Genomic DNA, 71,437 nt, shown 5'->3' on the forward strand with positions numbered 1-71,437 from the left:
AGCGGATTTTCTTTCAGATCAGCCAAATAACGTATGTTATCACTGAAGCTGTGTAACTTTCGCCTTACTGCGCAGTGCGGATCTGACGCTCGCGGCCTCCGGTTCACTTGCTTGTCAGCCGACTCAGCAAGTGAATTGAAGATTCAATTCATGAATCAGTTCTTTTAAATGAACTGATTCAAATGAACCGATTCATCTAAAAGATTCGAACTTCCCATCGCTACCCCTAATAGCCAATCGGATTCTACCTTTAATTTTCCAAAGGAGCTCTGAAAAATGAAAGCTGTAATCTGATTGGTTGCTATGTGCAACTAAATCAATTTTCCTTTACACCAGTTTTGATCAATTTCCCCCACAGACTTCATTTCTTACCTTTAGTTGCACCGCATTTATTAAAACGTGTGACTCTTAATACATTTGGCCCATTTTACACACTGTATTGTGCAGCCCACACCTCCACTACTGCTGGTACACCTACACATTGCTCCATCTTATCAGAAGGCTCTACTGTCACTTTAAATACTTTACGATGTCCTTCCGGGAGGGGCGGGGCTTGGCGCACTACCACTTCCGGGTCGTTTGGTTGGTACACACGTGTGTAGTCCGGGGATATGGGCAGATAGGACGGCGAGGGCATTATTGGGGTGATAATCACGTGATCCTTGTGTAGCCGGAAACATGTGGACGGATCTGGATCTGATCGGAACCATCGAGGAGGAGGATGATGTCCCCGAGGAGCCAGAGTCTGAGGAGGAGGACGAGGTAACAGCCAGGGGATAGGCTGTCCATGAGGACAAGCTGGGGAGGGTCGGGATAGTCCACAGAGCCTGCAGGGAACTACAACTCCCAGCATGTCCTTACTGCTGCAAGGCCAGAAGATGACTCCAGACACTGGTTGGAATAAGGTGACAGCGGCCATCACTGGTAGAAGTGAATGGAGGAGATGGATCCTTCATGTCAGGTGGCCAATAGTGAACCCTGTCCAGTAACACTCTCATCATCCTATAATGCGTCATGACTGGATACAGTAACACTCATCATCCTATAATGCGTCATGACTGGATACAGTAATACCCTCATCATCCTGTAATGCGTCATGACTGGATACAGTAACACTCTCATCATCCTATAATGCGTCATGACTGGATACAGTAACACTCTCATCATCCTATAATGCGTCATGACTGGATACAGTAACACTCATCTTATACTACTCCCAGACTAGATCCAGTAACACTCACATCATCCTATAATTCATCCTGTTTAGATCCAGTAACACTCTCATCATCTTCTTATTATGCACCCCGACTGGATTCAGACTCTCTTCATCCTATAATACATTCTGACTGGATCCAGTAACACTCTCATCATCCTATAATTCATCCTGTTTGGATCCAGTAACACTCTCATCATCCTATAATTCATCCTGTTTGGATCCAGTAACACTCTCATCATCTCATAATACCCCCAGACTGGATCCAGTAACACTCCTATCATCCTATAATACATCATGACTGGATCCAGTATCGCTCTCGTCATTTTATACTACATTCTGACTGGATCCAGTAACACAATCATCATCTTATAATATGTGCTTCTGTCACTTTAATCTGCAAGCAAAGATCTTGATAACCATTAAAAACTAAAGCATGAAATTAAGTAAAAAAAAAAAAAAAGTTAGAAACATTTTATTTTATACAAACGGTAAACGTTGTTGGATCTGGAAGACATTTTTGTTTAGTTTAAAGAGATGTTTTCACCTCTACATGTCTGATTTAATATCTTCATGCATTCCCCATGTAATAATAATTCTGGAGCATCTATCCTTATGGCTCTGTGTTGTGCCATTCCTCTATTATTCCTGATAGAATTATGAATGAATTGCTAGCAGTTCGCAGTGAAGGTCCAGATGGGTGTTACCAGTTGGGGGTGTGTCCCTGCACAGTCTGCCACCAGCAGCACTGATTGGACAGAGGCAGACACACCAGTTACTGGTAACGCCCAGCAGTACCTTTACTACACAATGCTGGTAATTCATTCATAACTTTTATCAGGAATAATAGAGGACTGGCACATCATAGTCCTAAGAATTGAAGTTCCACAATTAAAGGGAGGAATAGCTCCAAGCGATACTGATTGCGTCAGGGTCTGTTTAGCACCTAAGTTCTGTTAGTTTCTTTCTGCGATTATGTTTAGTGTTTGCTTTTTTCCTATTTAGATTGTTAATCTATAGTTTTTCTTCATGCGCGTGAAAAATGCATCCGTTTGTTACGCGCGTGATGAAAAACTATACAATAACAATCTAAATCTCCAGCAACCATCAGTAAAAAAAAAAAAACACATTGCCTCCGGACGCCTTCCGTTTTTCATGAAAGCCCCATTCACTTCTAAGGAGCCAGAGCTGCATGAAAAGCGCACAGTATAGAGCATGCCGCGATTTACTTATTTATTTTTCAGACCCACTGAAATGAATGGCTCAGGATTCAGTCCGCGTTCAGTATACATTCACTACACGCATCGCACCCAGACGGAAACCTCACTCGTATAAAGGTTTGCTTAAACGGGACGATGCCACCGGGCTGTAACTGAACGCTGAATGAGAATTTACAAGTCATTTGGCGCTCGTCTAAAGTGCGGTCACGCAGCCCGATGCAGTGTGAAAGGAGGGTGCCCCCAATTACTTTGCATGTTATTAGCAGGGCTTGTCACGGGGCGAGGTGCTGCATCAACCATAGTCGCCCTACAAACAAGCGGTTTGCTCAGGTGATCGGTGGCTTCTTTACATGGACGGGAACGAGTGTAGGAACATTTGGTCCCAAAAATTGTCCCTATCCTCAACCAGTGTCAAGGAGTCCTTAGCTGGAACCATTAATGGTGTACGGCCAGCATTATTCTCCTGATTTCTCTGTGACCTGTACCCTTCCATAACAGGAGCGGCCTATTGTCCTTGGCAAAAAGAAGCAGAACGCTGCGAAACAAAGTGGAGACTTCAATGCAGACTTTGTGTTTGGAGAGCGGGACGGCCAGGCCGATGACAGCTGGGTGATGGACGATGTTATGAAGCAGCTGAAGAAGGTGAGGCTCGGTAACAGAAGCATATGGGTGGCACATGTCAGTAGATCATGGGGCTCATGTGTGGCTTCTTCTTTCCTCAGAGAGCTGCCACCAGTCTGGACGAAAAAATCGAGACGGTTAGGAAGAGGAGGAAGAACCAGGTAAGTGTCTGTTCATAGAACATTTCTGTTATCCTTCTGGTAGAAAATTCTAAACCTTCACCGTTAAACACAGGAGAGAGAGGAGAAGGTTCCCAAAAATTCTGAGAAAGAGGAGGAGGTAAAGAGTGAGGATGAAGAGGAGAAGGAGCCTTCAGAAGACGAGGAAAGTGAAGAAGAGTTCTCATCAGAAGAAGAGACTGTGCTCACAAAAGCTGGTGAGATGCTGGACTCGTGTCACCCCTCTACTGCATGTTACTTGTGCTCCTGGATTATACTTACCTTCTCCTAATGTTGACTTGTAGATACACTGAGAGTAAAGGAGAAGAAGAAGAAGAAAAACGCAGGGGTAAGACATACTTAACATTCACTGAAGCCCTAAAAGGAACATTGTGTAGGAGGAGAATTGTAGGTTGTATTACAAGAGGAGTTGATCAGCAGGAGTCAGACCCCCGTCGATCTCATATTGATGTCCTATCCTAAGGATAGGACATCAATATGTAAAGGATAACCCCTGGAGATTTTTTTTATTAAAATTTTTCCCCAGAAAGGGAATTTGGTATGTTCCACCAGATGCCATATTACAGGGAATGGTTGTGTAAGTGGCAGACATTGACTCTGTACCTTATTTCTAGAAATCTGGGTTTTTTGAAGATGCTTCTGAGTACGATGAAAATCTTACTTTCCAAGACATGAATCTGTCCCGTCCTCTGCTTAAGGTATTGTGAAAATAAAATGCTGATAGTTCACACTTGCTGGATCAATCTGAAAAGTACCGCCACCATGTAGATGCATGGTTTAAAAGTATATATTATATAGGTCTCTATGACCATTTATTCAGAACATTTGATAATATGCCTGCTAACAAGTCCAGATTAAAAGCATATTCATTTAACCATTTTTATTTATTTTTTTAATCTCACAGGCAATATCTGCCATGAGTTTCTTACAACCAACCCCAATCCAAAAGGCCTGCATCCCTATGGGGCTGTTGGGAAGAGACCTCTGTGCCTGTGCTGCTACCGGGACAGGTGAGCAGATGATGGTTTTAAACATATTGCACTTTTTTCCTTGTTGAAATAGCGGCAATGTCTGTGAGAAAGGAGAGAATCGTGGTCCCTTCACTTCTTTTCATGGTAATCATAGCCCTAGCAAAATCAAAACACAGCAAGCCCCAGCAGCATCAAAACAAATGTGCACCACAGAACTGGGCAAGATAATGAAAAATAACTACTTCTGAGCAGTATGGTGGCATTGCATTTAGCACCACTGTAGGTATTATTTTTTTATATATATATATTTTTTTTATTTACTCAAAAACCTTCTTTGAGGTTAAGTTCTACCTTTGCAGCCTCCTGAAACAAGACTGTGACCATCTCAAAATCCATGGAAGGGAAGTGCCCCATATAAATTATAAAAAGGGATTGTTGGATGGGTGTCACGGGTAGTACGAGGAAGGAAAGACAACCAAAGGGAACAACAACAAAACAACTACAGACTAGGCCCCAAGCCTAGGGAATAAAGAGGTCACCTCCTAGCAAACCCTGACTTTCTCCCTAAGACTACTTTCACACTTGCGTTCAGAGCGGGTCCGTCTGATGTCTGCACAGACGGATCCCCTCCTATAATGCAGACGTTTGTATCCGTTCAGAACGGATCCATCTGCATTATAGTTTAAAAAAAATTCTAAGTGTGAAAGTAGCCTGAACGGATCCGTCCAGACTTTACATTGAAAGTCAATGGGGGACGGATCCGTTTGAAGATTGAGCCATATTGTGTCATCTTCAAACGGATCTGTCCCCATTGACTTACATTGTAAGTCTGGACGGATCCTCTTGCCTCCGCACGGCCGAGCGGAGGCTGAACGCTGCCAGACTGATGCATTCTGAGCGGATCCGCATCCACTCAGAATGCATTGGGGAAGTACGGATGCGTTCGGGGCCGCTTGTGAGCCCCTTCAAACGGAGCTCACAAGCGGAACCCCGAACGCTAGTGTGAAAGTAGCCTAAGCTGCTAACCACATGTGCAAGTCTCAAAGGTAGAAATACACATGCACAGGAACCTGAGGCTGCTGAAACACTGCACCAAACCCTCATCTTAGGGAACAGGGAAAGAGGTGATCAGCTCCTTCCAACCTGAAGGAGCCAGTGTATCCCTGAGGCCTAGTCAGGACAGACACAATAAGAAAAGGGAAAGGACTTAGCTTGAGAAGCAACAGAAACAGGAGAATCACCACACAAGCAGAGCACTCCTCAGAAGAACTATTAGCCACACGGAAACCAGTGAAAGGCGGAACATATAAAGGGGCCGCCTGACTGATAATGAGCAACACCTGCGAAGGGGTGGAAACCTGTCAGCAACAATGAAAACAAGAGAGATCTGTCAGATCGACTCCTGAGTCTTCCGTCTATCTGAACTTCTAAGATCTTTCCCAGAGTCGGCGGTGACCATAGGCAGTTACACAAATGCATTATATTAAGTGTACTTCACATTACATGTCTTGTGTCTCCCCCAAAAAGTTTTTGTAGTCTATGTATGGTACTATAAAAAATTCCAGTACTATATACAGTATTTTTCGCCCTATAAGACGCACCTAGGTTTTAGAGGAGGACAATAAGAGAAAAAAATGTTTCATTATATCTCAGATCAGACCAGCAATCAGACCCCCCCCCCATGTTAATCAGACCTCATCTGACAGCCCCAATCAGACCCCCAATGTTAATAAGACCCCAGTAAGACCTCAGATCAGCCCCCCATGCCATTTATGAACTTCCATGCCATTATGAGCTGCCATTATTAGCCCCCGTGCCAGTTATGACCCCAGTGCCATTTATTATGCCCCCAGTATAAGCCACAGAGCTAATAAAATTAAAAACGCACTTACCTCTCCTGCTCCTCACCTCCAGCGCGCTCTGTCGTCTTCCTGTGCTGTGATCCGGCGCGCACAGCGTGAGGTCATAGCGCGCCCTCACACTGTGTGCAGCCTTCACAGCTGACAGCCAAGGACCAGGAAGCGGTGAGTACAGAACCTTCACTGCTTCCTGGTCCTCCGGTACTAATGAACGCTTCCAAAATGGAAGCGCTTCATTAGTATTCGCCCCATAACACACAGGGGCATTTCCCCCCCACTTTTGGGGGGAATAAAAATGCGTCTTATGGGGTGAAAAATATGGTATATATCATGTGCTGTATGGTTTACTATGGCACAGATATACAAGCGACCTATACATTATCCTGCTTCTTATTCACTTATGCATTTTCTTATAGGGAAGACTGCTGCTTTTATGCTTCCGGTTCTAGAGCGTCTGATCTACAAGCCTCGGCAGGCTCCCATAAGTCGTGTTCTAGTTCTGGTTCCAACTCGTGAGCTTGGCATCCAGGTGCATGCAGTCACCAGACAGCTTGCCCAGTTCACAGAGGTTACCTGCTGCCTTTCTGTGGGTAAGTGCACCGAGCAAGAGGCCAGAAGATCCACTGTGTTCGATAAGGTTTTCAGTTATTAGGGGCACATAATGGTTGGTAGACTGTCACCCACTCATCCGGGGTGTACACAGAAATCATGGGGCCCTGTTGCAAATTTCTGACTTGATAGAATTTTATCATTTTGGTTGGTTTCAGCCACCACTAGGGGGAGCTAATTGTTTATGGATTTATAGTGCTAGCACTTCACGTGACTCAATAGGAGCTGTATAAATCTGTATGCAGTAAGCTCCCCTCTAGTCTCAGCTGCAGGTAGCGGCCATCAGAGTATAGCAACACGAAACCTAGTTTACTATTGTGCCCTTAAAGGGGTTGGCTATTCTCCGACATTGAATGACCTATCTCTAGCAGATGCCATCAATGTACATTGTGGGTTGCACCTCTTGGACCCGCGCCCATCTCCAGGACAGGGACCCTTGAAGTGAAAGAACATATTGCACTTGTGCAACGTGCTGTCTATTCCTCACTATGGGAGTTCCAAAAATAGCCGAGCAAGGACGCTTTTCATTCACTTTGGGGTCCTGTTCTGGAGATAGGAGCAGGTCCCAGAGGTGGGACTCGTACCTGACATTGATGGCGTATGCTAGTGATACGCGATCAGTGTCTGAGAACAGTTGTGTGTGCTGCCCCTGTGGTTAGTCCTCCACCTTCACTCATACAGAGCCCTATTTCTTTTTATCAGTTCGGTCGTCTGCTCTGCATATAACAGCATTTTTATTTATTTATTTATTTTTTATGTTTGTTTTTTTTTTTACACACAAATTTCTATTGTCTTCTCTTTCAGGTGGTCTAGATGTCAAATCTCAGGAGGCTGCCTTACGGTCTGGACCCGATATTCTCATTGCCACGCCTGGAAGACTCATTGACCACCTGCACAACTGCCCCTCCTTCAGCCTGGATGCTATTGAGGTGCTGATTCTGGATGAGGCCGACCGGTAAATATTCTGTTTAAATGGGCAACTTGGCCATTTGTAGCAGGCGGGATGGGTGATGAGCTCCAATTGCTCTCCTAGATTTATGTCCTTTCTGCTGCAGCTGGTGGCAGTCAAAGATGGAACTGAGCATGTGCGTCCGTTTGTAAGTGGACAAAGAAATTGGAAGAATGGCAGATGGCGCTATGCAGATACATTTCTTTAAATTACTCAGTGGCTATTCTACATTTTTTAATTACATCCAAGTACAAAAGTGTTCAGATCCAGGCGCTGGTTTGAAAACTGTAGAATATTTTTTTTGTGGGACAACCCCTTTAAGCACCGGGGTCACAAGTGAGTAGAGTATCTTATTGCATTATCCTATCCCATACGATTCTGTTTCTGCAGAATGCTGGATGAATACTTTGAAGAACAGATGAAGGAGATCATCAGACTCTGCTCCCGTCAGCGCCAGACACTGCTTTTCTCAGCAACCATGTCTGAGGAGGTAACACCAGGCTCACAATGTAAATGTGCTTGAGTACTTGTCCTGGTCCTGAGTACAGATATGAGATGGTGACCTGAGGTCTTGTGAGGAGAGTGACACTACAATATACGGCTGGCAGATCATGTCCAATATGTCTGATTCTCCGTTCTTCCATGTCTCGGCTGCCATTGCTGTCAGTATATCTCCGAAAAATGTGCATTTTAATTCTAAGGATCGTGGGTAGCTACAAAATACCTCGGCTGCCCCTATCCTTAGCATTTATTATTAGCATCTGCCTAATTTACCTCCTTAGCCTTTGAGGACACGGCAATGTTCTATTTTTTTTGCATTTTTGTTTTTCACTCCCTTCCTTTTCGGATCCATAACTTTTTTTCTTTTTTTTTTTTTAATTGTACGTTCACATAGACGTATGAGGGCTTGTTTTTTGTGGGACAAGTTGTACTTTTTAATGGCGCCATTTGACCATAAGTTTTGTTTTCAGGCGTTCCCTATGAGGTAAAACTGCCCCCTTCATTCTGTCAGTACAATTACAGTGATACCACATTTATACAGTTTTTCTTGTGCATTGATATAAAAAAAAAAAAAATCTTTGGAAAAAATATTTTTTCTTCATCACCATATTCTGACCTCATATCTTTTACGCCTATGGAGCTGAGGCTTCTTTTTTTTTGTGGGCCGATATGTCGTTTTTTTTAATAATGCCATTTTGGACTTTTTGATCCTTTTTTTTAATTTATTTTTTATTACATTTTTTTGGGAGGTGCAGCATCAAAAACAGTTGAATTGGCCATTTTGATTTATTTTATTTTTTTGTTTCATTAGTGTTCGCCGTATGGGATAAATACAGTTATATTTTGACAGTTCTGGCATTTTGGGGTTCAAAGGGTCTTTCTTTATCTTGAAGTTGCAATCTTCAGATCGCTTCTCCGATAGACTGCAGTGATTTCCCTTTGCAGTCTAAGGAACATTCATTATGTTCCCATGCAGCCCTGCTACAGACCGGGCTCCATAGGAACATCACTGGCAGAGCTTCTAGAAGGCTCCAGGCTACCACAGTGGACTAACGGCTTCCTCGTTAAGGGGTTAAAATATGTATTCAGGCAGTTCCTTAGCTGGCAGCTATATCCGAGCCGCTCCCATAACATGCACTCTTGGATCAGTGGCATGTACATGATTTCAATAGGCAGAACAAGGTATGCGGCACCCAGTGGTGTCACTGCTTGTCTCCTGATATCCGCTGTATTCAGTGTAATGTGTATGGCTAGCTTTAGGCTAGTTTCACACTAGCGGCAAGGAACTCCAGCCGGCTGTTCCGGCGGATGAACAGCCTGTTGGATCCGTGCTGCCGCTAGTGCACGTGCGCCCCCGGACTACCGCTCCGGCCCCATTGACTGTAGTGGGGGTGGGCCAGAGTTCCGGCGGCAGCAAATGCCGAGAGGCGGCCGGAATAAAAGTACTACATGCCGCTAGCCCAGAATGTAAAACTCTTGGTACATGACTTGTGGACTACATTATTCGGATATCCCTTTTTGTTTCGGGGGAATTCTCCCTATCGGGTAAAAAAAACAAAAACTGTTGTACTACATTGTTGGGTTTGATCTTTCGCAGGTTCAAGACTTGGCCTCTGTGTCCCTAAAAAGTCCTGTGCGCATCTTTGTAAATAGCAACACTGATGTTGCCCCTTTCCTGCGCCAAGAATTTGTTAGGATCCGACCAAATCGGGAGGGTGATCGGGAAGCCATCGCTTGTGGTAAGTCTGCAGTCAACCCTTTAAAGAGGACCAGTCAGCACCCCTAACTTGTCTGTTTTAGTAAATACGTATACTCCTCTTAGACCTCTGCATTGTCATTACTCTGCTATTCCTCCTGGAAATACAGGAATAAATCGTCAACCAAGCAATGGCATTCCTCTTGTCAATAGTTTATTATAGATGTAGCTGAACCTTAGTCCCTGATCTTGGAGAACACGGCTCTATGCAGTTTTGCAGTTACGATCCATGGAGAGGTGATTATGGTGTTGATCATGAAGGGAGCTCAAGTCCTTTGTTTGTTCTCTTGCAGCCCTTCTCACCCGCACCTTTCAGGACCATGTCATGCTGTTCACTCAGACCAAGAAACAAGCACATCGCATGCATATCCTCTTGGGGCTGATGGGGCTACGAGTAGGAGAACTTCATGGAAACCTCTCCCAGGCCCAGCGTCTAGAGGCTCTTCGGTAAGTAGATCAGACCTCTCTAATAATTACTAGACGTCTGTGATGGTTTTATTTTTTACCACTGCTCTGTTGTTTTACAGACGATTTAAAGACGAACAGATTGACATTCTGGTTGCTACAGATGTGGCAGCTCGAGGGTTAGATATTCATGGCGTAAAGACGGTAATATCCAGAGAAAACGTTAGATGTAATATGTGACTTATCGTCATGCCTGGCTGTGATATCGAAGGGGTTGTGTCCACCTTTAACCACCTATCTGTTCTGCCCGAGCTGGGCTTGCGCTGTGGGAAAAGTACTTAACTGTGGAAAGGGGGGAAGGCTGCTTTAACTGCTGATATCGCCTGAACGGTAGCATCTAGAGGCTCGCAACTGGTCTTGTTTGAAATGGCAGCATTGGTCCAAGCTAAACAGGAAATATCACTATTAGAAATTGAGTCGGGAATAATCTCTGCCAGCTTTCAAATGATATAAAGCCCAAATCTCTAGCTGCTACCAAACCAGAGATATGAACAGCTTTCAGTCTGGAGTAGAATGAGGGAGCAATTGCAGAGCTGACAGGCTGCAGGAGGAGAGAAAAATAGTAAAAAAATATATAGAAATGTAAAATTCGTGGCTATTTGGGGTCTTTGGATGATAGATCTGCATTGTGCAGTCCCTGGCTAGCTCTTAATAGAGGACTGGGAGGCATGATGGGGTGAGGTATGAGATGTTGCTGGTGTGTTGCCGCTGCCCCTGGGGTGCTCCATTGCTTCTTTTCATTCCAATTTCATTGTGATGGGTTTGTCAATAAGATCCTCGTGGATCCAAACTAAAGTGGATTGTCTGATTGTATAGTGCAATTTAGGCTACTTTCACACTAGCGTTCGGAGCAGGTCCGTCTGATGTTTCATCAGACGGATCCGCTCCTATAATGCAGACGTTTGCATCCGTTCAGAACGGATCCGTCTGCATTATAACTTAGAAAAATTTCTAAGTCTGAAAGTAGCCTGAACGGATCCGTTCAGACTTTACATTGAAAGTCAATGGGGAACGGATCCGCTTGAAGATTGAGCCATATGGTGTCATCTTCAAACGGATCCGTCCCCATTGACTTCCATTATAAGTCTGGACGGATCCGCTCGCCTCCGCACGGCCAGGCGGACACCTGAACGCTGCAAGCAGCGTTCAGGTGTCCGCTCGCGGAGCGGAGGCTGAGCGCTGGCAGGCGGATGCATTCTGAGCGGATCCGCCTCCACTGAGAATGCATTAGAGCTGAACGGCTGCGTTCAGGACCGCTTGTGAGCCCCTTCAAACGGAACTCACGAGCGGACACCTGAACGCAGGTGTGAAAGTAGCCTTATTTGTTATTGGAAAAATTCAATTAAAAAAAACATCTGATTAAAAAAAAGATATATATATATATATATATATATATATATGTGGCATTCTCTTCAGCGTACTGACCCACATAATGAAATTATTTTTACTGCACAGTGAACGCCGTAAATACATTCCACATAATAATGTTAAAATTGCTTTTTTTTTTTTTTTTTTTATCTTTCCCCGAAAAATTAAATAATTTATTTACTACACTATATATACCCAAAAATGGTTCCAAAAAAACCAACAACTAATCCTGCAAAGTATTTTAAAAAAAGAATTTAGAAGAAAAAATTAAAAAGTTATGACTGATAGAACACAAACTGAGAAAATATTATTGGTCCTTAAGACTAAAATTTATTCTCTAAAGGGTTAAAAAGGCAACTGTGTCTCCTGAGTTGTGCACCAACAAGACTAACTTCAGACGCACATTAAAAATCTACAATAAAAAGTGAAATTTTTGGGAATGTTTTTCCAATTTTAATGTGACTGTTAAGAGGTTAATTAAGTGATGGACTTCAAAAGGAGGAGAGCTGCAATGTCAGGCTCCGTCCACTACAAAGTAGTCAGATCTGTCTGCTTCCGGCACCAGAGTTATTGTGGGGATTCCTGCCGATCAGATAGTGGGCCATTACTTAAAGGGGTTGTCCGGGTTCAGAGCTGAACCCGGACATACCCTTATTTTCACCCGATGTTGGCATCGGAGCATCTCCTGCTCCAGTGCGCTAGATCGCGCAGGGCACGGGCTCATTTGTTTTTAATAACACACTGCCGGACGGAAACTTCCGCCCGGCAGTGTGTTCGGTGACGTCACCGGCTCTGATGGGCGGGCTTTAGCGCTCCCCTAGCTGTTTTACTGGATCTCCAAAAGATACATTTGCCCTGCGCGATTTAGCGCAGGGCAAAGGAGAGCATCGGAGCATGAACTGCTCCGATGCTCAAGTCAGTGGTGCTGCCGGGGTGAAAATGGAGGTATGTCCGGGTTCAGCTCTGAACACGGACAACCCCTTTGAATTAGCAAATTCCAGTAGTTGTAGTCTTATTTGATTTGACATATTTGTGGTTCTCTTCCATCAGGTAATCAACCTCACCATGCCTGCCACAGTGAAGCATTACGTGCACAGAGTCGGCCGTACCGCCCGTGCTGGTAAGGCGGGTCGCTCTGTCTCACTTGTTGGGGAAGAAGAGCGGAAGAGTTTAAAGGAGATTGTAAAAAAAGCTCAGGCCCCAGTAAAGGCCAGAATTCTTCCACAAGGTAAGGGGCCAGCCAGCAGCTGGATGAAAGTTAAAGGGGGTGTTGCAGTGTGAAATTCACATCGGCGAGGCTCAGACTCCTAGCTACCCCACCGATCAGCTGTTTGAAGTGGTAGCGGCACTCGTGTACACCATCTCCTTTGCAGCGACAGCGCAGTGTAATTACAACTGTTTGACCCATTTACTGCGACACTCTCCAAGTGAGACAACGCGCAGGTCATTTTGAATCGCAAACAATGCTCGTACAAGCTGAGGATTTAGTATTTGAATCATTTTGACCTCTCCCTCTTTTTTAGATGTAATTTCTAAGTTTCGGGACAAGATAACCAAGTTGGAAAAGGAAATCTATGCCGTGCTGCAGCTTGAGAAAGAGGAAAAGGAGATGCAGAAATCTGAGGCGCAGGTAGGAGAACCATTCACGAAGACTGGGTGTTGTACATCATAGCTTAGAGAGTTCTCTCACAACTATAAGCCTTGAGTAAATGGAAACTGCCGTGGTGTGTTTTTTTTTTTTTTTTTTTAGATGTTTTATTTGATTTTCAGAAAATATATGTAGAATACAAAGTAACATATGAGGACATAATGCAGATGTCCTTACCAATCCCTTAGGTTTTCCTCAGTATTTCAGTGTCCATGATGCTCACTCCTTCTAACTAACCTAGAAACCTACAGAACATAAAGGAACAGAAACCCATGTTGAGGAAAGTCCACATATGAGAGCATAGAGGCTCCAAGTGATCATAATATGTAGAAAAGACATCTGCTGAATTAGACCATCCAAAGATGGTGTAATCTACAACCGCCTATTCTCAAGTAATGTTCAAAATTCCTTCAGACCCCGTTTAGTCCTTCAGTAAGTACGGTTTTGTTAGGTCTCATTGCTTAGGTTGATCTGAATTGTGAGAAACAGTGTGATTTAAAAAAAAAACTTCAATTTCCCAAAGAATTTCTTAGCTTGTTTTTCCTCCTATATGTCAATGTCTTCCAATCGCTCATTTCCTAATATAATTTCATTACCTGTATGGCCACTATCTACAGATCGCAACATCAGTCACGTCACCTCGTCCCTAGTCCTCCTCGTCTCTTCTGGTGACCATTGTGTCCACTGATTTGGTTCTGTGTCTTCATATTTTCTCCTGGTCCTGGCTGTATCGTCACCCATCTAGATTACATTGGTGGGAGTAGGCGGCATCATGAGATCCCTCCATCAGCGCAGGAAATCTGATGATTCCTGCTACTCCCCACCCATGTAAACTAGATGGGTGAGGATACAGCCAGAACCAGGAGAAAACATGAAGATGTAGAAGAAAGCCAGTGGATGTGGGATCACCAGAAGAAACACAGAGGACCGCAGATGGGGTTGTGTGATGAACATAGGGGCCCTACAGGCAATGAAATTATATAGGAAGTGAGCATTCGGAGGATATTGATATATGGGAAGAATGGACAACCCCTTTAAGTGTGCTATCTTACCATTCCAAAAGAAAGATAACGGAGGGCAGGACCACAAACCATGGCATAGGTCTGATTTTGAGTCTCTGTACTTTCCTGTTTGGTTTAACAAACAGAAGAGGTAAAGTAAAGGTATATATGGCCATGTGCAGCATTTTTTGATGGGTCATGATCTGCTGTTATCACCAATGTCTGTTGTGAAGAAATGAACCAGCAAATGGCCAGTGACCAACACGTCAGGCCTGAATGTGCTAAAATGTGCCTTTTACAAATGGTGGCTTGTTACCTTTCAGATCAGTAAAGCACAAAAGAAGTTAGAACCAGGGACTGAACCCGAAAATATGCAAAGAGGCTGGTTCCAGACTAGGGAAGAGAGGAAGAAAGAAAAACGTAAGTTACATTTTACCGCGTAATACTTATTATTCCACCTACCACCCTCAAGTGGTCATCACAGGAGAGTTAAAAAAATGTTCCTTTCCGACTCCGCACCAGTGTCCCATGCTCTTCAGGAGTTTGATCTGGCTCTAAGAGGGAAAACAAAGAGGAAGAAATTCCTGGATCAGACTAAAAAGAAGGGAGAACTGACAGTAAGTGCCCTCCACAGCGCTGTCCCTTTCCACAAATTCCTCACTGTCCCCATTGACGCGTGTGCCTTCTCTCGAAACAGCCAGAGGAACGCTCTCAGTTTGAGGTGCTGAAAGCTCAGATGTATGCAGAGCGTGCAGCCAAGAGAGACCGCAAACCAAAGAGGGCCAGGGCCATGCCACCCGATGAGGATCCTGCAGGTAGGTACTGAAGGAGATAGGTGATAGGGACTCGGCAGATACTGAGTTGTATACTTTTATACATTTTGTGTTGTCATGTAGCTTCAGCCAAGCATTCAAAACCGAAGAAGCAGAAGAAAACCACAGTGTTTGATGAAGAGCTAACCAACACGAGTCATAAGGCCTTGAAAAAGTACAGAGCGGGGTAAGTGCCTAAGAATTGTCCCTGGTACTGTAATGGCCAATAGCAGCTTGTGTGCACATTCCTGAGGGCCAGTAGAGGGCGCAGCCAGTGTCGTGTATGGGCATTTCTTTGTGACTTTGTACTTAGGAAACAGATGTCCAGTTAACCTCTTAAGGACATAGGGCGTACAGGTACGCCCTTGTGCCCTGGTACTTAAGGACACAGGGCGTACATGTACGCCCTGTGTATTTTCGATCACTGCCGTGCGGCTGGCAGTGATCGGAACCCGGTGCCTGCTCAAATCATCGAGCAGGCACCTAGGCTAAATGCGCGGGGGGGTCCCGTGACCCCCCCATGTCGGCGATCGCGGCAAACCGCAGGTCAATTCAGACCTGCGGTTTGCTGCGATTTCTGAAGTTTCTGGTCCCCGCAGTCCCTGACCGCAGGGATCAGAAACTTTATATGCCATAAAAAAAGTTTTATTTACCCCCCCCTGCACCCCCGAATGATTTTTATGGTGGCGGGAGGTGCAGGGGGAGGGTTGCGGGCGGTGCGGGAGGCGGGCGGTGCGGCAGGCGGGATCGCGATCCCCCGCCCGCCTCCCCTTGTATAATCGTTGGTGTCTAGTGGGGATACCAGGGTGCCAGCACATTGCTGGCACCCTGGTATAAACGGCTGACATCTGCGATGCGATGTCAGCCGTTTAACCCTTTCCATACAGCGGTCCGTACGGACCGCTGTATGGAAAAGGTTAACAGCGCAGGGAGCTCCCTCCCTCTCCCATCGGGGGGCTGCTGTGCCTTTGCAGCCCCCCGATGGGGAGGGAGAGAGCCCCCAGAGAGCCCCCCGAGAGATCCCCTCCTTACCCTTCCCCGTCTGCGAAGTTCTGAGCAGTACTGAGCAGACGGGGAAGGTTCCCATGGCAACAGGACGCCTCTCAGGCGTCCTGCTGTCCATGGTGCTGAACAGATCTGTGCTGAATGGCATAGATCTGTTCAGTGTAAGTAAAATACAGTACAGAACAATATATATTGTACTGTACTGTATTATTCAGACATCAGACCCACTGGATCTTCAAGAACCAAGTGGGTCTGGGTCAAAAAAAAGTGAATAAAAGTGAAAAAAAAGTAAAAATCAAAAAACACATTTATCACTGATAAAAAATGAAAAAAATAAAATTCCCTACACATGTTTGGTATCGCCGCGTCCGTAACGACCTGATCTATAAAACGGTCATGTTACTTTACCCGAACGGTGAACACCATAAAAATAAAAAATAAAAAACTATGATGAAATTGAAATTTTGCCCACCTTACTTCCCAAAAAAGGTAATAAAAGTGATCAAAAAAGTCGCATGTACGCCAAAATTGTAACAATCAAACCGTCATCTCATCCCGCAAAAATCATACCCTACCCAAGATAATCGCCCAAAAACTGAAAAAACTATGGCTCTTAGACTATGGAAACACTAAAACATGATTTTTTTTGTTTCAAAAATGAAATCATTGTGTAAAACTTACATAAATAAAAAAAAAGTATACATATTAGGTATCGCCGCGTCCGTATCGCCCGGCTCTATAAAAATATCACATGATCTAACCCCTCAGATGACCACCGTAAAAAAATAAAAATAAAAACGGTGTAAAAAAAGCCATTTTTTGTCATCTTACGTCACAAAAAGTGTAATAGCAAGCAATCAAAAAGTCATATGCACCCCAAAATAGATGCCAATCAAACCGTCATCTCATCCCGCAAAAAATGAGACCCTACTTAAGATAATCGCCCAAAAACTGAAAAAACTATGGCTCTTAGACTATGGAGACACTAAAACATTTTTTTGGTTTTAAAAATGAAATCATTGTGTAAAACGTACATAAATAAAAAAAATTGTATACATATTAGGTATCTCCGCGTCCGTGACAACCTGCTCTATAAAATTACCACATGATCTAACCTGTCAGATGAATGTTGTAAATAACAAAAAAAAAAACGGTGCCAAAAAAGCTATTTCTTGTTACCTTGCCGCACAAAAAGTGTAATATAGAGCAACCAAAAATCATATGTACCCTAAACTAGTACCAACAAAACTGCCACCCTATCCCGTAGTTTCTAAAATGGGGTCACTTTTTTGGAGTTTCTACTCTAGGGGTGCATCAGGGGGGCTTCAAATGGGACATGGTGTCAAAAAAACCAGTCCAGCAAAATATGCCTTCCAAAAACCATATGGTGTTCCTTTCCTTCTGCGCCCTGCCATGTGCCCGTACAGCTGTTTACGACCACATATGGGGTGTTTCTGTAAACTACAGAATTAGGGCCATAAATAATGAGTTTTGTTTGGCTGTTAACCCTTGCTTTGTAACTGGAAAAAAAATATTAAAATGGAAAATCTGCCAAAAAAGTGAAATTTTGAAATTGTATCTCTATTTTCCATTAAATCTTGTGCAACACCTAAAGGGTTAACAAAGTTTGTAAAATCAGTTTTGAATACCTTGAGGGGTGTAGTTTCTTAGATGGGGTCACTTTTATGGAGTTTATAATCTAGGGGTGCATCAGGGGGGCTTCAAATGGGACATGGTGCCAAAAAAACAGTCCAGCAAAATCAGCCCTCCAAAAACCAAACGGCGCACCTTTCACTCTACGCCCCGCTGTGTGCCCGTACAGTAGTTTACGGCCACATATGGGGTGTTTCTGTAAACAGCAGAGTCAGGGCAATAAAGATACAGTCTTGTTTGGCTGTTAACCCTTGCTTTGTTAGTGGAAAAAATGGGTTAAAATGGAAAATTAGGCAAAAAAATGAAATTCTCAAATTTCATCGCCATTTGCCAATAACTCTTGTGCAACACCTAAAGGGTTAACGACGTATGTAAAATCAGTTTTGAATACCTTGAGGGGTGTAGTTTCTTAGATGGGGTCACTTTTAGGGAGTTTCTCCTCTAGGGGTGCATCAGGGGGCTTCAAATGGGACATGGTGTAAATAAACCAGTCCATAAAAATCAGCCTTCCAAAAACCAAACGGCGCACCTTTCACTCTACGCCCCGCTGTGTGGCCGTACAGTAGTTTACGGCCACATATTGGGTGTTTCTGTAAATGGCAGAGTCAGGGCAATAAAGATACAGTCTTGTTTGGCTGTTAACCCTTGGTTTGTTAGTGGAAAAAATGGGTTAAAATGAAAAATTAGACAAAAAAATGAAATTCTCAAATTTCCTCCCTATTTGCCAATAACTCTTGTGCAACACCTAAAGGGTTAACAACGTATGCAAAATCAGTTTTGAATACCTTGAGGGGTGTAGTTTCTTAGATGGGGTCATTTTTGGGTGGTTTCTATAATGTAAGCCTCGCAAAGTGACTTGAGACCTGAACTGGTCCCTAGAAATTGAGTTTTTGTAAATTTCGGAAAAATTTCAAGATTTGCTTCTAAACTTCTAAGCCTTATAACATCCCCAAAAAATAAAATATCATTCCCAAAACAATTCAAACATGAAGTAGACATATGGGGAATGTAAAGTCATCACAATTTTTGGGGGTATTACTATGTATTACAGAAGTAGAGAAACTGAAACTTTGAAATTTGCTAATTTTTTTCAAATTTTTGTTAAATTAGGTATTTTTTGGTGCAAAAAAAATTTTTTTTTTGACTCCATTTTACCAGTGTCATGAAGTACAATATGTGACGAAAAAACAATCTCAGAACGGCCTGGATAAGTCAAACCGTTTTAAAGTTATCAGCACTTAAAGGGACTCTGGTCAGATTTTCAAAAAATGGCCTGGTCCTAAGGTGTAAAAAGGCTGTGTCCTTAAGGGGTTAAACCTTTGATTCTATTCATTCCTCAGTTATTTCCAAGGCAGTTTTATGTCCTGACGACGTCCCCTATTCTCAGGCCCATGCACTGCACTCTTGTTTTCAGAAATATATATTCTCCTCCCATCCTTTATATACTCCACTTGATGAATAATATGGACTAATCAGTGGCTCGGTGGTTAGCACTGGTGGCTAGGGTCAAATCTGATGTTTGTGTGGGTTTCCTCGGGGTACATTTTCTCCCACGCTCCAAAGACATCCTGATAGGGAATCTAGATGGTGTGATCCACTGGGGACAGTGAGTGTTGATGATGTCTGTAAAGTGCTGGTGCAATACAAGTGAGTAATACATTATCTCTCCCCTCCTTTAGACCATCATTTGAGGACAGGAAGAGGCTGGGAATTCAACGCAGCAAAGGCAATTTTAAGTCAAAATCTCGGTATGTATCAAGACACTGAAGGGGGGGGGGGGGAATTAACCCTTAAAGGGGCTGTGCCAAGTTAGTTAAGGCATAACTATCTGATCAGTAGAGATCTGACCACTAGAACCTCCATTGATCCTGGTCAAGCATGTGCAGGGCCATTCATTCTCTGTTTCTGGCAAGCACTGTACAACATGATCTTAGTTAGTCCCATATAGAATGAATGAAGCTGCAGTGAGTATTTTGACCAGCTGCACCATTTCAGATGTAGAATGGAAGCCCCCAGTGTTCAAATGTTCCCCCAATTCTGTGAATAGAGGATAGCTTTTAAACTTGGCACAGCCCCTTCAACACACAGACACCAATTTGCTTAAAGAGGACATTTCATGTAATTTTTTACTTGTGGGGTACCCTCCGCTGATGCTGCCACCATCCCTGTTCTTTTTTTCAAATGCCCCGCTGTGCCCCCCTGCAGTTTTCACACCCAGTATGTTAATACTGAGCATCGTTACAGGGAGGAGGAGACGCCAGAGTTTCTGAGTGGGCGCCTCCTTCTCCCTGGCTGTGCCACAGTCCAATCGCAACGGACTATGTCACAGCCAGGGAGAAGGGGGCGCCCACTGAGAAACCCTGGCGTCTCCTCCTCCCTGTACCGATGCTCAGTATTAACATACTGGGTGTGAAAACTGCAGGGGGGCATGCAAAGGGTTATTTTTATTTTTATTTTTTTAAAAGAACAAGGATGGCAGCATCAGCGGAGGGTACTACACTAGTAAAGGTACTTGATAAACAAAAATAATTACATGAAAGGTCTTCTTTTAAGGCTGTTCTAACGCTATGGTGGCTCCATATGGACAAAATTCCATCCATTCTTTATTTTATTTTTTTGGTAGGAAATTAATCAGACTTGCCTTTTAAAATTGTGTGGTTATTACCATCTGTGAGTTGGCCGGGTCTCATCTGCCATAACCTTAGAAAACAGCCTAAAGGGGTTTCCGGGTGTAATACTTGATATTCATCACGTCTAGGTTCACACTGGCTAAAAATGAGAAGTGGAGCAGTTGGCCAAAGCAACCGCATTCCAGTGATTTATTTTCAAGAGACCTTCTGAAAATGAAGGAAGCGATGTGGTGGTTTGCTGTGGGCATCTGCACCAGTGGTGATGATGCCCCCTGCAATATTCTGAGTGCTCAGGAGTGAGAGCTCTTTGTTGTGGCTCCCTACTTTAGATAATGGGGCTTTCTTTACCCCCTTTAAGTAAATTGTGGGTTCTGATGGTGTGACTGATACTTGTACTAATCATTCTTAACTCTTTATTTCTCAGGTATCGCAGGAAGTGATTGTACCACCTGTCCCACTCGCAGAGCAGCGTAGTCTATGCTCACTTGTGCAAGATTTTGACCAGGACTTTGTAAACCTGTAATATATAATAGTCCAGCATGGGATGGATGGGGCCCGGGACATCATGTCTCCTGGTAGAAGACTAATGGATGTTGTTGAGGATTGTGTTCTGTTGATAATTCTATTATATAAAATACAGTTTTATAATTAATGCTCTACTTACTAAATACATATTTCACTTAGTTCAGGTCAATGTGTAAAACTACATATTAGAATTGTTTTCTTGGTGGGATCCATCCACTGTACTAAAGAGGACTGAAGAACAAGATGGGGTGATCAGCAAGCCTCCGCTCTCAGTGAAAGTCAGACATCATATAGTACATGACAGTCTCCTAACAGACCTAGAACCAGCCCTGTACCTCACGTGGATCCAGAGATCTCCACATTTATTACTCTGCTGGATTTATATCAAGCTGACCGCTCAGGGGGGGTGTTCTTCCTGCTGCAGACGCAGTTGAAAGATGGAACTGAGCATGTGCATCCATCTGGACATGGACAGACCAATTAGAAAACTAGCAGGTGGTGCTATACAGAAATATATATATTTTATTTATTTTTTATAAAGTATAGGGAGAGGTTTGAAATATATAGTGAACTGAAATGCCGAGATGTAGGGGAAAAAACAAACTTTGCTGTGTCCGTAAAGGGGTTGTCCAGGATAAAATTGATGGCCTATCCTCAGAATAGAGTGGCAGTGATCCGACAACCCGCACCAATCGGCTGATTTGTAGCTCTGACGACTGAAGCCCGCACTGTAGTAAGGAGGTCCCACCACTACAATGTCGATCGTGCGATGTAGCTGCAGCAAATTTCAGTCAATAGAGCTACACAGACCACTTGATCGGTGGGGGTGCAGGACCACTGCCGATCAGCTAGTGATGGCCTACCCTGAGAATAGGCCATAATTTACAAAAACTGTGGATAGCCCCGTTAAAGGGGCTGTCAGGATGATTCTGGACTATTATCTGCAGTAATACATGAGTAGTGAGGCAGATAAGAAGCCCAGACCTTCATTTTTTAAAACAAAAATCCTACTGTGCCCCATTTCCCCTACTGTCAGCACTCAAAGCTGCGCTAAAATAATCAGTCTGGACTACTGTGTGCATGCATGGCACAGCTTTAACCCCTTAGGCCTCTTTCACACGGGCGGTGCGGGTGCGTTGCGGGAACATGCGCGATTTTTCCGCGCGAGTGCAAAACATTGTAATGTGTTTTGCACTCGCGTGAGAAAAATCGCGCATGTTTGGTACCCGAACTTCTTCACAGAAGTTCGGGCTTGGGATCGGTGTTCTGTAGATTGTATTATTTTCCCTTATAACATGGTTATAAGGGAAAATAATAGCATTCTGAATACAGAATGCATAGTACAATAGGGCTGGAGGGGTTAAAAAATAAAAATAAAAAATTTAACTCACCTTAATCCACTTGCTTGCGCAGCCCGGCATCTCTTATGTCTTCTTTTTTGCTGTGTGCAGGAAAAGGACCTGTGGTAACGTCACTCCGGCCATGGTCCATCACATGATCCATCACCATGGTAAAAGATCATGTGACGGACCATGTGATGACCGGAGTGACGTCACCACAGGTCCTTTAACTGCACAGTTAACCCCTCCAGCCCTATTTTACTATGTATTCAGAATGCTATTATTTTCCCTTATAACCATGTTATAAGGGAAAATAATAATGATCGGGTCCCCATCCCGATCGTCTCCTAGCAACCGTGCGTGAAAAATCGCACTGCATCCTCACTTGCCTGCGATTTTCATGCAACCCCATTCATTTCTATGGGGCCTGCGTTACATGAAAAACGCACAAAGAGGAGCATGCTGCGATTTTCACGCAACGCACAAGTGATGCGTGAAAATCACCGCTTGTGTGCACAGCCCCATAGAAAGGAATGGGTTGGGATTCAGTGCGGGTGCAATGCGTTCAACTCACGCATCACATCCGCGCGGAATACTCCCCCGTGTGAAAGGGGCCTTAGTGACCACCAATATGCCTTACAGCGGTCACTAAAGGGCTTTGGATGGTCCAGTCTAAGCACTGCACGGCGTTCCCATGTAGTGGAGCTCTGTGTTCCTGCTCTAATGGTCCAGACTGGCAGATCTGGGCTGTTTAACTTGCTGCGGGCAATAGCACCCAGAGCAGAAGCTGTTAGAGGGGGGAGCAGACTGGTTCTGTCTCCCATCAGCACCCCACAAATGAGATTGCAGGGTGCCAATGTCTGTGGATGCAGACTGGGGCCTAGTGAAGGCACTAGGCCTGCTTCCTATTTGGTGCAGCCTGCTGGTGGATGTCAGTATAGCACAATATAGGGTGGAAATTTGGCCGGGCAGTCTGGTGGATTCATGAAAAGAAAAATTATTGGTGAGAGTAATTTTGTTTTTCCCTTTGATCCTCTATGACAGCACTTATGTTAAGATCTACCAGATAAACCAACTAAGTTGGGACCACTGCTTGTAGGACTTTCCTGCCAAATGAACTGTTTACATCAATCCTACAGTGTCTTATAAATGTATTAGGACCTGACCACATAGCTGCATTACAAATCTGTTCTGTTGTGGGGTCGCCATGATCTGCCCAAGAAGCTGACGTAGCCCTGGTTGAATGGGCTTTCAATTTGACTGCAGGATCACAGTTTTGAGCTTTGTATGCCTCACAAATCCAAGATTGTGGTGACTAGAGATGAGCGAATTTCTTCGTTTGGTGGTAAAAGCAGAATTGCGTTATGGATTCCGTTACTACGGACCATAAAGCAATTCTATGACGGAATGCCTTTAGAGGCATTCCGTTAAATTAAAAGTCTATGGGCTGCAAAACGGATCCGTCCCATTTACGTTATGCAGGAGAGGACTCCCCAGCATAACTGAAAAGGGACAGCTCTGTTTTGCAGCCCATAAACTTTTATTATGACGGAATCAGGGCCGGTGCAAGGATTTTTGCCGCCCTAGGCAAGATAAAAATTCCCCCCCCCCCCCCCTTATCAGATGATCTGCCCATATCGTGTTCCACCCCTTTCTCAGCTTTTAAATTAAAAACAACTGCTATGTTTCCCTTAGGGTTAATCCAGCTTCTTGTAGCCGTCTCTTTTTGTGGAACGGAATTGCGGACCCATACAATTCCGCAATTCCGATCCTGAAAAAAATAGAACATGTCCTATTCTTGTCCGCAATAGTGCTGGCAATGTGCGGTCCGCAAAGTGCGGAACGCACATTGCCGCTGTCCGTGTTTTGTGGATCCGCAAAACACACACGGATGTGTGAATGGACCCTAAATGTGAGGTCAATTAGTCTCCAATGTAGTATTAATAACTAAACAATTACATAATAAACATATTGCATTGTCTACTTACCACCAGGACAATAAGATGATCTGGTCTCTGGCTGCAGTCTGGCTCTGGGGACTCCCTTGTCACTCTCTCTCGCCCCCCCGCCTCCCTCCTTTGTTACTCTCTCCCACCCCTCCCTTGTCGCTCTCTTCCCCCCTCCTCCCTCCCTCCCTCCTTTGTTACTCTCTCCCACCCCTCCCTTGTCACTCTCATTACCCCCCCCCCCTCTCCCTTGTCAATCTCATTATCCCACCCCCTCTCCCTTGTCGCTCTCATTATTCCCCCCCCCCCTCTCCCTTGTCGCTCTCATTATTCCCCCCCCCTCTCCCTTGTCGCTCTCATTATTCCCCCCCCCCTCTCCCTTGTCGCTCTCATTATTCCCCCCCCTCTCCCTTGTCGCTCTCATTATTCCCCCCCCCCTCTCCCTTGTCGCTCTCATTATTCCCCCCCCCTCTCCCTTGTCACTCTCATTATTCCCCCCCCCTCTCCCTTGTCACTCTCATTATTCCCCCCCCCTCTCCCTTGTCACTCTCATTATTCCGCCCCCCCTCTCCCTTGTCACTCTCATTATTGCCCCCCCTCTCCCTTGTCACTCTCATTATTGCCCCCCCTCTCCCTTGTCACTCTCATTATTGCCCCCCCTCTCCCTTGTCACTCTCATTATTGCCCCCCCTCTCCCTTGTCACTCTCATTATTGCCCCCCCTCTCCCTTGTCACTCTCATTATTCCCCCCCTCTCCCTTGTCACTCTCATTATTCCCCCCCTCCCTTGTCACTCTCATTATTTCCACCCCCCTCTCCCTTGTCACTCTCATTATTTCCACCCCCCTCTCCCTTGTCACTCTCATTATTTCCACCCCCCCTCTCCCTTGTCACGCTCTCATTATTTCCACCCCCCCTCTCCCTTGTCACTCTCATTATTTCCACCCCCCCTCTCCCTTGTCACTCATTATTCCCCCCCCTCTCCCTTGTCACTCTCATTATTCTCCCCCCTCTCCCTTGTCACTCTCATTATTCCCCCCCCTCTCCCTTGTCACTCTCATTATTCCACCCCCCCTTGTCACTCTCATTATTCCCCCCCCCCCCCTCCCTTGTCACTCTCATTATTCCACCCCCCCTCCCTTGTCACTCTCATTCTACCCCCATGCCCCACCTCTAATGTAGCGTGGCCGAGCTCTGTTCGATCCGCAGTACAGGACAATTTGTTTCCTGTACCCGGCCGGACTGACAGGAAGTGCACACTAAGTGAGCACTTCCTGTCAGTCTGGCCGGGTACAGGAAACAAAAGCTCCTGTACCGCGGACCGAACAGAGCTCGGCCACGCTACATTAACAACAGCACACAGCAGGCGCAGGCAGGATTCTTTAAAACGGCAAGCGCTCATGCGGCGTAGCATGAGGGGCGCCGCTGGCCCCCCGAACTTATATAAGCAACTTTTTTTTTACCGCAACGGGCGCCCCCTGCTAAATGGTGCCCTAGGCGACTGCCTAATTTGCCTTACTGGTGGCGCCGGCCCTGGACGGAATGAACAATGGAATGCCTTTAGAGGCATCCATAATGCAATTCACCTTTTACCAGTAAACGAAGCGTGAACGAATTTCAAAATATGAAATTCGCTCATCTCTAGTGAGAAGAAAAGGTGCCCTTGTGGCGGCTAAAACAAAATCCAATTCCCGGTAAGTAATTATCATCTTTTCCCCATGCCTCCACAACAGCACTCAGCAGGAGGATTAACAGAGGAAAAAAAACTGACTAGGGCACTTTACGCACAAACAATAGATCCCGATTTTCAAGAACATCCAACTTAAAAAATGTTTAAAGAAAGTTGATGGAGACGATAAAAGTTGCTACCCTACGAATTTCCTGTAATGAAGCAGACTCGGCCCAGAGCGTTGACATTGAACTGGTTAAATGGGCTTTTAAACCTTCTGGTTGAGCCGTGTTCTTTGTCTGTTAACATAAAACAATCGTTGATATTATCCATCTGGCAACTGATGTCCTCTGTTTGATCCAAAGAATTGAATGAAGAGACGATCAGACAGATTCCTTCATGGCTTCCAGGTAGGTAAGAACGCATCTGCAGACATCTAAATTGTGGAAACTGACTCCTTCCTTAGATCCTGTTGGAGAACAAATGGAAGGGAGCAACACCTTTTGATGGCAGTGGAACTTGGGAACCACCTTTTCGCCTCTCTCTGCTTTTCCTCTGGCAGGAAGGTGGTTAAACTGTGAGAGTCTAGGACTGTAATGGCTAACCTCCGGCACTCCAGCTGTGGTAAAACTACAACTCTCAGTAAAGGGGAGGGGAGAAGAGAGAGGCAGCGCCAAATGTGTAGTACAGTATAAAATGATTACAGTAATGAAAAAGTAATGCGCTTACCAGAGTCTGTTGTGAAGAGTCACAACGCCTTTGACGAGCCTGACTGGTAAATTGACCAGCGGCCAAGGGTGCCTTGCTGCAGCCTAGGTTCCAGGGCGCATTTAAGAATTAAATGCGAAAACGAAGTAAGATAAACCAAAAAGGAGAAAAAACTGGAACTGCAAATAGCATTTGCTTTTGGGCGCTGCTCGGCTGAATATATAATGCAGGAGGTGAATAAAAAAGGTATTTATTTGTCTACGCGTTTCGAGGGAATTGGACCCTCTTCCTCAGGACAATCAATGATACAATACAAGACAGTATACATTTATTTATACACTTGTTTTTAGCGCCTTACCTTGATTTAGGGGGGCGGGGCTATGGGCGGAGTTAATATACATATAAACAAACATGAGTTAAAATAATCGGTACTATATAAGTAAAAGCAAACTTAGAGACACTTCACACGGACGTCCGGTAGTCACTGGAGTGAAAAATATGCACCAGTGATGGATATAAACATAGAGCGGCAGGGGGAGGTGATGCGTCAGGACGGGTCGCTAGGCCATGCCCACATGTGTGACGTAACACTAAAGGGAAAGTTGGGTTTTGCTCAGTAATAGAAGCGCTGAGGGGGCGGGGCTATGGGCGGAGTTAATATACATATAAACAAACATGAGTTAAAATGATCGGTGCTATATAGGTAAAAACAAACTTAGAGACACTTCATATGGACGTCCGGTAGTCACTGGAGTGAAAAATATGCACCAGTGATGGATATAAACAGAGAGCGGCAGGGGGAGGTGATGCTTCAGGACGGGTCGCTATGCCACGCCCACATTGGTGACGTAACACTAAAGGGGAGGTTGGGTTTTGCTCAGTGATAGAAGCGCTATACTATACTATGCAAAGTGGTAGGACACGCCCCCACTACCTTGGCACGTAAGCTGACGGGGCGGGCCCTCAGAGATGCCGTTCGGTCCTGTATGACAGTGAATAGAGCGCTATACAGACGTTATGGGGAAAGGATAACAAGTGAATGGTAAGAAAATATAAAATGCACACAGTAAGGCTTATTGCACACGACCGTATGGCTTTTTCAGTGTTTTGCGGTCCGTTTTTCACAGATCCGTTGTTCCGGTTTTTTTTTCCGTTTCCGTTCCGTTTTTCCGTATGGCATATACAGTATACAGTAATTACATAGATAAAATTGGGCTGGGCATAACATTTTCAATAGATGGTTCAGCAAGGAACGGAAACGGAAGACATACGGATGCATTTCCGTATGTGTTCCGTTTTTTTGCGGACCCATTGACTTGAATAGAGCCACGGAACGTGATTTGCGGGCAATAATAGGACATGTTCTATGTTAAAACGGAAATACGGAAACGGAATGCATACGGAGTACATTCCGTTTTTTTGCGGAACCATTGAAATGAATGGTTCCGTATACGGAACGCAAAAAACGGCCAGTAAACGGGAAAAAAAAACGGCCGTGTGCAGGAGGCCTAAAAGGAAATTCACATAGCAGGCAAATATAGATAAAAGTACTATCATAAAAAGGATATATCATGTATAAAATTATATGAGACATAGGTAGTGGCATATGTTATTTGATTAGAGTACTGTTTCACTCAGTTCATTAAGACCATGGGGTGTTAGCGTATCAAGTTGATATATCCAGAAGACTTCACGTTTTTGTAGGATATCAAACCGATTAAATGGGTTTTCAGGTATGTATTCTATAGGAGTGATTTTTATTGGGTGTTTTTGTTTTTCTGTGGTTGTCGCACAGTGTCTTGACAGACCGTGTTTCTAATATAAGCGTCGTATATTGTATCTATGTTGATTAAGTCGACAGTGTAACTCCTGTGTCGTGCGCCCCACATACTGCAGGCCGCAACTGTTTGTTTATATGTATATTAACTCCGCCCATAGCCCCGCCCCCTCAGCGCTTCTATTACTGAGCAAAACCCAACTTCCCCTTTAGTGTTACGTCACAAATGTGGGCGTGGCCTAGCGTCCCATCCTGACGCATCACCTCCCCCTGCCGCTCTCTGTTTATATCCATCACTGGTGCATATTTTTCACTCCAGTGACTACCGGACGTCCGTGTGAAGTGTCTCTAAGTTTGCTTTTACTTATATAGTACCGATTATTTTAACTCATGTTTGTTTATATGTATATTAACTCCGCCCATAGCCCCGCCCCCTAAATCGAGGTAAGGCGCCAAAAACAAGTGTATAAATAAATGTATACTGTCTTGTATTGTATCATTGATTGTCCTGAGGAAGAGGGTCCAATTCCCTTGAAACGCGTAGACAAATAAATACCTTTTTTATTCACCTCCTGCGTTATATATTCAGCCGAGCAGCGCCCAAAAGCAAATGCTATTTGCAGTTCCAGTTTTTTCTCCTTTTTGGTTTATCAAAACTACAACTCTCAAGATGTACACTTGCTTGGCTGTTTTTAGAACTCCATAGAAAGGAGTACAGCATGCAGGGAGTCGTGGTTTCACCACAGCTGGAGTGCCGGAGGTTAGCCATCACTGGTCTAGGAGAATACCTAAAAAATGTTTTCTTCTGCTCGGTTGGAGATCTGACTTCTCTAGGTTGGTAAACAACCTAACTTCCTCAAAGATTAAACTATGCTTAGTTGGTCCAGGAGCTTTTTCTTTGTGTTTGCTTCTATAAGGAAATCATCCAAATATGGAATCAGTAGAATTCCTTGTTGGTGCAGATGGGCTGACACTTTTGCCATTACCTTTCTGAATAGTCTTGGCGCTGATGCTAGCCTGAAAGGGAGAACCATGAAGAGGGCAAACCTCAGGAATTTTTTATGTGACTCATGAATAGGCATATGCTAGCAGGGGCGGATTGGCCATAGACCTTACAGGGATATTTCCTGGTGGGCCGATGCCCAGGGGGCCACCTGAGCCCTCCTCACGGCTGACCAGTGGAAGCTTTTGGGGATGTATTTTGTGATGGACTGTGGTATTTGGGCTGGTATAATGTGCCACAGTATGGTATTACTGGCCCTGCCTTCCATCAACTTGGACCCGAGTACAAAACGGGGCCGCTTTTTTTTTCCCCAGTCCGCCCCTGAATGCTAGGTATCAGCCAACTCCAGTGTTAACAATAAATATTTTTGATGCAGGATTGTTACATTGTGACTTTACTGTATCCATTTTGAATTTTTTGTAATGAACGTGCCAATTTAGGGTTTTTAAATCGATTATTACCCTGAACGTGCCGTTAGGTTTCTTTACTAAGAGGAGTAATGAGTAAAACCCAAAACCCTAGCCCCCACTCTCTGGGACAACCTTTATTTGCACCCTTATGTTGATGTCTGACACTTAGCAGTTTGTTTACCATGAACTTTTCTGGAATGGGTGTGAGGGAAATTCCAGGAGATAAACTGTATAGGCAGGGTATTACCTTCACAGGGAATAGCATTTTGACCAGACCGCTCTCCAAGTAGCATTGGACAGGGCCACAGACCTGGCCAATAGTTTTACAATGTCAGCAGAAGCCAAAAGAAAATTAAGCATTTTTCAAGAGCGGAAGGCAGGCAATTATTTTTTTCCTTTGGGGTACCTGTTACAAAATGTTCCTCCAACTGATTAATCCACAGGGACAGAGACCTCGTCGTGCAGGTGGCCACAATGCTAGGTCTAAAAATGGCAGTAGAGGATTCCCACAGTTTAAGAGGGACTTGCATCTTTAACCATAGGATCTCCAAGTAATTTGGGGCATTTATCCCACATGGCAGAATCCTCCTCTGCAAACAGATTTTCTATTAAATAACCATTTTTCCCAGATCTTGCCATTGTTTAGTAATACTGTCATGAAGCAGAAACACTTTCTCCTAGGCGTTTGAACATAAGATCCTGAACAGATTTTGGTTGTCTTTGCCTCTTCAAAAGCTCAAAGCCAATGCCTGGAATCTTCCTCAGAAGACAACGAGTCTGAATCGCAGACTAAGGGTCCATTCACACATCAGTGTGTGTTTTGCGGATCCATGGACCGGCAAAACACAGACAGCGGCAATGTGCGTTACGCATTTTGCCGGCACTAAGAGAATATGCCTATTCTTGTCCGCTATTGAGGACAAGAATAGGACATGTTCTATTTTTTTGCGGAACGGAAAGCGAATGCACACAGTAACTTTTTTTGCGGACCCATTGAAATGAATGGTTCCGCATACAGTCCGCGAAAAAAATGGAATGGAAAGAAAATATATTTGTATGCAAGAGGCCTTAGAATGTATTGGCTCCGATGAGCTGAAGTTATTGCGTAATAACTTCATAAATTAATTTGTACTGAAAAAAAACATTTCCCGAACTCTGGTTCGGTTCCAAGTGGTACCTTAATTTGTGAAGTTCTTGCAAAAGCAATAACTTCGGCTCATTGGAGCCAATACATTCTAATACAGTACAGAGCTCCTGCTACGTACAGTATTAGAACAAAGGTTTATGCGAATTGACTTTGGATGTTTTATCTGAAGTCAATTCGCTCATCCCTAGTTCTGATGTTATCAAGCAACGAGGGACACTTCAGAAATCAGCCTGTCCATTAATTATTTTATTTTTTTATTAACAGAAGAAACCGTACATAGATATATACTTTCTTGATACATGTCAAAGTACAAATCTTTATAGCGATCCCCTATTTCTTCTGCCAGCACTAAGATTAAGACTGATTTGCCCCTTAGGTCTTTTATTTCTCGTAATAAAGCTTCCGGTTTCGGGGAACGCTGTCATAAAGCTAATTTTTACTCTCCTTGGTGAGGACTTATTTGCTGTAATATTTTGCCAAGCTTGGGAGAGGCGACCCCCACCTGAAGCCTGGCGTCATTGCTGAGATGTGTTTCAAGACTGAGGTTTGGACTTAAACAGACCTTTTGATTTATTTCTTCTCCAAGCCGAGGTTTTCCTTCAGTCCCTAGCCTCCTCCTCTTCCTCGCTAAATTGAAACTGCTTTCTTTGTTTGGAAAAAGATGGTACTGGAAACCCTTTCTTGTCAGAGGCTTTGACCAATATCTCATCCAGTGCAGGACCAACTAGAAAATTACCCTCACAAGGAAGGATGCACAATTTGGATTTTGATGCAATGTCCCCTTTAACCATAGGGATCTTCTGGCAGAATTGGACAAGGCGATGCTCTGGCTGACAGTCAACGCGTCAACCAATGTGTATGAAATATAATCAACTGCCTTCCGCATAGTAGGGATTGCTTCCAGCAGTTCTTTCAGGGGTTTACTAGCTATATGCGATTCTAACTACCCCAACCAAACCTTAAGGCCTCATGCACACAACAGTTGTGTGTTTTGCGGTCTGCAAGTTGCAGAACGGCACGGACAGCCATTGATATAACTGGCCATTCTTGTCCGCAAAACAGACAATAGGACAGGTTATATTTGTTTTGCAGACCACGGAACGGAGCAACGTATGCGGACTGCACAAGTGCTGTCCGCATCTTTTTTGGCCCCATTCAAGTGAATGAGTCCGCATCCAAGCCGCAAAAACTGCGGCTCGGATGCGGACCAAAACAACGGTCGTGTGCATGACGCCTAAAGGGTTTCTGTCACTAGAATTTTTAGTATTAAACTGACTGACATTAGCCATGTGCTAATGTCAGCTGCACCCAACTCTTACTTTTATAATATGTAAATGAGCCTCTAGGAGCAGGGGGGCGTTGCTCCTGCACCTAGAGGCTCCCGTCTCCCACCTCAAGTCACGCCTTCCAAATGTTGATCGACAGGGCCAGGCCTGTGGAAATCTCACGCCGTGAAGCAAAGGATTTGGCATCAGTTTAAGCATTTCAGAAATAGACTTCTCCATGCCTTTTTTAAACTAATCTTAAGGACCCCAATCGATTCCACTCAGATTTGGGAATAGAGACTGAACAGAGTTACTATTTACTTGTTTATTAAAAACTCAATTTACATAGAAAATAAAAAAGTTACAAAACATTTAACCAGAACAGTCCCATCATGTAGGTAAGGAAGCAGCAACGATCAGGGCCTGGTTGGCCTCATGCCTGGAGGTGGTGGACCTGGCAAGAGAGTAGAATTTAATTCAGTATGAAAAGATTAGATGCATACTAACTACATAGTTACCCTAGAAGTATTGCCCAAATTCATTTCTTAATATATTATGTTTTCAGTGGAAACGGATTAGACAAATTAGAGGTCCTTTAACCAGACACCTGCAGCAGTTTTAGGTCATGTGGTTTGCTTGGTCTTTATGCTTAGATTTTCATTCATGCCAACTATATTTATGCTGTACCATACCATAAAATCTTACCTCTCATTCCTGGAGGTGGTGGTCTCATGCCTGGAGGTGGCATTCCCATAGGGCCTCCCCTGCCTGGGGGCATGCCCATGGGTGGACCCATTGGTGGTCTCATGCCTGGAGGGGGTCCCATCATGCCTACAATTAAACAGATAAGCGAGTAAAACCCAAGATGGACATGCAATAGGTTTTTGAGGCAGAAGAGATCTCAGTGTAATCCTGCTGTAAGTATTCATCAGAATAGTCAGACTGAGGATTTTCATCATTGATCTAACCCCCCACAAAACAAAGTTAAACAGCTCTGTACCTGGGGGTGGTGCTCCTCTGCCCATTGGTGGTAGCGGGCCTCCACGGCCTCCTGCAGCATACTGTGTTGGGGCACCGGCTATACTTGCTGTGGCAGCAGCTGCTGCAGCAGCAACGTTACCACGACTTTGAGGTGTCATCACCTGTAGGACAGATGACAATGTAAACAGATGAAAAACAAAGAACAGATTTACAATATAGAGAAGTGAATTCCACCGATAAATATTATATGGGGTTTGAGATCGTATTGATTGCCTATCAGAGATGCAAGGAGTCCAACCCCCAGTCCCATAGTATAGTCCATAAATTAGCTGTTTGAGGAAGCCATGCACCCAAGGCCCTGGTGAGCGGAGCACCACAGCCTCAGTTTACTAAGCACAGCACTGTCCACTGGATAGCAACTGCTTGGTATTGCAGCTCAGCCCCATTTTGAATGAGTCAGAGCCACTGCAAAGCAACATCACATGGCCTAGGAAGAGGCCCAAAAGTTCATAAAACGCTGAGGCCTCTCCATACAGTCGGACCCCTGCAAATCTCATACTGATTACCTATCCTGAGAATAGGCAATGAATATCAAATTCCTAAAGAACCCTCATTAACCCCTTAACGCAAAATGTCATGCATGTACAGCAGGCTGACTGGGCAGGTGCAGAAGCTGTGCCCGCCCGATCACTGCAGGGGTCCAGCAATCCCCGATAGCCAGGCCCCTGCTGTATCCCTACTGTATCCACCGACATCACATGCCGGCAAATCAACCCCTTCTATGCCACGGTCAGCGACATAGAAGTGGTTTGCCGCGGGTGAAGGAGCGCACCGGGTCCCCACGCTGCTGTGGCGGGGACCCGATGGGTGACAAGGCAGCCCAATGCTGTGCAGAGGCTGCCCAATGCCTTACACGGCATGGGGACCTGCCTTCTACGGGGGCCGAGGAGATAACCATGACTCAGGTGGCCGTGACTCTTTCAGGCAGTCTGCAATGATTGTGATGTTGGTTCTCGGCAACCACTTACTTTTAACTTATAAATGACGGACCGCTGAAATCAACTCCTGTCACTCATTTATTCTGCCATTAGTACAGGCAGCATAAAGTTGATGACAAATGTAAGAAAAATAAAAAATAAAGATTGTAAAACAAAAAAACTGCGCTGGAGCATGTGCAACTGCAGCAAAAGGGCTCATTTTAGTCACCATGATCAACCCCGCCAAGTAACATACCTGATCAGGCTGATCATTGTGACAGATGCTCTTTAAGAATGTGTGTCACTGACATTAGCTAAATCAATCCATACGCCTATAATGCTGAAACATGGAGGTAGATCCGCAGCCAAATACCTACTATAGAGATCTTATTTTGCAACATAGGATTACCTGTTGAGATGGGCCTCCAACGCCCCTCACTGGTCCGGCTAAACCAGCAGGTGCTTGCGGCATCGGAGCACCAGCAGGAACACCTCTGCCAGCTGCCCGGCCGACTCCTGGACCTCCAGCAGCTCCAGCCAATGGTACCCTTGCAATACCAGTCTGAATAAAGAGAAGTTAAATGTTAACATTCAGAGTTGGAAAACATTTTGGCACGCTGGTTGTATACTGTCAAACTAAAGTCCCACATCTTTAGGTGGTGGGCCTTCAACCGTCATGGACACCAAGTTCTCTCCACGTAGTAAGACCAGACCCAGTACCCGCTTCTCTTCACGTTCTGGCTGTTTGGAATTCTTGGGCCTAAAAAGAAAGCAAGAACAGATGTAATGGGTTAATCAGTAAACGATGAGTGAAGGCTGCAACCTTAACTTAGAGAAACACCCAGGCCAAAACAGGTTAATGGCATAGAGTTTATAAAACGCCCATTTACTTTACACTGGGGTTAGACGCCACACAAGGAAGATACATGCCCGACACTGGAGAAGCACTGTAATCTATTAATGCTGTACTGTCCCTGTGTGTATATTGGTTAGAGAACCCAACCACCACTGAGACGGGCAGGATAATAGTCGCTTAGATGCTTTATTTGGGTCCACAGCACTACAAGCGAGTATGTGGCCAAAATAAAGTGTCTGGTGAATTTGGAAAAGAAGACACACAGGAACACAGGACCCCTGACTTAAAAAATGATTGGTGCTTTGGATCAATACATATGGACAGCATCAAGAGAATTAATGAGACTGTTTGGGCTTAAAGGTTTTTTTTCTAGGATTACAGCCATTTTACCCAGAGCACATGGAACCTGTTGAAAAACTCCCTGGCGCTCCAGCGATCTTCCAGTGCCTGGTCTTCTTTCTTTTAATGACTGGCCCCAGCAGCTACATGCCAACACTGAGGCCATTAATTGGCCACAGCAGGGAACGTGACTATACGCCAGCCAGGAGTAAACAGACCGTGGACAGGAAGTTCACCAAATGGAGCCCGGGCACCGGCGAGTACAAACTTTTCATCGGGTACCACATACTCCATGGGTTGGCTAAAGCAATAACCCTGGAAAACCCCTTTAATATAGCATACGGGCTCTCAGACACTGATGGGTCTGTAGCTCTAGGCTCGGTGGTCAGAAGGTCTGCTGTATTGTGGAGTTCATCATATTTATCAGAAGGATTTACATCTTCACTACAGAGCATGTTCTAGCCAAGATGTGTATAAACTGCTCATCTGGTTTGGGCTGGAGAGGTTTCTAAAATTAATATGGATTCAAGGACTTCTGGTCCATGAGCATTTTGATTCATTGCTGGTCATTTCAGGGGGAAGGGGGGGGGGGGGGGGGAAAGCAGATCTTTTCAATGTGAATACATTTGATAAAAAATAGTCTGTAGACTGTAAGGCGCTGCTCCAGCCATGACTTGTGTTCCCAGCTCCACACTTACTTGATCTTTCTGAAGGTTCCTATAAAGATGCGACCATCCTGAAGAATGCAGCGCATCCTGAAGTCAATGTGCTGCAGCATCTTGCTGCTCTTCCCCACCGTTTAAAAGAAAGTCAAAAGACCAAATTAGGATCCGGGAAACTAAAGAGACGACAAGGATGTCACTTACAGACTGGGGACTAGGCCCCTGGTGAGCGGGATCACTCCATCAGTGGAGCTCAGCCACTGTACAATACCAGACATCCCATGGTGACTGCTGCAGTTTCTCCACAGCGGAAATTCTGCTGTGGATTTGACCTTGAAGGGGTTGTCCATGACAGAATTGACAATACCCTAGGTACTCTATATAAAGACGCCAAGGCACTGCATCCATTGTGTAATAACGTAGACCAACTCATGCAAGTAAAATTTATTGGGAGGGTTAGTGTGCTGCCTTCGGACTCGAAGAAAGTATAATTACGTAAGTAAAATTCCAACTTTCTTCTTCGTCCTACAGCAGCACAGAAGGGATATAACATAGAAATTAAAGGGGGGGGGAAGCTTTCTTTTACTGCTGACAAAACTGCTGTGCTGAAGGCGGAGTTCTCGGGTCCATTGCTGAGCCTGTAGTGATGAACAAACGTAGAGGATGAAGTCCAGGAAGCTGCATTGCAGATGTCTAGGAGATCAACCTGCTGTCTTTCGGCCCAAGATGTAGAAGTTGCTCTCGTGGAGTAGGCCCTTAACGGCCGAGGCGGTTCTTTACCATCCAAAATGTAGGCCTCCGAGATGGTTGTTTTAATCCAACGACCCAGAGTGTCTTTTGAGGCTTTCATACCCTTCCTCGGACCAGAGAATAAAATGAACAAATTTTCTTCCTTCCGGAAATCTCTCAGCCTTTCAAGATAGCAAATTAATGCTCTACGAATGTCCATCGTATGGAGTCTCATTACCTCATCTGACTTAGGATCAGGGTAGAATACTGGAAGAACAGATTCTCTATTGATGTTAGTTGAAGACGCAACTTTTGGTCTAAATGAAGGCATGGTTCTTAGTCTGACACCATTCGGCAAAATTTTCAAATATGGCTCTCTGGAGGACAAAGCCTGCAACTCCCCTAGCCTCTTTGCGTAAGTGATGGCAATGAGAAAAAGGATCTTGTAGGATAACCAGCTAAGATCCACTTCGGCAATAGGTTCAAAGGGAGGACCTGTAAGTCTATTTAGAACCAGTGATAATTCCCAGATGGGCATAGGTGGTCTCACAGAAGGTCTCAACTTCTTCAACGCTCTGAAATACCTAGCTATTAAAGCGTCACCTGCATATTGTCCATCTGTCCAAGCATTAATGGCTGTCATGTGGACTCTTAATGTATTAGGCTTTAGGCCCTTTTCGTGCCCCTCTTGCAGGAATTGCAAAATGGAGTTGGTAGAGACTAGTAACTCTTTTTCCTGCAACCAGGAAGAAAACTTTCTCCATAATCTGTTGTAAACTGCAATAGTAGACTGCTTTCTGGAGGACAGTAAAGTAGAAATGACCTCATCTGAAAGGCCTTTCTCTTTTAATCTTTGCCTTTCAGGTGCCAAACAGTTAAATGCAACTTGTTCAGTTGAGGATGGTAAAGGTCTTCTTGCAGAAGAAGATCCGGGTACAGAGGCAAAGTCCAGTGATCGTTTTTCGAAAGTTGAGATACGACAGAAAACCAAGCCCTGCGGGGCCAATCGGGAGCTATGAGTATTGCTTCCGGTGCTTCTGAGAGGAGTTTCGGTATGATCTGAGGTAATATTGGTATGGGAGGAAACAGGTAGACAAACTTGTGGCTCCAGTTCAGAGAGAAGGCATCCAGACAGTCGGGTCTGTCCGCTCTCCTGAGAGAACAAAACTTCAGGGCTTTCTTGTTCTTCCTCGTTGAAAACAGATCCCATTCTGGACGACCCCATTTCTCCACTATTTGGGCGAAATATTTCGGGTTCAATTCCCATTCTCCTGGGCACACCTTCTGTCGACTGAGTCGTTCTGCTCTGATATTCTCGGAGCCCTTGATGTGAATTGCCACTAGGCTGTGTAGGACTGGCTCTGCCCAAAACATTATTCTGTCGCAAATGGACTGAAGAGAGTGACAACGCGTTCCCCCTTGTTTGTTTACATAATATGCCGCTGTTGCGTTGTCTGTCTGCAGGAGAACTGCTCTGTGGTAGAGATAAGGTTCGAAATGCTGCAGGGCTAGCTGAATGGCTTTCAATTCCCTGAAGTTTGAGGATCGCCTCATTATGGTTGAGGGCCATTCCCCTTGAATCCACTGATCTCCCATGTGCGCACCCCAACCTTTGCGGGAAGCATCTGTGGTTATCACTACTCTTTGAACAACTCGGAAATCTCTTCCTTTTTCCAGATTTTCTTCTCTTGTCCACCAAAGCAGCCCTTTGCGTGTTGCATATGATATCTTCATCATAGTGGTTAGGGATTTGGGATTCTTGTCCCAACAGTAGAGAATCTCTCTTTGCAGGTCTCTCATATGAGCCTTCGCCCATGGCACCGCCTCTATAGCAGCTGTCAATAACCCGAGGGTACTCATCGCCGAACGGATGGATATCTTCGTTGTAGAGATCAGCAACTGAATTCTGTAAACGATCTGAGCCACTTTGAGAGGAGGAAGAAATACCTTCATTACTTCTGAGTCTAACAAAAGACCCAGGAACTGGATTCTCGTAGTGGGGACCAGCTGCGACTTCTTTTGGTTGACAATGAACCCGACTTGCTGAAGTAGATTCAGAGCAGTGTGAAGATCCGATCTCAGAACCTCCTTGGAAGCTGCAATAAGCAACCAGTCGTCCAGATATGGCACTATCCTTAGACCTTGAACCCTCAGAGCTGCAATAAGGACGACCACCACCTTCATAAAGATACGAGGTGCCGGAGATAGCCCGAAGGGAAGAGCCCTGAACTGATAGTGCCAAATCTGACCTAGAGTCTTGACCACCACCCTGAGAAATCTCCTCGATTCTTTGTGGATAAGTATATGAAGGTATGCATCTTTCAGATCTATGGATGCCATAACCTCCCCAGGTTGCAGGATGCTCAGGACAGATCTTATGTTGTCCATCTTGAATTTTACCTTCTTTAAATGGTTGTTTAGAAACCTTAGATCTATGATGAGGCGCCACCTGCCGTCTGGTTTCGGAACGGGAAACACTCTTGAATAGACCCCTGAATATACTTCCTCCTCTGGAACTCTCTCCAGAGCATTCATCTGTAGGAACTCCTGAAGAGGCATGATTCTTGGATCCTCTGTGTTGTTTAACAGGAACCTTTCCCTTGGAAGATGAACGAACTCGAGTGAATAACCGTTCTTGATTAAATTCCAAACCCAGTTGTCTGAAGTGACACTCTCCCATTTCATATAAAAGCTTCTTAACCTTACGCCTACAGTGAGGGCAGGCTTGACGTCAGAATTTTGAATTGGAGGCAGGGGCTTCAGAGGGTTTCTTCTTTCCCTTGTCCTGGTAACGGGGGTGAAACTTCCTCCCTTGCTCCTGTCTATTACGACCCTGAAAAGAAGATCTTCCGCTCTGCGTACGAAATCTGGTAGACCTGGGCCTGAAAGTTTGCGGAAAAGCTAAAGCCTTCTCTTTTTTATTTTCTTCCAGGATCTTATCCAACTGGGATCCTATTAATTTTCCCGGTTCAAATGGGAGAGCGCAAAAGTTGGATTTAGAGGAAGCATCTCCCGTCCAAGGTTTTAACCAAATGGATCTTCTTGTGGAATTCGCTAAAGCCATGTTCTTGGCTGAGATCTTTATGACATCAAGCGGAAAATCACAAAGGAATTCCGCAGCCGTCTTAAGGGTCGATACTTGATCCAGCAGTTCATGCCTTGGTACCCCCTCTTGGATGTCTCTGGTTAGTTCGCTGAGCCAGACTCTTAACGCTCTTGCCACAGGCACTGAGGACATAGCTGCCTTCTGCAGAGAAGCCAGGTTGCAATGAGATCTCTTTAGGAAGGTGTCAGCTTTCCGATCTATAGGATCTTTTAATAGAGAAGAATCGTCTGATGAAAAAAAAAAATTTCTTTTGGACAGACGTGCAATGGCTGGGTCAACTTTAGACGGTAATTCCCATTCCTCTGATGAAGCCGGGTCTAACTTGTATAGAGACTTGAAGCGAGGTCTTAAGTCCAGACGTTTATCGGGCCTTTTCCATTCCCTTTCCATGATGGTTTTTAAAACCGGATGCGCAGGGAGAACTCTGGATTTCTTCTTAGGGAAGTAATACAGGTTACCCTTATCCTGTACCAAATCTTCTTCATGATTAGTTTCCAGACAACGCTTTACGCGTCTGACGAGTTTTTCTGCTGAATCCTTTTTCTGCTGAATCCTTTTTCAATAGGAAAAATTCTTCCCTACCTGTATCTGAATCCGAAGATAGGTCAGATTGAGAGACAATAGCTGATGATTGAGACATGTCATCTGAATGATGATGGCTTTTTTCCTTTTTGCTGCCAGAAGTAGAAGCCAAATTCTGCATATTTTCTCTGAACCAGGAAAAAATTTTTTTGCTTCTTCTGCTAACGGGTCCTGTGGGGTACAATCCATACAGATATTGGATGTTGCTTCTGGTGATAAAGGCTGTAGACAAGTGATGCATAGCTTAGATCTTGCGGGCTGCGGAACAGGCGTGCGTAACTTCTCTGCACAGAGATCACAGATGTCATCATGTAAATCATCTGGAAGCGGCAATCTACAACCTGCACAAACACGGTGCTTTATCTTTTTATGGCTCTTCCGGCTCGACATCTAAGAAAAAAATAAATTTGTTAGATGCACATCTATAATGCATAAGGGAGGCAGACAGGGCAGCAACACCCTTAATACCTTTAGAGACTCAGAACTCTGCCTCGCACAGCAGGAAGGTGCACACAGCTTCTGAGTCTCTAAATAGGAACCAAAGTTTGAATTTGTAAAACAAAAAAGGGATCCGCTCACTTCTATTTCCCTCAGGACAGGTGCTCCAATCCAAAGTTGAGTCACCCCTCAAAAGATTTTTGGATAAATGTATAGAAAAATGGATTGGTCACTCTTATATGGAAATATATGATATTTTTTATTATTAATATATATGTTAAAATGAAAAATAATAAACCATTAATAAAAAACACATAAAATGGTTCAACACAATATCCTGTATCTGCTCTCTATTCAATTGTCGTATGATTTATATGACAAAGATGATAACAATTCCAAGGTGAACACTAATAGTGTCAAAAGTCTCCTTCAGTCTCCACCCAGATTGAATGATCTGATGTGTGAGAGACGGATTAGCACATATAGTGTCTACCCGATGGTTTGGCACAATATCAAATAGAAATTACATAACATCTAGTATTTAAAATAAATCGATCAGCCATATGATGAGTCAATCATAGAGGATAAGTCTCTAACGAATATATCAAAAGTCTGTATATAAGACAAAAATGAAATCCAACTCCTTTGTAAATAGAAAGTGGATTGTATCAGCTCTTTCTCCCAATAATATAGCATATAGCTGGGGTAGCCCGTGCAAGTTGATTTTTGTCACAATATCAATGTCAGAAAAATACACACACCTCGGCCGCCACAAGTCGATGCTGCACCGTATCCAACTGCCGACTGCTGTACTGTATTGGTAAGTGGACGCAGTACAGATTACTTCAGTCGTCACAAGCGGTATATTCAATCGGTGTTCAGGAGAGTAAGTCTAAATATTATACCCACTAGAGTTGTGGGCTTACCTTTGTTGGCACAGTCGGATAAATCGAGGGTTAAATACGAGTTCTTGCTCCGCTGGATCAGCCGGCGTCCCGACTATGGAGCTGCTCGCGTCCCACGTGTCTTCCGCGGGTGATTTGAATTGGATGTAAGGATGGTAAGCCTTTCTCTATCAGCGCTGATGGATGACGTGTTGCAGTGATTCCAACACTGAATCCAAGGATTTCTTTTCTTTGTAGTGCACTTTGTAAAAGATGGGGTATTCGTCCAAAGGTATGACGCCAGACGCGTTTCGGGGAGACACTGTCCTGAACGCCGCACAGGAAGAGGAACGAGGGCTAGGCATAAGGGGAGGTGTGTGTGCGCGCCTATACAACAGAGACCGCAGCACATAGAAGAGGTAATTAACCCTTCCTGAAATTCCCCGGAGTGTAGACACATCAGACCTGAGCCAGGCATCGCCGGCAGACAGCCTAATACTTACCCGGCTGTAACCGTCTGTAAACCGGGAACCAGGTCAGCCAGGCAAACGCACTGGACACAGACCGGCGACCTGCTACAGGTATTACCAGGCAAACACACTGGCAGGCAACAGCCACAATACACTATAGTAGGTCTGGGCTAGGAAACCACTAGCCAGACCGACGGAGCCTGAACAACGCAAGGCTCAAGTCCTTTCCAGGTGGGCAGCAAGGTGAGAGCAATCACCTGCTAGAGTAAGGACTAGAAAAAAACACAATGGATGCAGTGCCTTGGCGTCTTATATAGAGTACCTAGGGTATTGTCAATTCTGTTAATTGTTTAATTATTAGATTTTTCTAGGTGGGTGGTCCTATGAGAGTGACAGGGACGGGAAATATCCCTTCTGTGCTGCTGTAGGACGAAGAAGAAAGGACATGTTCTATTTTTTTTTTCAGGATCGGAATCGCGGACCCGGAAGTGCGGCGCCGCACATCGTGCAGCCCCAAAGAAATGTATGGGTCCGCAATTCCATTCTGCAGAATAGAATTGCGGATGTGTGAATGGAGCCTAATTCACCTTCATTCTCATCTAAATCCAGGTCTGGGGAAGCCTCAGCTGGAAGCATTAGGAGAACGTGCCAACATCCTAGAATCCACTGCCGAATTTAGTTCCAGTTTTATTATGGTTCTGATTAGGGAGGAGTGAATCAACTTCCGATGAAACATCCAAAGTCGATTCTCATAAATCTTCGTTCTTATAAAGTACGGACAGGAGCTCAGTACAGTATTAGGTCTCTTGCACACGACCGTATGTATTTTGCGATCAGCAAAAAATACACATGGCGTCCGTGTGCATTCCATGTTTTGCAGAATGGAACAGCTGGCCCCTAATAGAACAGTACTATCCTTATCTGTGATGCGGACAATAGGACATGTTCTATTTTTTTGCGGAACAGAAAGGGAATGCACACGGAGTAACTTTTTTTGCGGACCCATTGAAATGAATGGTTCCGCATACAGTCCGCGAAAAAAAATGGAATGGAAAGAATATATTTGTATGCAAGAGGCCTTAGAATGTATTGGCTCTGATGAGCTGAAGTTATTGCGCAATAACTTCATAAATTAATTTGTACTGTAAAAAAACATTTCCCAAACTCTGGTTCGGTTCCAAGTGGTACCTTAATTTGTGAAGTTCTTGCAAAAGCAATAACTTCAGCTCATTGGAGCCAATACATTCTAATACAGTACAGAGCTCCTGCTACGTACAGTGTTAGAACAAACGTTTATGCGAATTGACTTTGGATGTTTTATCTGAAGTCAATTCGCTCATCCCTAGTTCTGATGTTATCAAGCAATGAGGGACACTTCAGAAATCAGCCTGTCCATTAATTATTTTATTTTTTTATTAACAGAAGAAACCGTACATAGATATATACTTTCTTGATACATGTAAAAGTACAAATCTTTCTAGCGATCCCCTATTTCTTCTGCCAGCACTGAGATTAAGACTGATTTTGCCCCTTAGGTCTTTTATTTCCCGTAATAAAGCTTCCGGTTTCGGGGAACGCTGTCATAAAGCTAATTTTTACTCTCCTTGGTGAGGACTTATTTGCTGTAATATTTTGCCAAGCTTGGGAGAGGCGACCCCCACCTGAAGCCTGGCGTCATTGCTGAGATGTGTTTCAAGACTGAGGTTTGGACTTAAACAGACCTTTTGATTTATTTCTTCTCCAAGCCGAGGTTTTCCTTCAGTCCCTAGCCTCCTCCTCTTCCTCGCTAAATTGAAACTGCTTTCTTTGTTTGGAAAAAGATGGTACTGGAAACCCTTTCTTGTCAGAGGCTTTGACCAATATCTCATCCAGTGCAGGACCAACTAGAAAATTACCCTCACAAGGAAGGATGCACAATTTGGATTTTGATGCAATGTCCCCTTTAACCATAGGGATCTTCTGGCAGAATTGGACAAGGCGATGCTCTGGCTGACAGTCAACGCGTCAACCAATGTGTATGAAATATAATCAACTGCCTTCCGCATAGTAGGGATTGCTTCCAGCAGTTCTTTCAGGGGTTTACTAGCTATATGCGATTCTAACTACCCCAACCAAACCTTAAGGCCTCATGCACACAACAGTTGTGTGTTTTGCGGTCTGCAAGTTGCAGAACGGCACGGACAGCCATTGATATAACTGGCCATTCTTGTCCGCAAAACAGACAATAGGACAGGTTATATTTGTTTTGCAGACCACGGAACGGAGCAACGTATGCGGACTGCACAAGTGCTGTCCGCATCTTTTTTGGCCCCATTCAAGTGAATGAGTCCGCATCCAAGCCGCAAAAACTGCGGCTCGGATGCGGACCAAAACAACGGTCGTGTGCATGACGCCTAAAGGGTTTCTGTCACTAGAATTTTTAGTATTAAACTGACTGACATTAGCCATGTGCTAATGTCAGCTGCACCCAACTCTTACTTTTATAATATGTAAATGAGCCTCTAGGAGCAGGGGGGCGTTGCTCCTGCACCTAGAGGCTCCCGTCTCCCACCTCAAGTCACGCCTTCCAAATGTTGATCGACAGGGCCAGGCCTGTGGAAATCTCACGCCGTGAAGCAAAGGATTTGGCATCAGTTTAAGCATTTCAGAAATAGACTTCTCCATGCCTTTTTTAAACTAATCTTAAGGACCCCAATCGATTCCACTCAGATTTGGGAATAGAGACTGAACAGAGTTACTATTTACTTGTTTATTAAAAACTCAATTTACATAGAAAATAAAAAAGTTACAAAACATTTAACCAGAACAGTCCCATCATGTAGGTAAGGAAGCAGCAACGATCAGGGCCTGGTTGGCCTCATGCCTGGAGGTGGTGGACCTGGCAAGAGAGTAGAATTTAATTCAGTATGAAAAGATTAGATGCATACTAACTACATAGTTACCCTAGAAGTATTGCCCAAATTCATTTCTTAATATATTATGTTTTCAGTGGAAACGGATTAGACAAATTAGAGGTCCTTTAACCAGACACCTGCAGCAGTTTTAGGTCATGTGGTTTGCTTGGTCTTTATGCTTAGATTTTCATTCATGCCAACTATATTTATGCTGTACCATACCATAAAATCTTACCTCTCATTCCTGGAGGTGGTGGTCTCATGCCTGGAGGTGGCATTCCCATAGGGCCTCCCCTGCCTGGGGGCATGCCCATGGGTGGACCCATTGGTGGTCTCATGCCTGGAGGGGGTCCCATCATGCCTACAATTAAACAGATAAGCGAGTAAAACCCAAGATGGACATGCAATAGGTTTTTGAGGCAGAAGAGATCTCAGTGTAATCCTGCTAAGTATTCATCAGAATAGTCAGACTGAGGATTTTCATCATTGATCTAACCCCCCACAAAACAAAGTTAAACAGCTCTGTACCTGGGGGTGGTGCTCCTCTGCCCATTGGTGGTAGCGGGCCTCCACGGCCTCCTGCAGCATACTGTGTTGGGGCACCGGCTATACTTGCTGTGGCAGCAGCTGCTGCAGCAGCGACATTACCACGACTTTGAGGTGTCATCACCTGTAGAACAGATGACAATGTAAACCGATGAAAAACAAAGAACAGATTTACAATATAGAGAAGTGAATTCCACCGATAAATATTATATGGGGTTTGAGATCGTATTGATTGCCTATCAGAGATGCAAGGAGTCCAACCCCCAGTCCCATAGTATAGTCCATAAATTAGCTGTTTGAGGAAGCCATGCACCCAAGGCCCTGGTGAGCGGAGCACCACAGCCTCAGTTTACTAAGCACAGCACTGTCCACTGGATAGCAACTGCTTGGTATTGCAGCTCAGCCCCATTTTGAATGAGTCAGAGCCACTGCAAAGCAACATCACATGGCCCAGGAAGAGGCCCAAAAGGTCATAAAACGCTGAGGCCTCTCCATACAGTCGGACCCCTGCAAATCTCATACTGATTACCTATCCTGAGAATAGGCAATGAATATCAAATTCCTAAAGAACCCCCTTTAACCCCTTAACGCAAAATGTCATGCATGTATGGCCAGGAATTCTGTGCTAGAACGCATTCCGCAGTACATGAACGGCAGGCTGACTGGGCAGGTGCAGAAGCTGTGCCTGCCCGATCACTGCAGGGGTCCGGCAATCCCTGATAGCCAGGCCCCTGCTGTATGCACAACACTGTTTACAGCCATGCCGGCAAACCAACCGCTTCTATGCCACGGTCAGCGACATAGAAGTGGTTTGTGGCGGGTGAAGGAGCGCACCGGGTCCCCACGCTGCTGTGGTGGGGACCCGATGGGTGACAAGGCAGCCCAATGCCTTACACGGCATGGGGACCTGCCTTCTACGGGGGCCGAGGAGATAACCATGACTCAGGTGGCCGTGACTCTTTCAGGCAGTCTGCAATGATTGTGATGTTGGTTCTCGGCAACCACTTACTTTTAACTTATAAATGACCGACCGCTGAAATCAACTCCTGTCACTCCTTTATTCTGCCATTAGTACGGGCAGCATAAAGTTGATGACAGGTGTAAGAAAAAAAAAAAAAAGGATACATTAGGTATTGCCCTGTCCGTAACAACCTGCTCTATAAAAATAGATGACCCAACCCCTCAGGTAAAAATCCTTGTCACCTTATATCACAAAAAGTGTAATAGCAAGCGATTAAAAAGTCATATGCACCCCAAAAATCATACTAATCAAACAGTCATCTCATCCCGCAAAAATGATACCCTAAAACAATTGCTCAAAAGAGCACTGCGCTGGAGCATGTGCAACTGCAGCAAAAGGGCTCATTTTAGTCACCATGATCAACCCCACCAAGCAACATACCTGATCAGGCTGATCACTGACAGACGCTCTTCAAGAATGTGTGTCACTGACCTCATGGACAAACATTAGCTAAATCAATCCATACGCCTATAATGCTGAAACATGCAGGTAGATCCGCAGCCAAATACCTACTATAGAGATCTTATTTTGCAACATAGGATTACCTGTTGAGATGGGCCTCCCACGCCCCTCACTGGTCCGGCTAAACCAGCAGGTGCTTGCGGCATCGGAGCACCAGCAGGAACACCTCTGCCAGCTGCCCGGCCGACTCCTGGACCTCCAGCAGCTCCAGCCAACGGTACCCTTGCAATACCAGTCTGAATAAAGAGAAGTTAAATGTTAACATTCAGAGTTGGAAAACCTTTTGGCACGCTGGTTGTATACTGTCAAACTAAAGTCTCACATCTTTAGGTGGTGGGCCTTCAACCGTCATGGAAACCAAGTTCTCTCCACGGAGTAAGACCAGACCCAGTACCCGCTTCTCTTCACGTTCTGGCTGTTTGGAATTCTTGGGCCTAAAAAGAAAGCAAGAACAGATGTAATGGGTTAATCAGTAAACGATGAGTGAAGGCTGCAACCTTAACTTAGAGAAACACACAGGCCAAAACAGGTTAATGGCATAGAGTTTATAAAACGCCCATTTACTTTACACTGGGGTTAGACGCGACACAAGGAAGATACATGCCCGACACTGGAGAAGCACTGTAATCTATTAATGCTGTACTGTCCCTGTGTGTATATTGGTTACGTAGAGAACCCAACCACCACTGAGACGGGCAGGATAATGGTTGCTTGGATGCTTTATTTGGGTCCACAGCACTACAAGCGAGTAGTTGGCCAAAATAAAGTGTCTGGTGAATTTGGAAAAGGAGACACAGGAACAGAGGACCCCTGACTTAAAAAAATGATGGGTGCTTTGGATCAATACATTTGGACAGCATCAAGAGAATTAGTGAGACTGTTTGGGCTTAAAGGGGTTTTTCTAGGATTACAGCCATTTTACCCGTTGAAAAACTCCCTGGCGCTCCAGCGATCTTCCAGTGCCTGGTCTGTTTTCTTTCAATGACTGGCCCCAGCAGCTACATGCCAACACTGAGGCCATTAATTGGCCACAGCAGGGAACGCGACTATACGCCAGCCAGGAGTAAACAGACCGTGGACAGGAAGTTCACCAAATGGAGCCCGGGCACCGGCGAGTACAAACTTTTAAATCGGGTACCACATACTCCAGGGGTTGGCTAAAGCAATAACTCTGGAAAACCCCTTTAATATAGCATACGGGCTCTGACACTGCTGGGTCTGTAGCTCTAGGCTCGGTGGTCAGAAGGTCTGCTGTATTGTGGAGTTCATCATATTTATCAGAAGGATTTACATCTTCACTACAGCGCATGTTCTAGACAAGATGTGTATAAACTGCTCATCTGGTTTGGGCTGGAGAGGTTTCCAAAATTAATATGGATTCAAGGACTTCATGGACATTTCAGACTACTGAAAACCAGAGCATTTTGATTCATTGCTGGTCATTTCAGGGGGAGGGGAGCAGATCTTTTCAATGTGAATACATCTGATAAAAATAGTCAAACTGTAAGGCGCTGCTCCAGCCGTGACTTGTGCTCCCAGCTCCGCACTTACTTGATCTTTCTGAACTCGTCACAGTCACACAGGATGAGGTTCATATGCTTGTCAAAAGCTTTGAAGGTTCCTATAAAGATGCGGCCATCCTGAAGAATGCAGCGCATCCTGAAGTCAATGTGCTGCAGCATCTTGCTGCTCTTCCCCACCGTCTAAAAGAAAAGACGAAAGACCAAATTAGGATCCGGGAAACTAAAGAGACGACAAGGACATCACTTAGACTGGGGACTGGGCCCCTGGTGAGCGGGATCACTCCATCAGTGGAGCTCAGCCACGGTACAATACCAGACATCCCGTGGTGACTGCTGCAGTTTCTCCAGTGGAAATTCTGCTGTGGATTTGACCTTAAAGGGGTTGTCGGTTTTACCGATATTATCGGCCGATATTAAGGATTGAGTTATCAGCATCGGCATCTATTTTGACGATATACCGATAACGTATTGGGAACACAGAACGTGCTGCTCTCCGTGTTCCCACCGCAGCACAGGGGAGAAGGAAGCAGTGTCTCCCTCCCCCCTGTGCTGCTGCTGCCAATTAGAGGAGAGGACAAGAGGGGCTGTGGCCACCGCTCCACCAATGAAGATAAGTCTTTCATTAATTCATATACAGGAGGCGGGAGCTGGCTGCAGAATCACATAGCCAGCTCCCGACCTCTATGAGCGGTAGCTGCGATCTGCGGTAGTTAACCCCTCAGGTGCCGCGGATCGCAGCTACCGCTCATAGAGGTCGGGAGCCGGCTATGTGATTCTGCAGCCAGCTCCCGCCTCCTGTATATGAATTAATGAAAGACTTATCTTCATTGGTGGCGCAGTGCACCCCCCCAAGCCCCCCAGTATTAATCATTGGTGGCGCAGTGCGCCCCCCACCCCCAGTATTAATCATTGGTGGCAGTGGCCGCAGTGGCCACAGGGTCCCCTCCCTCCCCCCCCCTCCGATCGGAGCCCCAGCAGTGTAATCCTGGGGCTCCGATCGGTTACCATGGCAGCCAGGACGCTATTAAAGCCCTGGTTGCCATGTTCAGCTCCCTGCTGTGTGCACAAAGCACAGAGCAGCAGGGACAGTGTGAGATCCTATTCACCCTGATAGAGATCTATCAGGGTGAATAGGACAAGGGTTCTAGTCCCTAAGGGGGCTAAAAGTTTGTAAAATAAATATATATAAATATATATATATATATATATAAAAATATATAAGTATACATGAAAAAGAAAGATTTACAAAAAAAAAAAACACACGTTAACAATAAACATTAATTTTTAGCAGATTTGTGTAGGAATTTTTTTTTCTCCAAAAATGAAAATTCCCAGAATATTGGTATAAATTATCGGCTATCGGCCTGAAAGTTCACAAATTATCGGTATCGGCCCTAAAAAAAAAAAATCAATATTGGTCGATCCCTACGTATAATGGCCTGAAATACCAAGTTAATGGGTAATCACCTGTTTTCTCCAGTTTCTTCGAGCCTTGCGCTTCAATCCTCCCTTTGCTGATGTGATCTTGGCTGCAGCAGTGAGGTTCTGTGTACAAGTCACTGCTGCAGCCAAATGCTGGCATCAGCAGTGCAAGGGATGTCTCCACTGAGGCCAGCGATTGCTGATCTGTGCATACAGTTCACCGCTGCAGCGTGGACCAGAGCGCAGGAAGAAAACAAGAACACGACTATCAATTTCATTATTTTAGGACGGTTACAGTTTTTATATAACTGACAACCCCTTTAAGGTGGAAATCCAGAGCAGAACGCTACAGTATTTCTGCACTACAGATAGGGTTCAGTTTAATCAGCTTTAAACTTCTCGCCTCACCAGCTGGCTGGTAATATACAGCTGTCTGAAACTATATGTCCTGTGCCTTTAACCCAAACCTGCGGCCACTGGCGAGGGCTTATTACAATGGGGTAAGCCATCGCTGGCAGCGCCCATCCTGCCCCTGTATATGTTAGGCTCTATTCCCATGTTTAAACTAAGCTTGATGATTGCGCCAAGAAACCTCACAGTACGTACATTGAACCCATAGAGCACCCATCTAACCGATGTATCCTATTGGCATATGCCAGGGTGGTAGCAGTTAACATACTTTTCTGCTGTACTACAGCCTCCGACTGGTGGTCTGGAAATCCAGTGACTATCCAAGAGACGGCTCCAGCATAGTGTGCACAGAGCCTTACATTGATAAACTGCTGGCACTGTAAACTGTGGAAACGCCTTGACCAATAGAGCTAACTAGAGACGTAACACCGGGCCTTAGGATAAGCCATCAATATCAGAACATTGCGCCCCATACGCTCAAGAGGCCATGACAGCAATGCTCCCATTTAAAGGGGTTCCCCCAAAATATAAACACAGGAGGGGATAAGTATCTGATCATTGGGGGATTGATGAGCCTGGCTGACTGAAGCGGTGGTCAGGCATGCACACTGCCGTTCCTGGAGATGACAAAGTACAGCACTCATCTCCTGCAGCTCCATGGAGGATTAAAGGGGTATTCCCATCTAGGACATTGGGGAATATCACTAGGATATGCCTCTAAAGTCTGATAAGTGCAAGTCCCACCACTAAGCCGCACCTATATTTTAACGGGAGGCCGCAAAGTGCAGGAAGGCGCACCGCACACCCGCCCTCCATTCATTCATTCATTCCTTTGGGAACTCCCAAAACTACTGAGCCATTTCTGTTGAAGTGACTGGAGCGGTGACCGCACTTGCATGCATTTCTAGGGAACGCCTGAAAATAAGTGAGCGCGCCACTCTGCTGTTCTCAGCAGTCTCAGAAATGGACGACGGCTGTGGGTGCGCCATCTTGCACTTTCCGGGCTCTGTTCCAAGTATAGGTGCTGCTCCCAGAGGTGGGACCTGCACCTATCAGACATTAGGGGTAAGGCTGAAACAATTACTCGATTGTCGACTTACTCAAAAAAAAAAAAAAAAAAAACTCAATGCAAATTTTGGGCATCAAGGATTAGTTTGCGTCATGTGACCACGGAGCGGGAGTGAAGCGATTGCTATTACTCACCGCTCCTGCAATGTCCTTTGACTGCTTGTGTACTCCGATCATGGCAGGGTCCCCCTCTCGCCTTCAAGTGCAATGTTCAGTACCGGAGAGCGGGCAGTTACACGGACACCTAGGCTGTAATCCTCACAGTGCACAGGACTGCTCAGGCTCACAGCAAGGACCCGGCATGGGAAACCATCTCAAAGCCAGTCCATCAGGCGGCCAGTGACACCAGCTCAGTGTTGTTCCTCCATTGGTGCCCGAGATGAAGAGCAGAAAACGTGCCCTGCCGCAGCCAGAAGAGTGCGGGGTCTGGTTAGACGGAACTCCGCTTAAGAAATGCCACCAGGTGACTGGCGCGTTCTTGTACGACAATGAACGGGATGTTGCTGTTCATGGCTGGTTAGGTCTGGTTGTAATGTACCAGCGGGGCCACTAGGCTGGCATGTATCAGGGCCCCTAGTAGCGACCAAAATGGTCACCAACGCGACTTAGAATTGCTAAATGGCGACAAGACTTGAGTCTTTTCGCCTAGACCCTCCGCTGCTCTGCCTCTCACACACAAACGGAACTGACATGGGACGCGCTGCTGTCAGCACAGGGGAGAAGGAGGCAGTCCACCCCCCTGTGCCACCAATGGGCTGATAGCAGGGAGGATGGGAAGGGGTGTGGCCACCGCACCACCAATGAATATCATTTATGCTTAATACAAACGCAGGCTGCGCTGTGGGTGCCGGACACATCCCATACCCGGCACCCAGCCTCTATGACTGCGCGCTGCGATCCGCTGCCTGCGTTTGTATTACGCATAAACTATATTCATTGGTGGCACAGTGCACCGAACCCCCACCCCCCCCTATAATCATTGGTGGCAGTTCCGATCGGAGCCCCAGCAGTGTAAGCCTGGAGCTCCGATCGGTTACCATGGCAGCCAAGACGCTATTGAAGGCCTGGCTGCCATGGTAACATCCCTGATGCTGTGTGCACAAAGCACAGGGCATCAGGGAGAGTGTGAGGTCCTACTCACCCTGATAGAGATCTATCAAGGTGAATAGGACAAGGGATGAAAAATCCCAGGTTCTAGCCCATAAGGGGGAAATAGTTCTTAAATAAATAAAAAAAATATTAAGTTTAAATCACCCCCTTGCCCAATTTTACATAGAATATATAAATTCAAAAATTAAATCATGCATGTGTAGGGAAGGAAGGTGGCACCATCCTGCGGAGGAGACCGGGGCTCAGGCTGAGAGCCATGGTGTCCGGACCCAAGCGCTCTGCTTGCAAGTCACAGGCTGCTAAGCTGGTCTCCTGGAGAAGGCAAGCAATATGGCAACACGAGTATGACAAGTACAGCCCTGCATGTGGTACGCCTCACTCAGCATTTTCCATGCACTGTCCTTAGTGCCCTATTGTTTCTGGTCAGTAGTTGTAGAGGTGCCCGGTATTATGGTGTACCAGCTAGATGTTGCCTACCTGAGGGCAGCAGAACACCTAGTGACCCCCGAACCTGTTGGCAGCACCAGTGAGTGTCCATGCTGACCTCCTCATCGCCCAGTATTCGGGTACATTCACACCTCCGGATTTATTGGCCCACTAATTGCCGGACAGGTGCGGACCCATTCATTACTGCAGCCCTAATCGGGGGCATATCCTAGCTATAAGCCCCCAATTTTAGGATGGAACCACCACCACAGGAGCAGCACGCTTCCCCACTAATCCATTCATTAAGGGGTCTCAGGACCCTCATTCCAGCGATCACTGGTGGTCCCCACAGTCAGTCCTCCAATCTGGATCTACATCTTGGGACAACCACTTTAAAGGGGACCTGTAACCTCGGATATCATTTCCAGCGACCTGAAACTACTAGTAACATAACTTCTAGCAGGAATAATAGAGGAGCAGCACAACAGTCACGAGTTGCTCTAGAATTACGCATATCCGTCAATACTTAGCAGGCGCCAAAGTGCACCCGTCCCCATGACTGAGGGCCCCAGTGGGGGAGGAGCGGGCACCGCCGGCGGCACCACTGTACCAAGCACAGTTCAGGGGCCACTGATATGTCTACAGCAGGGATGGAGGCCGCCGGCAGCCATTAACACTCGAGGCAGGCTCCGGTGAAGCCGGTCCCCCGTGAGCTCCTCACACAGGAAATACAAGCGCCCTCCTGCCCGCAAACCCCCATTACACCAGCCCGGCCCATACTCACCATGGCTGCAACGAGGATGTCGCGGATGCGCGGACGATAGGGGTGATGAAAAAAATTGCGCCAGAAAGACGCTCTCCAAACGGCGCTCTTTATACCGGAAGTTGTGCTGCAGCCGGAAGCTTCTCGTTGAATATACGTACAGTAGAGAGGTAATGAATACTACTTCCGGAAGAGCGCCCTCTGCCGGCAGCCGAGTGTATGGCAGGCATAGGAGAGACTCGCTTCTCAGAAGTGCATGCACATTGGGAATGTTAAAGGGATTGTCCAGTTTCATCTAAATAAAGTTTAAGGGGCTTCTCCTAAATGTGCAGGATCTTGGCAAGAAGCAGGGAAGGTTGTAAACTGGCCCAAAAATTTGCTTTAAAGGGATTGATCATCTTTGGGTCCACACCACTGGGTTCCAGCTCTTTTGGTCCCCCGCCACTGCTTTTCTCCAGTCTCCACATGTCAACATCCAATGACTGGCCCCAGCAGTGATGTGTCCCCCATGTGTCACGTCATCTGTAGAGGAACCTGGCTACACTTTCTCTACAGCGCCTCTAAAGGAGAAATGAAGAATTACTCAGTTCCCAGTGAAATCACTGAGTTGTTCAAGTAAAGCATGGAGGCGTTGGGTCCTCCAGAGTAAGGGTCCTTTCACACGAGCGTGACGGATTGGCTCCGGATGCGTTCAGTGAAACTCGCACCATTTTGCAAGCAAGTTCAGTCAGTTTTGTCTGCGATTGCGTTCAGCTGTTCAGTTTTTTCCACGCAGGTGCAATGCGTTTTCATGCGTTTTTCATGCGTGTAAACTGAAGGTTTACAAATAACATCTCTTAGCAACCATCAGTGAAAAACACATTGCATTCGCACCTGCTTCCGGATGTAATGCGTTTTTCACTGAAGCCCAATTTCACTTCTATGGGGCCAGGGCTGCGTGAAAAACGCTAAATATAGAACATGCTGTGTTTTTTCACGCAACGCAGAACTGATGCGTGAAAAAACCGCTCATGTACACAGACCCATTGAAATGAATGGGTCAGGATTCAGTGAATTCACGTCACGCATTGCACCCGGGCGAAAAACTCGCTCATGTGAAAGGGGCCTAAGAGACACTTCTTGTAGCCCCTCTCCATTCTGGCTAATAGATGAGGGTCCTGAATGGGGGACCCCACACTATTACCTCCAGGTTCCCCAGGGCATATCAAGATGTTACCACGTAGTGCAGGTGGGAGCTACAGCACAGACTGTTGACTATGTGGGGATTGACTACTGGCTGCACTGAATGAGATACAATGGAGGACAGTGGGCCTGTTACCGTGCTGCCCCCCGCAGTCAGGGCCCTTACCTCATTCATGCCCCTGTCACACAGCATTAATGGAGAATAGAGAGGCGCCAGCACTGAGAGCTCCAGTAAACTGTTCCATCGTGTCTTAATGATATCTGATGCTGGGAAAGCAGAACACCCAATATGGCCGCCACTGCTTCTCATACAGGGGTTGTCCCCCAGCTTTCACAGACTCCTGACCAGTCAATGTGTCTCGCTGTATAATGATAGAGCTGTAGAGCCCTGACATCAAGTCCTGTGCAGTCTGCTAAGGTCAGAAATACATTTTTTGTGGCGCTGATAGGGGCCCCTAACACATCTCTTGCCATACTGTATTAATTAGGCTCTGTATACATTACATACTTACCGTCGGACTATACGGGCACACAGAGGGGTGCTCTATTAGGCACTAAATATGGGGGGCTTTCCAGACATCCCAACCTGCAAAAACTCATTTCAGGGAGTTTTTTTTTTTTTTTCTTTCACGAACTTTTTATTACATTTTCCAAACATATGCAGTATCTGCACACTTTGCTCTATGGTGTGGAGGACTGGGCTCATTACCCTGCCCCAAATTATCATATTTATGTATATGATTAAAGGGATTCTGTCACCACCTATAAGCCCTGTGAGCTAAACATCTGCTCATGTCCAGGGCAGCATTCTGATTTCTAAGGTGGCCTTATAAAAGCTATTTGTGGCTTTATTCTGCGGAAAAACAGGTTTTACTAACCTGTCAATCATTGAATTAAGGTGCCCAAGCAGGGGAGGTCTGTGGATGCATGGTGCCCGGCCGCACCCATCGCCGTTCGTGCCCAGCGCCGCCTTCTACTCCTCAGTGCCGCCTCTTCCTCCCTCCCCCTCCTCCCGCTTTGAGATCCCGTGCATGCGCACATGCTCAGCCTGATGCGCCGTTGCGGACTGCTGGCATCGGCTTCTTCTTGCACTGTGCGCACGCGCCGAGAAGGGGACACTGCTACAGGTTGCCGGAAAGGTTTACTGCGAGTAAACTAGAGATGGGAAGTTCGGATCTTTCACATGAATCGGTTCATTTGAATCAGTTCATTCAAATGAACCGATTCATGAATCGAATCTTCAGTTCATTCGCTGAGCTGACAAGAAGCAAGTGAACAGAAGCTTAGGTTGCGCAATGCGCATGCGCGGATGCATCCATTCACTTGCTGACTCGCTGAGTCGGCTCTTGGTCTGAGTCAGGAAGTTTATTCTTTAAAACCCTGTGTGTAATTATCTACCCCACTGTAGGAAAAAAAAAAAGCATCCAGGGGGTGTGAATTTAACACTGGGGTAAAAAATAGAATTAAAATGGAGGGTTAAATGTGTAAATGTATTAAAAAAAAATACATCTCTCAATAGTTCTATAGCTACTGAATGAGACAGAAGAAGGGATGCCTTTAACATATAAATCTCCTTGAGAAGCCAATTTGACCCTAAAGGGTTAATTCAACCTGTAATGTAAACTCTGTCCTGTCACTTCTCTTATCTCTGCTCTGCTATCAGCAAACCTTTCCAGGATATATTGTTTCACATGTGGGTGTCAGGGAGCCGCTATCTAATAGCGGGAGACTCCCTGAACCTCCGGGAGACTTGAGATCCCTGGCTTTCTAGGGACATGTAAGGGCTCTTTCACACCTGCGTTCTTGTCTTCCGGCATAGAGTTCCGTCGTCGGGGCTCTATGCCGGAAGAATCCTGATCAGGATTATCCTAATGCATTCTGAATGGAGAGTAATCCGTTCAGGATGCATCAGGATGTCTTCAGTTCCGGAACGGAACGTTTGTTGGCCGGAGAAAATACCGCAGCATGCTGCGCTTTTTGCTCCGGCCAAAAATCCGGAACACTTGCCGCAAGGCCGGATCCGGAATTAATGCCCATTGGAAGGCATTGATCCGGATCCGGCCTTAAGCTAAACGTCGTTTCGGCGCATTGCCGGAGCCGACATTTAGCTTTTTCAGAGTGGTTACCATGACTGCCCGGACGCTAAAGTCCTGACAGCCATGGTAAGTGTAGCGGGGAGCGGGGGAGCAGTGTACTTACCGTCCGTGCGGCTCCCCGGGCGCTCCAGAGTGACGTCAGGGCGCCCCAAGCGCATGGATCACGTGATCGCATGGATCACGTCATCCATGCGCATGGGGCGCTCTGACGTCATTCTGGAGCGCCCCGGGAGCCGCACGGACTGTAAGTATACCGCTCCCCCGCTCCCCGCTCCTACTATGGCAACCAGGACTTTAATAGCGTCCTGGGTGCCATAGTAACACTGAAAGCATTTGGAAGACGGTTCCGTCTTCAAATGCTTTCAGTACACTTGCGTTTTTCCGGATCCGGAGTGTAATTCCGGCAAGTGGAGTACACGCCGGATCCGGACAACGCAAGTGTGAAAGAGGCCTAAGAGGGCTGAAACGGATGTGGACTCTCAGTCTTCCCCACCGCCCTTCTAATCACTTCTACATGCCTCCCAACCGCTCCTGATCCAGTGGGACAGTCCTGGATTTCAGCCACTGTTCCCAGAGGCTGCTGCATGTCCTCAGGACACCGATACAGGTGAAGCCGCTGCGGGCAGGCATGATGCGGTGATGGCATTCTGCGTGCTGGGGGACGCCCAGATCGTGCCAGGGATTATATGCTGTGTTTGTGATGGGTGAGCATTACTTTTATTATGTTAATGACACTACGGCACCATCACATCATTCTGTGTGGGGGTCTAAAGGGGCATCGCTATTGTGCGGGGGCACTAAGGAAGCTTCACTGCTGTCTGGAGGGCATTGTTACTGTCGGGGCGGGGGGGGGGGGCAGTAAATGTTTACTGCCAGGGGGCACCAAGGAGGCATCATTACTGTGTGGAACACTATTAGGGCTCAAGCACATGACCGTTGTTTTTGTCCGCATCCGATATACATTTTGTGCGGATCGGATGCGGACCCATTCACCTCAATAGGGCCGCAAAAGATGCAGACAGCACACCGCGTCCAAATCCGTATGTCCGTTCTGCGGCCTCGCCAAGAAAATAGAACATGTCCTATTCTCGTTCGTATTACGGACAAGGATAGGACTGTTTTATAGAGGGTCGGATATTCCATTTCGCAAAGTGCAGAACGCACACGGCCGGTATATGTGTTTTTGCAGATCGGCAATTTGTGGAGCACAAAAGCGGCTATGGCATTGTGCATGAGCCCTTAGCGTGTGTGCCATACAAAGAGGGTACTGTTACTGAGTGGGCACACAAAGGAAGCTAAGCAGCATTGAACATGGAGAGAGATTTGGTGATGTTAGAGGTGTGTCTCCATTAAAGGGGTTGTCCAGTTTCCTTTATTGAGGACCTACTCTAAGGATTGGTCATCAATATAAAAAAAGCAGACAACCCCTTTAAAAATATAACCTGTCCTATTCTTGTCCGTTTTGCGGACAAGAATAGGCAGCTATATCAATGCCTGTCCGTGCCGTTCCGCAAATGGACGCCATCCGTGTTTTGCGGATCCGCAATTTGCAGACCGCAAAACACACAATGGTCGTGTGCATAAGGCCTTAGGGCCCATGCACACGGCCATGCCCGTATTGTCGGCCACAAACACCAGGTCCGCAATATATGGGCACCGGCCGTGTGCACACCGTATCATGGATGCGGATCCATTCACTTGAATGGGTCCGCAGTCTGGAAGGAACATGTTCTATTTTTTTGCGGTGCAGACGGATCACGGACCCATTTAAGTTGAATGGGTCTGCATCCGTCTGCGGCAACCGCAGGGATGGTGCCCGTGCTAATTGCGGTCCCCAATGCACGGAACGGCCGGCACACGTTCATGTACATGAGCTCTAAGGCCTCATGAGCATTACTGCATTTTCCGAGTTTTTTGCGGATTGCATGCAGTCCCATTCATTTCTATGGGGGCTGCAAAAACTGCAAACAACATAGGAATGTCATACGTGTGCTGTCTGCATCCGTGCGGTCGTGCTGCAAATTATAGAACTACTGAGCATGTTAGTCCCCCCCTGAATGCAGGACAAGGTGGACCTGAAGGAGAAACAGCAGGGGGCGCTACCAGAAAGGAAAATTTAAAAAAAACGTAAAATAATTTATTGCATGTATATTCCAATATTACTTTATTTAAAATGCTCTGATCATGGCACAGTAAGGGCTCTTTCACATCAGTAGATCCCGTACGGGTAATCCGCTGCGTGAAAGACAGCCAAGCCCCGTTCCTGACAGCAGAGACACGGAGCACTGACATGACTGATAATGCTCCGTGCCTCTCTGTGATCTTTTTACTACAAAATCACAATGACAACTTTATCTCACTGTGATTTTGTAGTAAGAGGCACAGAGCATTATCAGTCATGTCAGTGCTCCGTGTCTCTGCTGTCAGGAACGGGGCTTGGCTCTCTCACGCAGCGGATTACCCGCACAGCATCCGCTCGTGTGAAAGAGCCCTAATACGTTTAGTGTAATCGCCCCTTTAAGAACACCTATGGGTGCGGTGTGGGAATATATAGGACCAGAATGCTTCTGCATTTTGCTTGTGGTTTGTGTCACTTCAAGGGTGTGCAGAGCAAGCTTTGACGGCCTTTATTTCTCAGCCATTGTGTCAGTGTGGGAGAAGTGTAGTACGGTAGTCGGTTTTTGTCACAGCTTTTGCAGTAATTTTTGTAGTCGTCGGAAAAAAAAATGCAGCAATATTTACAAAATGAGACCGCACTACACCATGGGCTGCCATATAATTACCTGCTGGGATCTCATACCGCTGAAGCTGTGAACATACGGTATACATTTATCCAGAGGAAGTCTCCAGCTGGCAGAAAATCTGAAAATCTTCGCTTTTTTGGGACCCCAGGACTACTTGGTATTTGAAAATCTTTGTGTGGGAAATGGACCTACCAGCCGCAGGGGCGTAATAAGTAACCATGGGGCCCATAGCAAACTTTGGGCCTCGCTCCATCATGATCACCTTTAGCAGTGAGTTCAGAATATGGAAAGTTTTTATGATTATTTTAGTCTTCCTAACGCACAGAGATAATGCACACAGTGATGTCACAGTAAGGGGGTAATGCACACAGTGATGTCACAGTAAGGGGGTAATGCACACAGTGACGTCACAGTAAGGGGGTAATGCACACAGTGATGTCACAGTAAGGGGGTAATTCTCACAGTGATGTCACAGTAAGGGGGTAATTCTCACAGTGATGTCACAGTTAGGCTACGTCTACACGACGACATTTGTCGCGCGACAGATAGGGCACAACTACACTGCAACATTTGTAGCGCAACATTTTGTTGCACTAATGTCGCGCGACAATTTTTATAATGGCAGTCTATGGTGTCGCACTGCAACATGCTGCGACGCAACAGTCGCAGAAAAATCCTTCTCGAATGGATTTTCTGCAACTGTTGCGTCGCAGTCGCAGCATGTTGCAGTGCGACACCATAGACTGCCATTATAATAATTGTCGCGCGACATTAGTGCAACAAAATGTCGTGCAACAAATGTCGTCGTGTAGACGTAGCCTAAGGCCTCCATCACACTACTGTATGGCTATTTCAGTGTTTTGCGGTCCGTTTTTTCACGGATCCGTTTTTTTTGTTTCCGTTTTTCCGTTCCGTTTTTTCGTATGGCATATCCAGTATACAGTAATTACATAGAAAAAATTGGGCTGGGCATAACATTTTCAATAGATGGTTCCGCAAAAAACGGAACGGATACGGAAGACATACGGATGCATTTCCGTATGTGTTCCGTTTTTTTTTGCGGACCCATTGACTTGAATGGAGCCACGGAACGTGATTTGCGGGCAATAATAGGATATGTTCTATGCTTCAACGGAATGGAAATACGGAAACGGAATCCATACGGAGTACATTCCGTTTCTTTGCGGAACCATTGAAATGAATGGTTCCGTATACGGACCGTATACGGAATGCAAAAAACGGCCCGCAAAACGAAAAAAAATAAGCGGTAGTGTGAAAGAGGCCTAAGGGGGTAATTCTCCCAATGATGTCACTGCCTGCCGGATTCTTCTAACGCTAGTCTGAAAGTACCCTAACATTAGCAGCGGATTTCGGGAACATAAAATCTGCACTTTATACACATTGCAAATACGCTTGTCTGAAAGCGGCCTTAAAGGGAACCTGTCACCGGTATTTTGTGTATAGAGCTGAGGACATGGGTTGCTAGATGGCCGCTAGCACATCCGCAATACCCAGTCCCCGTAGCTCTGTGTGCTTTTATTGTGTAAAAAAAACGATTTGATACATATGCAAATTAACCTGAGATGAGTCCTGTATGTGAGATGAGTCCTGTATCAAATCGTTTTTTTTTACACAATAAAAGCACACAGAGCTATGGGGACTGGATATTGCGGATGTGCTAGAGGCCATCTAGCAACCCATGTCCGCAGCTCTATACACAAAATCCCGGTGACAGGTTACCTTTAAGGGGGTAATTCCCTCTACAGCAGGGATGGGGAACCTTTTTTCTGCCGAGGGCTATTTGGATATTTGTAACATCGTTCGGGGGCCATACAAAATTCTCAACTTAAAAATTTGACTGTATTTGATCAAACATATAAGTGACTTAGGGGCAAGTTACAGAAATTGCGCTTCAATTAAAAAAATCTAGAGCGCTGTATTTTTGAAGCACAAAATGGCGCCTGCACTATATATATATTACTTATAGTACAGGCGAAATTTTGACCAAACATAGCAGTCTAATTTTTAAATTCAGAATGTTATGTATTTAGTTGTTTATTTGGCATTAATGGCAGCCAAGCTCATCCCAGGGGGGTCCAGAGAGGGGTTCGCCCAGCTTTCACTCTGCCACTGTCCCTGCCTCTTGCTTTGCAACTTTCCCTGTCTTTGTCCCTTTCTCAGTCTCAGATCTGCACCCTCACGTCCATCAGCCTCAAATCAGACCCCTCCCCAGCCTACATCAGCCTCAGATCAGACTCCTATCAGACCTCTCATTAGACCCTCCCTAGCCTCAGATCAGCCCCATCAGAGCCCCCAGCCTCAGATCAGACCCCCCAGCCTCAGATCAGACCCCCAGCCTCAGATCAAACCGCCTCCAGCCTTAGATCACCCCCCCATCAGACCCTCCCCAGCCTCAGATCAGACTCTCATCAGATCCTCCCCAGCCTCAGATCAGCCCCCATCAGACCCCCCAGGGCCGGTGCTACCATAAGGCAGACCAAGCGGCTGCCTTAGGGCGCACCCTGGGGGAGGGCGGAAAAATGTGACATGGAGGGGAAGAAATGTGACATGGAGGGCTGATGTGACATAGGGGGGTGATTTGACATGGAGGGGGAGAAATGTGACATGGAGGGCTGATCTGACATAGGGGGGTGATTTGACATGGAGGGGGAGAAATGTGACATGGGGGGCTGATGGCTGACATGGAGGCTGATGGCTGACATGGGGGTCTGATCTGAGGTCTGATTAACATTGGGGGCCTGGTTGGGGCTGTGAGTTGAGGTCTGATTAACATTGGGGGTCTGATTACTGGTCTGACCTGAGGCGTAATGGAAAATATTTTTTTCTTATTATTCTCCTCTAAAACCTAGATGCGTCTTAGAGGGCAAAAAATACGGTCCTCAAACCAGCGATTGTCTGAAGCAGAGAGAAGATACCAGGACCACACAGAGGAGAAGCCAGCTGCTGCAGACGGGACCAGGGCCAGGTGAGCTGCGAGTGGATGGGGGGCGGGCGCCAAAATGTAGCTTTGCTTGTGTTGGCAAAAATCCTTTCACCGGCCATGCCCCTGAGCCACATATGTAACATCCTGAAGTATGTCACTAAACTTCTGTTTCCCTGCTACATCATGTCAGGTGTATGTGTGTATTACCATCTTGTGTGATCCAACAATGCATTCCATTATATGTATTTCCAGGCCTGTATTATGTATTTGCTGTAATTTCATTGTACACCAGCAGGTGGCAGCAATATGTTTAGCAGTCCATAGCCAGTTTAGTATCCCTAGGCTGGAATAGTTCATTCCAGGCTAGCTCCCCCCTTTCTGAGGAGTAGTGGAATGTTCCCACATCCTGCCTCATGGGGAGGAAGGAAAGTTCTAGTGAGTGTGTACCAGCCCCCTCCTTGGGGAAGGCTGTGTTAGTAGGAGCTCCCAGACACAGGGATCCCAACCTAGGATCCAGCCTCGGCTGAGGCCCAGGATCACTCTTCCCAGCCTGAGTCATCTACCTCAGCTGGTTGACAAGCAAGCAGCCATCTCCAGAACTATAGATCTCCAGGAAGAAACCATCATACCCTGCGAGCAGTCCTGTGAGTACTTATCCAAAGACCAGGAGAAGCCAAATACCTCCTTCAGCTAGTCAGGCCCAAAGCAAGCAGACCACAGACAGAGCAGAAGATAGATATCTGCCAGATTCTTAGGCATATGACAAGAAGCAGAATATATATAGATTCCTGCCACATATGGCCAATACCTGCTGGGACCTAAAGACTATTGCTGTAACTGTACGGATTCAAGCTGCATTAAGTAAAGACGAGTTGGATTATATTTCCTGTCTGGATTGCATTCATTCCTCAATTACTCCTACTGACTACACTCTATTTTATTGCAAGTGAGCCAGGATCCAGGAGTCCAGCTGTACCAAGGTAGGAGACACCGTTGACACTACACAGAGACATTATTCCCCCTCTGGCATTCCTCACCTGGTACGTGATTACATCTTAAAGGGCCCTGTTACAGTACCTGCGCAAGCTGCAATTGGCGTCACGAACTACTCATAGACTTATATGCATCTATCCTGACCCACTGCATCATTGGCCACCGTACAAGTGTCCTGCTCATTGCACATATAAGACCCCTCCCAGCCGTAGATCAGACTCCCATCAGACCCCCCAGCCTTAGATCAGACTCCTATCAGACCCCCCAGCCTCAGATCAGACTCCCATCAGACCCTCCCTAGCCTCAGATCTGCCCCCATCAGCGTCCCCAGCCAGTGCAATGCTGTTCTCGCCTCCTTTGCCTCCCGCATGCTAATGACCGCTTCCATAATGGAAGTGGTCATTAGTATTTTCACTATATGTTCTAGCAGGTGTCACGGCCTTTGCTGTGTGCGCCGTGACACTGGTGCCATGCTTGCTGCTGCCGGTGGCAACGTATTGCTGTTATGGCATGTGGTGGCAGTGTCTCGGATTTGGCTGTGTGCGCCGTGACATGGTTGCCACGCATGCTGTTGCCGGGAAAAACGTTGTGGCTGGTGTGTGCACTTCCCCTTTAAGTTGTAGCCTTCACCTGTCTGGTGCAGTAAGGGTTAACTACCTTGCTGGGTGTGGTCACTAGGTGCTTCTTATACCTGTGGCTTAGGCCTCATGCACACGACAGTATTTTTTTGCGGTCCGCAAAACGGGGTTCCGTTGTTCCATGATCCGTTTCCGTTTTTTTTTTCGTGTGTCTTCCTTGATTTTTGGAGGATCACCAGACATGAAAAGTTTTTTTGTTTCTGTTCTGTTTTTCCGTATGGCATATACAGTATACAGTAATTACATAGATAAAATTGGGCTGGGCATAACATTTTCAATAGATGGTTCCGCAAAAAACGGAACGGAAACGGAAGACATACGGATGCATTTCCGTATGTGTTCCGTTTTTTTGCGGACCCATTGACTTGAATGGAGCCACGGAACGTGATTTGCGGGCAATAATAGGACATGTTCTATCTTTAAATGGAACGGAAATACGGAAACGGAATGCATACGGAGTACATTCCATTTTTTTTGCGGAACCATTAAAATGAATGGTTCTGTATACGTAACGTAAAATACGGCCAGTAAACGGGGAAAAAAACGGTTGTGTGCAGGAGGCCTTAGGGTGAGGATTAGGGACGCTGTAGGAGGTGACCTGCTCCATGATCCTGGCCTAGCTGCTTCCCTATTATACCTTACATCATACGGTGGGGGGTCTCCCCCACTCCCCACCGTGATAGCAGGGGGCCACATGAAGTGATCCCGGTGGCCATATGCGGCCCCTGGGCCGGAGGTTCCCCACCCCTTCTCTACAGGGATGATGCACACAGTGATGTCCCAATAGTGAGGTAATGTTCACAGTGATCATCTACTGAATGATATTACTGCATAAGAATTATACTTACATACAAAAATACAGTAATGCACAATATAATATAGAGCAGAGATAATACAAACAAAAAAATGGTCACCATGTATCTACGACCTCACAGCAAGGGAAAAAAAAGCTACAATGATGTCACATGCTGGTATAATGTACACACAATATTATAATATATATTGAAAAATGTTAACAGGCACTCAATCACCCGGAACTGTGCTAAGAATTTACTTTTTATTATATCAATACCAATCGCAGCGCTCAGCTCATAGCCTGAGAGGTTTTTTTCCTCTCAGACTATGAGCTGAGCGCTGCGATTGGCCAGCGCTACAGCATAGGAGAAAGAGAGGCCGGCAGGTTCCCCTGGGTGGAGCCTAACTATGAAGATACCGGAGGCTATACCGGGCGAACGGAGCGGCGCCCGGGGATAACAGTAAGTGCAGGGGGATCCCTGGGCGCCGCTCTACACGTCTGTATAGTCAGTTTAGAGGTTTTATTCTGGTGAAAGGTCCTCTTTAAAGGGAACCTGTCACCAGTTTTATGGTGTCCTAACTAAGGGCAACATAAATAAGTGACTGATTCTCTTAGCACAATGCTGGGTCACTTTCTTTAATTGACCCAGTCAATCTGCCAACATCTTGTATTGAAAAGCTCCAGCTGATAATAATGAGTCATGAATATTCATGAGCTCCTGACTCTTCCCGCCTATCTGCTGCTGATTGACAGTTATTTTCCATAGGAATCAGCAGCAGGTGGGCAGGGGAGTGGCTATAGCTCTGAATTAAATATACGCTGGACTCAATGACATCACGCTGGACTCAAATCAGCTCATTAGCATGTGGCATGCGGCATCTTTGTGTGTATATTATGAGGTAACCATCTGTCACACCAGTAAGTGAATACATCTAAGGCACTTTTTAGTAGTTAATGATTGTATATAATTAGTTAGATTATAATCAAATATCCACATGACAGGTTCCCTTTAAGTCCTCTTCTGTTCCGTTATTGCACAAAACATATCTGTATGGTTTCTGTATTTGATCGTTTTTTTGCGGATCGTATACAGAAACAGTAACTTATTAATCACCGAACACATGAGCAATATGGGCTGGGCATAGCATTTCTTCAGTATGGATCGCAAAAAATACGGATGACATACGGATGTGTTCCGTGTGCGTTCTGTATTTTTTGCGGACCCATTTTTTTGCGGACCCATTTACTTGAATAGGGCCTCGGACCGTGATTTGCGGACAATAATAGGACATGTACTACTTTTTTGCAGAACGGCCAGGCGGACAAACGGAAACGGAATGCACACGGAGTAACTTCTGTATTTTCTACAGCCCCATTTAAGTGAATGGTTCCGCATACGGTCCGCAAAAAAAGATGAAACAGAAGCGGAAAGAAAATACGTTCGTGTGCATGAGCCCCACAACCGTATGGCTTTTTCAGTATTTTGCAGTCCGCAAAAAACAGATCCGCTAAAAATACGGATGACGTCCATGTGCATTCCGTTTTTTGCAGAATGGAACAGCTGGCCCCTGATAGAACAGTACTATCCTTGTCCGTTATGCGGACAATAATAGGACATCTATCTTTGAACGGAAATACGGAAATGGAAGGCATACAGAGTACCTTTTGCGTATCCATTGAAATGAATGGTTCCATATACGGTCCGTATACAAAACGCAAAAAACGGAATGTAAATGGAAAAAAAACTTTTGCGTGCAAGAGGCCTAAGCCGCATTTGTATCATAAATTCATATGGTGGTTAATCAGTTATCAATTATATATATTTATAGTCCTTAATCAAATACACATAAACATGATTCCCATTCTGTGAGATATACAAATAATAAAACCTACAACTAAATGTGCATACCCAGGTCATGGAAATACACACGACCATTTAATTGACAAAAAATCTTTATTAAAGGATAACTGTCTTTTCTTTCTTTTTTTTGGAGTATTGGATTGTGGTGATTAATATCTCCTTGGTGGCCCTATTTCAACTTTTCACTGTGTACTCAATTACCCCTTAATTCCACATTTTTGTTCCCTGTACTGCCTACTTTTACCTGTGCTTAAAATAGGGTTGCTAGGCATGGTCCGTCTATCTGTTGAAGGACGGAGGACGCAGAAGCAGGCTGCCTGCAAGGTCAGATTACTGACAGCCAGGGACTGTAAGTAAATGATTAAAGCCAGGTCCTCCCCAGCAGCTGATAACAGTGCCTGGGCTGTGTGCACTTCTCCCTGTCCCTGCGCTTGGCAGACGCTCCCTCACTCAGCAGAGCTGGAGAATGAAGAGTTGAATCAGCGCAGACCAGGGAAGGGAGATCTGCCGTCTGCTCAGTGTATAAATGAAAGCAACATGTGGTAAGAGGACCCCTTTGTGCTGCAGGAGATTAACCCTTTAGGGGGGAGAGCTCTGGTTACTGACACTTTTAGGGGGCTATTGTTACTGGCTAGTGAGGGCAGGCGGGATTAGCCTCAGGATGAGGGCAGTGGCGGCCATCTTAACTGAATAGTGAAATTGCAGTTTTATGCAGACTGGTTGCTAAGGGCTGAATCTTATTAAATATGGGGTAAGTCAGTCTAATAGTAACTGATTCTGGAATATCATGTTATTAGTAACTACATATATGAAAATTGAAATTAGGGTCTAAGTGTGACAGTTATCCTTTAAATACATACAGTGGAGTCTGCAGGATTCAGTGGAATAAAAACATACACAAAAGGCGGACCACTGGGAGGGGGCTGGTAATTCATGATAAATATAAGAGGAGCAAAAAATCAATAAACATGGTTTTGATCAAAATACATACAGAGTAATTCACAGCAATATCTATTGATGGTAAAATAAGGTACGGCTCAAATCTCCCGAAGGGGCAATGCATATAAAGGCTTCCAATCAGTTAAAGTGCATAATAAAGGCACAAAACAATAGTGCCAGGGAGATCAAGAGTATCAAAAAGCACCTCTGAAGTTCATAGAAACGATCTTACAGCCAAAGAAGTGTCCCCCCACTTACCCAACGCGTTTCGCTGAATGGCTTCATCAGGGGAAGGCCTTTATATGCATTGCCCCTTCGGGAGATTTGAGCCGTACCTTATTTTACCATCAATAGATATTGCTGTGAATTACTCTGTATGTATTTTGATCAAAACCATGTTTATTGATTTTTTGCTCCTCTTATATTTATCAAAAATTACCAGCCCCCTCCCAGTGGTCCGCCTTTTGCGGCCTCCTTGCTTCAAGTCACGGTAACCACGCCCCCTTCCCTGCCCATTCTGAGCGGTGCCCAGAAAAATAGTAAGTGCAGTTAGGGTCCATTCACACGTCCGTTTTTTCTTTCCTGATCTGTTCCGTTTTTTGCTGAACAGATCTGGACCAGATCTGGACCCATTCATTTTCAATGGGTCCTGAAAAAAATCAGACATTGAGCTGTCCGTTTTTTTCCAGGACCCATTGAAAATGAATGGTTCCAGATCTGGTCCAGATCTGTTCAGCAAAAAACGGAACAGATCAGGAAAGAAAAAACGGACGTGTGAATGGACCCTAAGATCCCTGCACTATGCCCTACGTATCCTGGGGTGTTCCACGGCCGAGAGCGGTCCGTGATAACCCGGCCGGGATTCCTGCTGACAGCAGGAGCGCACGGCGTCATTGGTTGCTATGACGCCGTGCGCTTCATGCCGCCGCTGCACTACAGAAATACACTGGTATAGATCATACGAGTGTATTACTGTAGTGCAGCAACGGCATGAAGCGCACGGCGTCATAGCAACCAATGACGCCGTGCGCTCCTGCTGTCAGCAGGAATCCCGGCCGGGTTACCATGGACCGCTCTCAACCGTGGAACACGGCCGTGTGCATGAGGCCTAAAACTGCGTTTTTATAAAGTATACAACAACCAGTGGAGGAATGAAAAACATGATTAGGAACACACTGGGGGCTACTGTAAGGCAATGATGTCGGTTTAAAATATGTTTTGGAGGTGACAGGTTCCCTTTAAAGTGAATGGGGCTGAGCTGTGATACCAAGCATGGCCACTATACAATGTACAGCGCTGTGCTTGGTGAGCTGAGAGAAGGCAAACAGCTGATCACAGGGGGAGAGGGGGGTCCCAGGTGTCGGACCTGTTCCAATCAGATACTGGTGACCTATAGGCCCCTTTCCCACGAGCGAGTTTTCCGTGCAGGTGCAATGTGTGACGTGAACGCATAGCACCCGCACTGAATCGTGACCTATTCATTTCAATGTACATGAGCGTTTTTTTTCACGCATCAGTTCTGCGCTGCGTAAAAATGCAGCGTGTTCTAGATTCTGCGTTTTTCACGCAGCCCTGGCCCCATAGAAGTGAATGGGGCTTCAGTGAAAAACACAGTCCGGGTGCGATGCGTTTTTCACTGACGGTTGCTAGGAGATGTTGTTTGTAAACCTTCAGTTTTCTTTCACGCGCGTGAAAAAAGCGGATTGCACCCGCGTGGGAAAAACTGAACGCAATCGCAGACAAAACTGACTGAACTTGCAAAATGGTAAGAGTTTCACTGAACGCACACCTGACACAATCTGTATCTTTCGCGTGAAAGAGGCCTTAAGCCCCTTTCACACGGGCGAGTATTCCGCGCGGATGCGATGCATTAGTTGAACGCATTGCACCCGCACTGAATACCGACCCATTCATTTCTATGGGGCTGTTCACATGAGTGGTGATTTTCACGCATCACTTGTGCGTTGCGTAAAAATCGCAGCATGCTCTATATTCTGTTTTTCACGCAACGCAGGCCCCATAGAAGTGAATGGGGTTGCGTGAAAATCGCAAGCATCCGCAAGCAAGTGCGGATGCGGTGCGATTTTCACGCACGGTTGCTAGGAGACGATCTGGATGGAGACCCGATCATTATTATTTTCCCTTATAACATGGTTATAAGGGGAAATAATAGCATTCTTAATACAGAATGCATAGTAAAATAGCGCTGGAGGGGTTAAAAAAAAAATTAAAAAAAATTTAACTCACCTTAATCCACTTGCTGGCGCAGCCCGGCATCTCTTCTGTCTCCTTCTTTGCTGAACAGGACCTGTGGTGAGCATTCATTCCAGGAACAGGACCTGTGGTGACGTCACTCCGGTCATCACATGATCCATCACCATGGTGATGGGTCATGTGATGGATCATGTGATGACCGGAGTGACGTCACCACAGGTCCTGGAATGAATGCTCACCACAGGTCCTGTTCAGCAAAGAAGGAGACAGACGAGATGCCGGCAGCGCCAGCAAGTGGATTAAGGTGAGTTAAATTATTATTATTATTATTATTATTTTAACCCCTCCAGCGCTATTTTACTATGCATTCTGTATTCAGAATGCTATTATTTTCCTTTATAACCATGTTATGAGGGAAAATAATACAATCTACAGAACACCGATCCCAAGCCCGAACTTCTGTGAAGAAGTTCGGGTTTGGGTACCAAACATGCGCGATTTTTATCACGCGAGTGCAAAACGCATTACAATGTTTTGCACTCGCGCTGAAAAATCACGGGTGTTCCCGTAACGCACCCGCACATTTTCCCGCAATGCCTGTCTGAAAGAGGCCTTAACATTTTCATTGAGCAGGCACCTGGGGCCGATGCGCCGAGGGGTCCTGTGACCCCCCCGGGTAGGTGATCGCAGCAAACCGCAGGTCAATTCAGACCTGCGGTTTGCTGCATTTCCGAATTATTCGGGTCTCTGAGGACCCGATAACCCAGAACAGGATGGTGATCGGTGGTATGATAATACACCACCAATCACCATCCTGAAATCCTGAGAGGTGATGGTGACATCACCTCTCATGATCATCTCCGATTGGTTCACTGCAGGGGAAGGAGATAAAAATTATTGCAGCGGTCCTCTCATCCTCCTTTTCAGTCCGGGAGCCCGAGGAGAGAGGAGCGCTGCACGTCGTCGGATTTCAGCACCCCCATCTGTCCAGGCATCACCCCATCTGTGCCCAGCACCCCATCTGTGCCCCAGCACCCCCATCTGTGCAATCAGGTACTTGGGGAAAGGCTAGGGAAAGGTTGGGTTAGGCAGGAATATAAAGGTAAAGTAA

The 71,437-nt window shown here is 45.7% G+C and overlaps 3 protein-coding genes and 1 long non-coding RNA gene across 5 annotated transcripts; 2 read left to right on the forward strand and 2 right to left on the reverse strand.

Annotated features, from left to right (window-relative positions):
• Positions 1–553: 553 nt before the first annotated feature.
• On the forward strand, positions 554–21,119 carry DDX27 (DEAD-box helicase 27). Of its 2 annotated transcripts, none has more exons than XM_040437278.1 (21): positions 554–762; positions 2,932–3,075; positions 3,156–3,215; positions 3,289–3,430; positions 3,518–3,561; positions 3,848–3,931; positions 4,138–4,243; positions 6,480–6,653; positions 7,477–7,627; positions 8,012–8,111; positions 9,720–9,861; positions 10,172–10,325; positions 10,406–10,487; positions 12,762–12,939; positions 13,235–13,341; positions 14,684–14,780; positions 14,883–14,977; positions 15,058–15,175; positions 15,257–15,359; positions 19,510–19,578; positions 20,885–21,119. In XM_040437278.1, the coding sequence occupies exons 1-21, from the start codon at positions 679–681 to the stop codon at positions 20,898–20,900; spliced, it is 2,250 nt and encodes a 749-aa protein (XP_040293212.1). In that variant the 5' UTR covers positions 554–678; the 3' UTR covers positions 20,901–21,119. The 2 variants fall into 2 exon arrangements, with proteins under 2 accessions (XP_040293212.1, XP_040293213.1); XM_040437279.1 differs by having other exon boundaries at positions 3,851–3,931.
• A 5,411-nt stretch (positions 21,120–26,530) lies between these two features.
• LOC121005302 lies at positions 26,531–29,198 on the forward strand. The gene is made up of 3 exons (XR_005779909.1): positions 26,531–26,581; positions 27,660–27,661; positions 29,095–29,198. It is a non-coding gene; the product is annotated as an uncharacterized LOC121005302 (long non-coding RNA).
• A 3,356-nt stretch (positions 29,199–32,554) lies between these two features.
• Positions 32,555–36,195, reverse strand: LOC121003370 (small nuclear ribonucleoprotein-associated protein B'-like). Its single transcript, XM_040435151.1, has 6 exons — positions 36,101–36,195; positions 34,856–34,967; positions 34,617–34,769; positions 33,250–33,391; positions 32,955–33,080; positions 32,555–32,703 (listed from the first exon to the last, which is right to left on the reverse strand). The coding sequence occupies exons 1-6, from the start codon at positions 36,178–36,180 to the stop codon at positions 32,666–32,668; spliced, it is 651 nt and encodes a 216-aa protein (XP_040291085.1). The 5' UTR covers positions 36,181–36,195; the 3' UTR covers positions 32,555–32,665.
• Positions 36,196–45,002: 8,807 nt separating this feature from the next.
• Positions 45,003–54,065, reverse strand: LOC121003371 (small nuclear ribonucleoprotein-associated protein B'). The gene is made up of 7 exons (XM_040435152.1): positions 53,941–54,065; positions 48,748–48,899; positions 47,519–47,630; positions 47,280–47,432; positions 45,696–45,837; positions 45,403–45,528; positions 45,003–45,151 (listed from the first exon to the last, which is right to left on the reverse strand). Exons 1-7 carry the CDS (start codon positions 53,941–53,943, stop codon positions 45,114–45,116), a joined length of 726 nt encoding a protein of 241 aa, XP_040291086.1. The 5' UTR covers positions 53,944–54,065; the 3' UTR covers positions 45,003–45,113.
• Positions 54,066–71,437: the final 17,372 nt, after the last annotated feature.

The sequence above is a fragment of the Bufo bufo genome, chromosome 6 (genome assembly GCF_905171765.1).
Source record: "Bufo bufo chromosome 6, aBufBuf1.1, whole genome shotgun sequence".
NCBI classification, from domain to species: Eukaryota; Metazoa; Chordata; class Amphibia; order Anura; family Bufonidae; genus Bufo; species Bufo bufo.

Coding starts and splice junctions, on each gene's coding strand:
- DDX27 (XM_040437278.1), top strand. CDS start 679: ATGTGGACGGATCTGGATCTGATCGGAACCATCGAGGAGGAGGATGAT. Junction 7,628..8,011: donor ATTCTGGATGAGGCCGACCG/GTAAATATTCTG, acceptor CTGTTTCTGCAG/AATGCTGGATGAATACTTTG. Junction 14,978..15,057: donor AAAAGAAGGGAGAACTGACA/GTAAGTGCCCTC, acceptor CTCTCGAAACAG/CCAGAGGAACGCTCTCAGTT.
- LOC121003370 (XM_040435151.1), bottom strand. CDS start 36,180: ATGCTGCAGCACATTGACTTCAGGATGCGCTGCATTCTTCAGGATGGT. Junction 33,392..34,616: donor TTGGAGGCCCATCTCAACAG/GTAATCCTATGT, acceptor TCTGTCCTACAG/GTGATGACACCTCAAAGTCG. Junction 33,081..33,249: donor CAGAGGAGCACCACCCCCAG/GTACAGAGCTGT, acceptor GTTTAATTGTAG/GCATGATGGGACCCCCTCCA.
- LOC121003371 (XM_040435152.1), bottom strand. Junction 47,433..47,518: donor AAGGCCCACCACCTAAAGAT/GTGAGACTTTAG, acceptor CTCTTTATTCAG/ACTGGTATTGCAAGGGTACC. Junction 45,838..47,279: donor TGGGAGGCCCATCTCAACAG/GTAATCCTATGT, acceptor TCTGTTCTACAG/GTGATGACACCTCAAAGTCG.